At 42.9% G+C, this 72,089-nt stretch overlaps 1 protein-coding gene across 1 annotated transcript; it reads right to left on the reverse strand.

Moving 5' to 3' along the window:
- Positions 1 to 6,899: 6,899 nt before the first annotated feature.
- On the reverse strand, positions 6,900 to 50,725 carry LOC134615239 (proton channel OTOP3-like). The gene is made up of 8 exons (XM_063459726.1): positions 50,651 to 50,725; positions 48,276 to 48,381; positions 42,645 to 43,001; positions 26,372 to 26,505; positions 24,289 to 24,347; positions 22,610 to 22,719; positions 17,278 to 18,470; positions 6,900 to 7,955 (listed from the first exon to the last, which is right to left on the reverse strand). Exons 3-8 carry the CDS (start codon positions 42,997 to 42,999, stop codon positions 7,785 to 7,787), a joined length of 2,022 nt encoding a protein of 673 aa, XP_063315796.1. The 5' UTR covers positions 43,000 to 43,001; positions 48,276 to 48,381; positions 50,651 to 50,725; the 3' UTR covers positions 6,900 to 7,784.
- Between the last annotated feature and the right edge of the window lie 21,364 nt (positions 50,726 to 72,089).

Genomic DNA, 72,089 nt, shown 5'->3' on the forward strand with positions numbered 1-72,089 from the left:
ATGCACATTGCTAGCTCCTGAAATTACTCATTTTCCGGACTGGCAAAAGCTTAAAGACATGGCTGACTCTTTTGAGAACAGGTGGGGCCTTCCACAGTGTGTTGGTGCTATTGATGGGTCACACATACCAATAATAGCACCACAAGAATACCACACTGACTACTTCAACAGAAAAGGCTGGCATGCCAGCATCCTCCAAGGAGTAGTGGATGGAAAAGGACTATTCTGGAGTGTGAACATAGGAAAGCCTGGGAGCTTGAATGATGCTCGGGTTCTACGATTGTCCACATTTTGGGAATGGGTTGGCCAGGGAGGCCTGTATCCTGTTTGCACTAAGAACATTGGGGGGGGGGGGGTGAATGTTGGCTATTATGTGCTCGGGGACTCTGCCTACCCTTTACAAAATTGGCTCCTGAAACCATTTCCTGACAATGGCCGCCTGACACCAGAACAAACCTACAACAAGAAAACATCCAGGGCACGGGTCGTAGTTGAAAATGCATTCGGAAGACTTAAAGGTAGGTGGCGTTGTCTTATGAAGAGGAATGACAGTGACATTGCACTTGTCAAATCCATGGTGCTTACTTACTTGCAATCTTTGTGAAAGACATGGAGAGCCAGGACGGGTAATTACACAGGATAGCGAAGAAGAGTGCAGTGAAATACGTCAGGCTCTCATGCGGCACCTCGACATTTAATTTCTTACCCTGGTTTTATTAACGTTTTATTACGGTTTTATTAAAGTTTCAAGAAAGTTTTAATAAAGTTTTACATTTAATCAGACACACACAAAAAGTCTCTCCTGTTTTTTTTTCAACTAAAAAAGAGATCTTTCAAAATATACTTACAAGTACAGAGTAAAAAAAATATATTTACAAATAAACCTTTTTTACAAAAACCAAAAATAAATATATTTATCAAAAAATAAAAATAAAGAAGTGTACAGGTCCTGTGCTAGCTGAAAGGCATTACTGCCTGGGCGGTGACCTGGGATCACGACTGCCTCCCAGCACTTGAACAAGCTGCCCAAGGACACCAAGGGAGGCCTGGTTGAAGGTAGCCAACTGCTCCATCTGCTGCCGGGCGATTTCTGCCTCCTGGCACCACGCTTCCTGGGCATCCTGACGCAGTGCCTGAAAGCGCCGCTCAGAAAGGTTCCTTTCCTGCTGCCTTTCCTTTGCTGCCCGCATATCCTCCATGACTGTGCGCAAATCCAGCTGAAACCGTCGCCTATCACCTGGAATATACAAAAGACCATAATAGTGTTTTTTTTTTGTAGCAATTGGTACAAAAAACAGGTGGAGATATATTATTTAACATAATGTAAATAAGGAAAAGATGTAACACATAAGAACAGTATAAGCACAAAGTAAAATAAACACAATAAACACAATATACTTAAGATAAGCTCAAAATACAATGAAATTTAAATAGCAGTATATACAGACAATGTACAATTATGATTATGAATTTAATTATGCAAACAAACTACATATAGTTTGCTGTGAATTAAAAGTTAGGAAAATGCACAATTACAATTTTCACTCTGAACATCATGTCTTACCAGTGTGCCGGGGTGCATTGGGCATACTCTGTGGTTGGGTCTGTGGTTGGGTCGGTGTTGACGTCATCGTACTGGTGCTGCTGAACGACGTTGATGGACCATCGTCAGAAACATAAGAAAAGCTTGAGGTATCATTGGAGAGTCCTTCAACTGTATCTGAAAATGCACAGATCAATAGTTCAGTACACTGTACAAATAAAATGTGTTTTTTGGTGCAAATAGTTAATGGTTTTGTGCAGTGAATTTATAAATGGTTAGCAGAGCGAAAGCCAATGCAAAGTAGGAAAAAAAAATCTTACCAACGGGTTCTGTCATGGATTCGAGAAGTGCAGATGCAGACTCCAGACCTCCCTCCCTGCCTTGGTTTGCCGACCTATGACCGTAAATGGCATCCATGGCGTCGTACCACTTGCAAGTACTGCGACTGTTTCCACTACGGCTGTTGGCATCCTTAATTTTTTTATATTGGCATTTCAGCTTTTTAAGCTTTGCCCTAAACTGACCCGATGTCCGTTTAAATCCCTCAGCTGCCATCCGCTGAGATGTATCTTTATACACCTTTTCATTTCTCACTGATCCATCAAGTTCACTCTGAATAATGCTATCGCCAATTATAGTTAGGAAAGTGAATAGTTCCTGAGCCGACCAGACCTTGCTGTTGTTTGCAGGCATCCTTCTCCTATTATCTGGACTAAACGGCGACGTGGTGTTTGTTTCGCGCTTGCCTTTGACGTGAGCATTGACGTTTTTCTGTCCGCCAATCAGTGGAATGTATTGTGTGATGCCAGTAGCTCTGCCTTAACCATACCGTACCATTTCCTATGGCCCTACATCTGAAGGGGGACCATGAATGGTGCGGTTTGGTTCGGTTGTATGGGCCACTTTCATAATGGAAACACTCAAAATAGCGTACCATACCGAACCGACCCGAATCGATCCGCTCAGTGGAAACGAGGCACTAGAGTGCCGTGCATGGCACTCGTGCAGTAGGTTGCCTACCCCTGCCCTAGAAGAAGTAACTCTTAATTCTAGGAAAGGGAACTTTAACTTGATGTTACTACGAAGAGAGTCAAAATGGATTTACGAATTCCAGACACAAACACCTGGAGGCCTTAACAAGGAATTTAATTTTACTTCTTTAATACATCAATAAGTCAAGTACAAAATATATGAAAAAATATGTCCACTCTCCACAAGGATGAAATGTCCTAAAGAAGCCTAGACTAATATTAGGCATCCTACAATCAAGTTAGGACACCGTAAAAGACAATGGTATGTTACAAATAATCCAATTTAGTAGGACACAACGTCGATATCCCATATGGATTTACTTCTAACTTTATTGAATCTCAACATCTATGACAATCATAAATTTGTAATTTTGAAAGCTCATTACATTACTAAAACCTTCCCTACTTCATTTAATCTCAACATCTATGATAATCATATGTTTGCAATTTCGAAAGCATGTCATTCCAATTTATCATACTACTTAAACCCTTCTTTAGCATATAAATATATAAAAACTAGAATTAAGTCAATTCTTTTCATAAAGACAACGGACCTATGTAATATCGGGCATATATACACACATTGGATGAAAAAAAAAACATGAGGTCTACACAAGGGCATTGGCACTGGTAACTCTAATAATAATAATAATTAGTTCATGGAGGGCTCAGTAAACCCTCTAGAGCATGAATATATTCTTTTAAAATATCTTACAATACAGCTCTGTAATTTTTTAGCATAATATTGATTGAGCTCTTCAGGCATTCTATCAACTTAGCAAACTGGCGTGAAAGATAAATGGTACGTGTAAAGAACAAATTTAGTAAAAATAATGACTATCATTAAACCTTATCTCCATTTAATTGTAACTTGGAAAAAAACTACACCTATGCAATTTCTGTACTCCAGGTTCCCAGTGCTTATAATTATAATTTTAAACAAACAGCGCTGTTAGACATTTTCTCTCAATGGACCTCAACATACATCATGGTTAGTCAATAATCTTCAATAAAACTTAAATAACCTCTAATACATTTCACAATAATAACTTGCAAACCAGTGTTCCTTCATTTTTACCTAATCGATTTCATCTAGACTTAATACCTTGTAGAAATTTGTATTCCTAGCAATTGTGGTTAGCCTTTTTCCCTACCATTAAAAATCAATGCTGTAACTTCAATTCTAACCATTTATATAACAGTAAACTCCTTTTCATTAGTAAATATAGTTAGAGTCAGGACGTCCAATCGACTATAATAAGTCTCAAGGACAGGAGACATAATCGCAAATAAGCATTCAAAAAGATTCCTTATCAGATATAGAGTTAATATGCATTATACCCAGAATAACTGTAGCTTAGTAAAAAAAAAAAAAATATATTTAAGGGATATATGACATCTAACAGTGACTGAAAATCACAAGCATCTAAATTGAGTATCCGAGAACTCAAACGAAATATGGAATCATTGATATTATAGAATGCAACTAGGTTTGAGTATGCATGGTTGCGATAACGAAAAATGTGCCGATACTTTTAAAAACAGTTCGTACACTTACACTTAGATCGATTTAACTTAACTTCAGTACATTGCAGGCAACTTCACCCACAAAATTTCCGTTTACAATTAACATTAAAACAATAACCCTCGGTATTTATGAACCTGCAGACTCTGTACCATTAATCTTCACACCCATCGTATAAATATGTAACTCGTTTCCACAAATTTGGGCTACGAAAAGAAAAAAACTAGAAACAACCATCGCAGACCCACTTGATAAGTATAACATGTAACATATAGAAAATACATAATATCTCTACAGTATCCAGGAATACATTACAAAAGTTATGTTACAAACTAGTTTACACATACTGACATTAAATAATTTGGACACATTGAAAGATCTAAAACAAATATCTAAGATTCTAAAAGTATCTCTCATTAGAATCAAATAAATCTGCATTTAAGACTAAAGGAATCAACATTAGAAATCATTTTCATATATCAATACAAATGTGAATGAATAACTTAAAAATCAATTAAGACCCTTCAATTACATCATTTTCATTCAGCAACAGGACAGGCTAGACAATAATGACCACTTTTGAATTCCACCAATCAGACCTGACCTCTCTCTTTTAAATACCGGTCAGTTCCCGCACATCGGTTCCTCTCTGATGAGCTGTGGGCTCGACTATTATCAGATCAGGGACTTTGTGTTCAACAATCAGGATCCCGAGTTTACTTTGTGCTCTATTTGTGTATTAGGGAATGGGCTCTGGTTGTCGGTGATAGATAGGCTTCTCAGACCGATAACATTGGATTAGGAACGGTCTGTTCATTTGTATTTAGATTGTGAACTACTCCAGAGGATAGCGACCTAGTTAGTGCACCGTGCATTGATGATAGGTGCCCATGAAGGCACAAAAGTACCTTTACTCGGTCCCTAGTTGCTGACTCTTCTTCCCTTTGAAACTTATCCCCAGTGCAGGAGATTTGAAAATAATTCTATCAGGTCATCACCCTAAGACCCGATCGGTACTATTAGCACAGTGCCTTACAGACACACAGATATAACATTATCTCACTGGAGTACACTACCGTTCAGAGAATACCTCCGACCAGTATTCTTTTTCCCACAATTTCTCTCCTCACATCCCAGGTCTCCATTGTGTAATACTTACTTTGTCTGTAATTAACAGTAACAAGTATATATAAAGAAAATTGACAGCAGAGCTTACTAATCGAGCACAGATCAAATGAGTTATTAAACAACCTAGGCATAAAAGTGCATCATTACCAACAATTAAAACTTGGTCACCAAAACTTTGGAAACCATTATTATACTATATTTACTTTGTCTATAATTAACAGTAACAAATATGTATGAAGAAAACTGACAGCAGACCTCACTAAACGAGCACAGATCAAATGTGTCATTATAACAATCTAGGCATAATAGTGCATTATCACCAATAATTAAAACTTGGCTACCAAAATTCTGGAAACCATAGAAAAAGTGTATCGACATTAGTGAGACAGTACACAGTCTTAAATGATTGAAAAGAAGGGCATATCGATACACTGTATTTAACTACTTTATAAGTGAGACTTCAACACTGGCTATATAGTTTCACGTTCTGTATATAGACTTGGTTGCCATTTTTTTTTTAGCACGTCTGCACAATTATAATTTTAATATTTGTATTTACAATAATAGTTATGTTTTAAGTACGTCACTCAATTTTTGTCATCTTACACTTTTTTCAGTTGCTCTCATAAGATATAGAATTTAAGATCACCTTAAGGGTGCCTCCCCTGATGATGATGGGGGCTTTATCGACATCCTCACTGTCACTGATGTTTTCAATCCAGGAACCGGGAGAAGTCAAGAGTCCAGGTAAGTATAAAAATATATATTGTACCATAAAACTGTTTAAAATAACATTAATTAAACATATATATTGAGCCAGGTTCTATGCATTTCGTTCATTCAAGAACTTCCTCAGGGACCTCAAATGATGTAAAACAAGCACAGTCAAAAATATCAATATAGAACATAAAACTGCCCTAATTTTAGATGTGTATTCTTGGCATGGACACATCATTTGTACATTCATAAATTTGACAAGGAAGAATATTTTTGGAGTGATTGGGAGTAACTAAAGAAGCATGTTTGCAGTGCAGTACTGTGAAAAAGATTTATTTTTTGTCCAAAAAATAAAAAATACAAAATAAAAATACAGGATATTATGGAGTTCAAAACCTCAAAATGCATTAAAGTTGTCTTGGTGCTCGGAGTGCGATGTGAAAAAAAATAGTAAGGTTCTGGCAATAAGCTTATTTAGTTATAAACATTTCAAATATAACACAGATATGCATGTGTAAAGGAATGCAAATAAGAGTGAGAATAACTGACTGAAGTTGAAAACATTTTGTGTTTGACAAACCTAGATTTAAATATAAATATTGGCTTATAATAATTATTATTTTCATCATTTTTAAATAAATAATTCCGCAGCACTATACAATATTATAAAAGGTGGAAATTTAACAATAAATGAGACAATTGCAAAATGTTACAGGAATACTAGGTTGATGAGTACCCTGCTCAAACGAGCTTACAGTCTAGAGTAGGTTGGGTATAAAAACACAATAGGAAGTGCATCAAGGGGAATAGCAGAGGTGGGAACATAGCAGAACTGGAATGTGAGAGTGGTGTGTGACCCTTTAAGAGAGAGCAAGGGACAGGTTTGTGAAATAGAAGTTACTCTGGGAGGCTATAAGCTTTTCTAGAGAGATGGGTTTTGAGGGACATCTTAATGATTGAAGACTAGGGGAGCCTCTGATGTTGGTAGGCAGGTTGTTCCAAAGCAGGAGCTGCCCTCGAGAAGTCCTGCAAGTGTGGGTTAGCAGTAAGGGTGCGAGTATTGGACAGGAGGAGGTCACCAGCAGAGCGGAGAGACCTAGAAGGGGCATTCCTATGAATTAGTTAGAAATATAACAGAGACTAGAATTGTTTAGGGCTTTATAGATAAGGGTTAGCATTTTTAATTGACTCCTGTAGGATACAGGAAACCAAAGTATGGATTGATAGAGGGACAAAGTGCGAGAGAGGCAACAACAGAGAAAAATCAGCCTGGCAGCAGCATTCATTGTAAACTATAACGAGGCCGTACGGCTTCTGGGGAGATCAATTAGGAGAGAATTACAGTAATCAATGCAAGAAATTACTAGAGCATAAGAAAGGGGAAGGAGCAAGCAATGTTTTTAGGGTGGATTTGGCAGGATGCGACCACAGACTGGACATGAGGCTTAATGGTGAGACCAGAATAAAAGATAACACCAAGACAGTGTGCTTGCAAGAACGGATTGATGCGGGTACCATCAACTTACAAGGAGAGCTAAAAAGAAGGATTAGTAAAATGGTACTCAATTTTCATTCCTTTTTTTGGTGCACGAGCCTTTCAAGACTGATGACTTGATTTGACTAATTTACAGTGAATTTACATAAACTGATTATGAGCTTAAAACACTATTCTCAATAAACTATTCTCATTGCCTTTAATATTAATATAGGAACCATTGAACGTAGTCTGAAAAATCAATGTATATTGTCAATATACGTATGGTTTATTTACAATGTAGATTACAGTCTACCCTGGTACTCCAGTTAGTGAAGGAAACAGTATATGGTGGTGTGATGGCTCTCAGGTGTTCATGTAGACCCCCAGCAATGCCCCAACACTGTGCATTCTGTAGAAAACCGATAAAGGCAGACCAAAGTTGAGGATTGAAAACCAGGCAGAAAATCCATAGAACTCCCTTTCCAAACCGTTGGTATATTGTGGATGATTTCCAAATGCAGACATAATCCAGAACTGTAAAGGTAAATTACAAAATATATATTTTTTATATAGTCCCCAAAGAATCTCTTAAAAGGTGAAATGTTATATACAATTATATATTGCATAATATAGTCCCTGTGAGCTCTGTCCAAAGGTGTGCCCAAGGGTTTTGCTCAGGCACACTCTAATATTGACACAGATTGTATATTCTCTTCCATGTTTACGAGACTACCTGCTTTTTTTGTGTGTAGTTTGAAATAGCTCATTAAACTGAGATGGAAACATGAAACTTAAAGGAAAGTTCAGGTAAACCAATTCTTATTCAAATGGACAAAAAAATAAAGTTTTATAAAACATAATACATGTGTGCTGTGATATAAACACCAAAAATTGTGAGTTAAAAATAAATACTAGACGAATCTGTGATACAAATACAGGACGACTAGCCGACCAATATAAAAAACTGGTAACTGTCAGTAATATTACAGACTAAAGAGCGGAGCACCGATCTGCGAGCTAAACAGTTGATTAAACAGTCTGTCTCGTCAGATAGCAATAATAAGCTTATGGGTTACAAGGCTCATCAAAAAATCTGCAACACTTATCACTTAGTGGGTGATATGACAGCAGGGAATAAGAGAAGAATAGACTGATCGCTAGGCTGACATAAAGAAAGACTAAAAGATCGCTGAATTAATATGACCGGCCTCTGCCTGCAATTAGCTGAATTAACAGTTGCAGAAAGAGAACCCGTCACTGTCAGTGATAGATAGTGGATAATGTTTCCAAAATGGACAGTAATCTGATAGTTTGATCAAAATCCTCTATGTATCTATCGCAATCAGTCTTTTCAAATAGCAGTGATATGCCTGAGAACTATATAAATCCTCAGTGTATCTGCCGTGGTCGGTTTTTACAACTGGCAGTAATATACTTAAGAGCTATGTAAATCCTCGGTATCTCTGCCGTAGTCAATCTTTACAACTTACAGTGATATATTTGAGAGCTGTGTAAATCCTCTGTATACCTGCCACATAACAACTGATAAGTAAGTATAACAATAGATGGTTGCAGGGAACGAAAAAAGAATTGAATAGTAATTACGTTAACGTTTGGGACGGACATACAGAGGGCTAGATCGGTACACCCGGCATCTGTCTGCAATACTAGAACTGACAGTTAAACAAGTAGAGAGGGAGGGGGGGAGGGGGGGGAAGGGAGAAAATGGATACAGATAAAGTCACGGTAGACAGGGCTACAAAGTATCTATTGGAAGTAGCACACTGTGTACTACGGAGGCTGTTGCCGAATAAGGAGATTTCACAACCCCTGTAATGGTGTACCCCGTGCCTTCAAGGGAACCTAACCCCAACCCCCAAGTTATCAATCGCTAAAATGATATAGCAAATCAAGATAAAGTGAAAAAGAAAAAATGAAATGAATAGAATAAATGGATAAATAGGGAATCCTAATCTTTTCAGAGGATTAGGGTGTACTGCACTTCTGGATCCCTAGTGCAGTGCACAGACTGGCGACCGCGCTGCTCTATTTAATATATTTATCCATTTATTCTATTCATTTCATTTTTTCTTTTTCACTTTATCTTGATTTGCTATATCATTTTAGCGATTGATAACTTGGGGGTTGGGGTTAGGTGCCCTTGAAGGCACAGGGTACACCATTGCAGGGGTTGTGAAATCTCCTTATTCGGCAACATAAGGAGATAATATAGCTTGGTTGCTGCTTCAAAGTGTGTGCTTGGAGATATTCTGGAGTTAAACTGGAGGTAGTGTAGTGGTGTTGGGGAGACAGGCTCAGGCACCGAGTGTAGTGGTGTTGTGGAGACAGGCTCAGGCACCGAGTGTAGTGGTGTTGTGAAGACAGGCTCAGGCACTGAGTGTAGTGGTGTTGTGGAGACAGGCTCAGGCACTAAGTGAAGTGGTGTTGTGGAGACAGGCTCAGGCACCAAGTGTAGTGGTGTTGTGGAGACAGGCTCAGGCACCAAGTGTAGTGGTGTTGTGGGGACAGGCTCAGGCACTGAGTGTAGTGGTGTTGTGGGGACAGGCTCAGGCACTGAGTGTAGTGGTGTTGTGGAGACAGGTTCAGGCACCAAGTGTAGTGGTGTTGTGGAGACAGGCTCAGGCACTGAGTGTAGTGGTGTTGTGGAGACAGGCTCAGGCACTGAGTGAAGTGGTGTTGTGGAGACAGGCTCAGACACCGAGTGTAGTGTTGTTGTGGAGACATTCTTAGGCACCGAATGTAGTAATTGTCCTTCTCTGAAGTTCTGCCTGTGCATACCACTCAGAACGACAGGCGGATGCGTATTAGGGACTTTAATTTGTGGCTTGGTGAATGATGTCAGGAGCAATGATTTGGCTTCATTTCTCATGGTAACTCTGTTTGGAATGGAAATAAACTACAAAAAAAGATGGTTTGCATCTTTCTCAAAAGGAAACACATACTCAGTGAGCAGTTCAGAGGTTTTGCTAGGATGTATTTAAACTAGGAGGGAGAAGGGGGGGCAAAAGGGTGATAAAACATCAATCCAATTGCCCCCCAAAACAATGACAGAAGGTGCCTGTAGCAAGTGTGGTAAAAAATGACAAGCTTAGAGTCATGTCTACAAATGCTCGCAGTTTAGGGAATAAGATCCATGAACTTGTGGCAAAAATGGCAACTGATAGTGTAGATTTAGTCGCTGTTACTGAGACATGGTATAATGAGAAAAATGACTGGGACATAGCAATACCAGGGTACTCTTTATATAGAAAAGACAGGGAAGGCAAGAAAGGGGGAGGGTTTGCCCTGTATATGAAGGATAGCATAAACTCTAGCCTAATAAAAGTTAGTGATGCGAATATAGAGTCTGTTTGGGCTACGTTAGAATTAGGTAGTCACACAGTAACTCATGTAGGTGTGATTTATAGGCCCCCAGGACAAATAGAAGAGTTAGATAATCTACTAGTTGAGGTAATAGCTAAAATAACAATGAAGGGGGAAGTTATCATCATGGGTGACTTTAATCTTCCTGATGTGAATTGGAAAACCAAAATAGCTGCTTCTGCCAGGAGCACACATATTCTAAACTCCCTACTGGGATTGTCTCTAAAACAAGTCGTTGATGAGCCAATTCGTAAAGAGGCCATACTAGATTTAGTGTTAACAAATGGAGATTTGGTATCAGATATTACTGTAGGTGAAAGTTTAGGAACCAGTGATCATCAGTCAGTGTGGTTTAATATAAGAACAGTGACTGAGTCACGCCACACAAAGACAAAAGTTTTAGACTTTAGAAAAACAGACTTTTCTAAAAGTAGAAAGTGTGTAAAGGAGTCATTATCAGACTGGAGAAATTTAAATGGAGTCCAAGAGAAATTGGATTATTTAAAAGTTGCACTGCTGAAGGCAACATAAAATTGTAGATTATACTAGCTTTAGTGTAACTATAATCTTAATTTTATTAATGACAGGAGGCGAATATTTGCTTAAGTCTCTCTTTACTAGAACTCAACAGCAGCACATTAACATCGAGAGATAAACACCAAAGACAAAAACATAAGGTATCTATATAAGGCTCCTCCTAAGCCACCATTTCCTCTTTCACGCTGCGACAACGTAACGTACACAACAATGACAATAACTAAAGAAAAATTCACAACATAACGATGAATGTCATCTGGAAAAACTTCGGATAATGGATGAACTTGACCTTTAACCCGCCAAACGGCCGATCCTATGAACTGAAGTCGAACCATTAAACTGAAACGAAATAAACAGAATCGAAAACACTGATGTACTGATAAAACATAAATCCCACGATCCAGTACTGATAGAATAAAGACACGAAATCCATACTAATGACCGTCAATACAGTATAACATGCACTTCCCACAACATCACCCCAGACTAACCAACCTAGTCCAGATAATCAGACAAATCAACAGAAATACAATCAATGCAATCCATCCAAAACAAGGGGGTGAAGAAATCAAATTGGGTGGGAAATATTCGCCTCCTGTCATTAATAAAATTAAGATTATAGTTACACTAAAGCTAGTATAATCTACAATTTTATAGCATGACAGGAGGCTTCATATTAGCTGTTTTAACGCTCCGACAGCAAAGCAAAAGAAGCATGTTCCGACGGTCTAAAGTAAAATAGGCGAAAAAACTCTACACGGGACCCGTCCGCCGAAGGCAAAATGTCCTGAAGGGAAGCGCTCGCCAAAAAAGCTCTGGAAGCTGCGGCGCCCCTAACCAAAAGCGCTCCGAAGGTCGCATCCACGCCCGCCAGAGCCAAAAGCCATCTTATCCATCGCGCCAGTGCCTTCGCTACACGAAGCTTAGGCGAGTCCTAGAAGTAAGGGCATGATACATCCGTCGATTCCGACTTGGTACGTCTAAGCACCTTGACGGAGACCCCCTCTGGAGAAAAACGAGAAAGCGCCGACATCGAAGGCCCGGACATCTGAAACATGTCTGAACGAGGCCAGACACAACAAGAGGGCAAATTTCGCTGAAAGCTGGCGAAGAGAAAGGTCCTGGTTATCAGGCCAATTCCGAAAGAACGCCAAAACCAAACGCACGTCCCAGAGGGAAGAATACTTGGGCGCCGGAGGGCGCACCAGTCTCATTCCACGCAGGAGCCTGCAGACTAGCGGATCCTGGCCGATGGGGAAAAACTCAAAGCGGGACATGTGCCGTCGAGATAGCTGATCTAACCACGATAACCAAGCGATATGACCGACCCAGGTCAAAGAGATGAGACAAGAAATTCAGCATGCTAGATACAGGACCCGTAAAGGGATAGGTATCCCGTTCCAAGCACCAGCGACACCAGGAGCTCCATGTTGAGAGATAACACCTCCTCATCCCAGAGGCCCAGGAATCCCAGAGAAGGCCACTAGCCGACTGTGATAACGCCTTGACATTCCAGGCACCCCTGAAAGAGTCCAGGGTCATCCTGAATATCGCCTTGCTGTTCCAGGCGGATATATGCAGGAGGCACCAGCTCAATCCGGCCTGCACGTCCGAGGCCAGGGAGATCATCTGGTCCTAAGAGGGTCTCTTGCGTAGAGAGTGCGCCTTCAGCCGCTGCATGGCCCTGTAATGTAGTGGGCCCGGGTAGAACGCCTGTATCGAGGCCAAGAGGAGACCCACCATGCGAGCCAACCTCCGGAGGGGAGTCCGGTCTTGTCGAAAACACGTCTGATCTCCTTCCGAATGGCCGTTATCTTCGCCACAGGCAGGCGGAGAATGCCGTCTTGCGCAACGACTACGAAACCCAAGAATTTCACCGTCTGCACAGGCTCCAAGGCCGATATCTTCAGAATGACCACGAACCCCAGGCATTGCAACGAGGAAAACGCAGTGCGCGTCCGAAATCTGAGCCCGGCGGGGTCCTCGCAAAGATAAGCAAGTCGTCCAGATAGATGATGCAGCGTACGGCCTCTGATCTGAATAGGGTGACCACTGGTTTCAGGAGCTTGGTGAAGCACCAAGGGGCCGAGCTGAGGCCGAAGGGGAGACATGGGAATTGGTACGGAGAGTCTCTCCATACGAATCAGAGGGGACTGCGACAGGCCCCGTCCACCGGGACGGAGAGGTAAGAGTCTTCTAGGTCCAGTCTCGTGACCCAGTCTACTGGCCAGAGAAGGCATCGAAGAAGGTGAATGCCCTCCATCTCGAAGTGGTTGTATACCACGAAGGCGTTCATTTCTCCTAAATTGATCACTGGACGGAATTCTACAGACTTCTCCCTTACCAGGAGAAAATCGAGCTGACGAAACCCCCCAAATCCGGGGCCTGTAGGACTGCGCCTTTGGCTAGCGGAGCTCGAACTTCCACCTCCAACAAGGGCTGTTGGCCTCTTGTGATGACGGGGATCCTCGGGCGTCCAGCCTGTGTAGGGGAAGAGTGGAAGTCTGTGACATAACTCCGCACTGTCCCAAGGACCCATACGTCTGAAGGTAACCGTGGGCAGAAGACCTTCCCGATCGAAGACTTCGCTTTATCCCGGGAGGTAAACATAATAACCTGTTTCTGCAGTTCCTCAACGAAAGGCTCCCTGAACAGCAGACCTTTAGCCAGGGGACCCACATCTTCGGCTCCCAAATCCGACAGCTTGTTGTCCATATGGAAGAGTGCCGTCTTCCTGGGTTCCGTGCAAAGGGCCACAGTGGCATTGCCCAGCAGGCAAATGGAACGACGTGCCCAGTCCCTCATGGTAGCTGGGTCCAGAGCCCTACCTTCTGTGAAGGCCTCGTCTGTTAGGGCCAACATCCGGGGTAACCGCCACCCTGTCCGGCAGTACCGGTCTGGGGCATTCCGCCCGCAGCTTCTTGCAGGCCTCACTTCCAAGGGGTCTACGGACCCAGTAGCGCACGAATTGTGCCAAGTGGTCGGGCAGTGCCTAGTCCGAGGACCTGGGGCGTCGGATAGATTGAGGCTCCAGCAGAGGTTCTCCAGTAGTGCCCAAAAGGGTATCGTCCCCCAACATTGTCGTGGGGGCCCTAGTCGGTGGCGCGTCTTCCTCTTCCCAGCGTCCACCGGGACCCTCGCCAAGGTCCTCAACGCAAACATCTTCTCCATCTGAGGGAGGCTGGTCTGCCCGCCACACATCCAGCGCGGCCAAGGTGGGGGGGTAAGGAGGCCTCCTCCCCTGCGCCCGATAGGCGGTGGCGCCTGGCCGGCGAGGTTGTCAACCTCAAACCACGTCACTTCGCCGGAGTCTTGCCCGTCCGGGAGCGTGGTTCAGGGTCTTCATCCTTTCAATAGCGCGTTCGCGCACTTGCCTGCTCTCGCACCTGAGAGTCTGACTCATCCGAGTCTTCTGCCAAATGAGGGGTTCCACACACACCCCTGTCCGTATGTAGTTGAGGGAGGGCCCTAGCCAGGGCTTTTTCAACAGATGCGGTCACAGCCGCATTAAGAAAAGCCTGCAAATTCTGCTCATGTGCAGAGGCGTCCATAAAGTCTGAGTCTATGATACTTGATACCTATGAAGCTAGAAAACAGGTATCATTAGCAGGCAAAAGGGGCAGCACCCCTAGTGTTGGCAGAGGCAAGTAATAATGCATGCAGGCTCAACAAACCGTTATCCAGGGTATGGAGCCACCAGTCCAATAGCATGCATAGTATGGCACAGACAAAGCAGGCCAATCATGGGGCACAGACAAAGCAGGCCAATCAAGGGGCACAGACAAAGCAGGCCAATCAAGGGGCACAGACAAAGCAGGCCAATTATAAAGGCACAGACAAGGCAGGCCAGTATAAGGGTACGGGCGGTACCGACCCAGAGGTATAATGCAGGCGGAAACCTAGATCCTTTTAGACATGTAGTAGAATCTTGACTATTAGGGTGCAGGGTAGAGACGAAGCTGGGTCCTTATAGGCAAGGTTCTTCAAGATAGCGAAACACTTTTTTATATGGTTGTGCCTAATCCATTAGGCCACAAAATACGAGTGCCATGCTCAACCACCCAGATGGGGCCTGAACCCACAACAGGGTAAAACAAAACTCCCAAGGAAAAAACAGGCACAAAAGAAATAAACACGTGGCAAACTACCAGTAATCTGTATAAATAAACACATGGCAAACTACCAGTAACTACCAGTAATCTGTATAAATAAACACATGGCAAACTACCAGTAATCTGTATAAATAAACACATGGCAAACTACCAGTAATCTGTATAAATAAACACATGGCAAACTACCAGTAATCTGTATAACTAAACACATGGTAAACTACCAGTAATCTGTATAACTAAACACATGGTAAACTACCAGTAATCTGTATAACTAAACACATGGTAAACTACCAGTAATCTGTATAAATAAACACATGGTAAACTACCAGTAATCTGTATAAATAAACACATGAAAAAACTATATTATACAGTATTGTAAAGGAAAACATTCCCCAAAGAAAATAAAAGAGCCAGAAAGGCACATAAATCTCACAACCAAGCATAGTTCATAACAATCATAAATAAATCACACTAAATCCCAAAGCCACCCACTAGAAGCAGGAGGCAGTGGTACTCTGACCTGTTCTGATGCAGAGCAGCAAAGAAAGATGAAATGGTGGCTTAGGAGGAGCCTTATATTTTTAAGTTTTATGTTTAACCTTATGTTTTTGTCTTTGGTGTTTATCTCTCTATGTTAATGTGCTGCTGTGGAGTTCTAGTAAAGAGAGACTTAAGCAAATATGAAGCCTCCTGTCATGCTATAAAATTGCATTAGGCTTGTCAGTAAAAGCAAAAAAAAAAACAAGAAACCACTGTGGTACTCTGCAGATGTGGCCAAAATAGTAAAAAACAAAAAGTTAGAATTGATTAATTATAAAAAAAAAAAAAACAGAGTGAGGAAGATAGACAGATCTATAAGGTTAGGCAGAAAGAGGCTAAGCAAGCTATAAGAGTCTCCAAAGCACACACAGAAGAGAAAATAGCACAGTCAGTAAAAAAAAGGGACACAACATTATTTAGATATATAAATGAGAAAATGAAAGTAAAACAAGGATTAGTTAGATTAAAATCAAAACAAGCAAGGTATGTAGAAGAGGAAAAAGGTCTAGCTGACTGCCTCAATTAATATCTATATAGAGTCATATCCTCAACATCTGAGGAAAGGGATTTAGGGGTGATTATTTCTGATGACTTAAAGGTAGGCAGATAATGTAATAGAGCAGCAGGAAATGCTAGCAGAATGCTTGGTTGTATAGGGAGAGGTATTAGCAGTAGAAAGAGGGAAGTGCTCATTCCATTGTACAGAACACGGCACATATGTAAAGCCTTTTTGTTTGGTTAGTTTTAGCAACAACTACTTATCACAAGGTCAGGATCGATTGTAGGCCAAGTGACAGCCATGACAACAAATAACCTCTTCTTTTTTTGAGCAAGAAAAATTTACAGAAGTGTAGAATAGAGGAGTACCAGCTTTATCGAGTAAAAGTATCAATACACAACATCTACTTTTGGTCTTTTTCCAAGCTAAAAAAAGATTTATATAAATGCACTCTCTTTTCAAAACCATTTGTATACATTTAGTCATACAGTTTGCATCCAGGGAATCTGTATTCCCCAAAATACCAGCATATTCCTCACAAATACCCAGTACTGTGTTCTCTGACCATGAATTATCTGGTGTATGTTACAAAATTGTCAGTTCTCATTCCCTGGTATTTTTTCTGGACCTGTTGGAATTATTGAAGCATGCCATTTTTCTATCACTTATACTCTCCCAATATAACAGGACATTATTAACAAATACATGAGAAGAACAGAAATTGTGAACGCTGATATCACCCAACAATATTGTTGTTCTTTCTTTCTTTTAACAGTTGACTCACCATGATATTGCTAAGAACCAACAAAAGTGAAATCTCTTTAACAGTTCTGCGACTGATGCTTAAACTCCCAACACTTTGTAGATAGGCCAGGGATACTCTTCGCATTTCCACAAGAGACATTCGTCGTGGGGGGTCTATCTCTTCTTCTGAGTCTTCATTAACTATGATTGGATTGGTAGTTTTTTCATGTTCACCTCTCATGCACTCAATGATGAAAATATTTTGTAATATATGCTGCAGTATCATAAGGATAGAGTATGCGAGGCTGAGACCATTTATCAGATTCCAGGGATTAGTTGCCAATATGGCTACAATGGAATAGTATGAAATGGAGAACTGGCCAAGAGCAGCTCCCAACAGCAAGATAATCTCAAGGCTGCGAGTGTAGTTCTTACTTGATCCCAGTCTGATATGGCAGTTTTCCTCTGGCTTTTCATCAACCACTTTGTGTCTATGCTCTGTTGTCCTCCCTCTGTGCCTTGGGTCTCTTTGCTGTCTTTTACACTCCTCATCTGCTCCATCTGTGTGCTTCACCATCTCAATGTGATTTTCTCTGTGTTCTGAATGCATAATGTGTTCATCTCTTTTGACCACTTGCCGCTCTAGATCCAGCTCCATCTGTTCTTCTGTTATCTGCTTCCTTCCAGCATTGTATGGATTGTTTTCCTTAACCACTTTCCTTTCCTCTTTGTCTTTCTTCTCCGGTTTTCCACTCTCGTTGGTCTCCTCTGATGTGCATTCCTTTTCATCTTGATGAATGTGCTGTTCCATTTGCTCATTACTGTCCTTTCCTTTGCCCTCCTCTTGGCCAATACTGTGGGCAAGGATGCCAACAACACAGCAAACTACCATGATGGTAAGCACAATGGTGCTGTATGTATAGTATAGTAGGTAGGACGTTGGAGGTACAGTCCCGACTGAAACCTGGATCTGATAGAGAATGAAGACACATATTCCTATTAACAAAATTGCAAGTCCCAGAAGAGGACCATACACCACCCCACTCAAACGGAAGCTAGATTGTTCTGAACCACTTGTAAGATGCTCTATTCTTCCAACATTTTTCCACATGATGAAGAGCATAGATGCGCAGGTTAAACTGTATTCCGAGTTAAAGGGGTAGAGTGTCACATATCCCTGCTGGAAAGTCCAACACAGAGAAAAAGCTGGACATGAGCAGGAGGTGTTCTCATCTGTAGAAAATAAAGGATGGAAATAAAACATGGCTACAAATGCATGAAAATGCATTTAAATATTGTGTACCGTTACAGATATGTTCTGTAACACCATAACCTGTTTTAAGTATGCAGCTCTGATAGGAACACTGTAGAGCAGGAAATTAGATACTGCATTAAAAATATGCAAAAAAAAGTGAAAAAATTAAAGGGTAAAAACCTTTATATGTTCTAAATTATCAGCATTTACACAAGCATGCGTCTGCAGCATACAGACTCCTCACAGACCAAGAAGAGGCTACACCAATCATAATCCTCTCATTCTCATCTAAGAGATTTGTTTTAATCCCATAAACTCCTACTTAGCCAAGATTTGTGGGATGCAGAATTTAACTTTAAGCAACAAATAAGTTAATTAGATCTGATGTCTACCTGCTCAACAGTTTTTTTTTGTTTTTTTATACAAGTCGGTAAAATGAGTTTATTACAAGCTCTGTGCTGAGACTCAGTAACAGAGGAACTCTGTGCATCATTATTTATGCAATGAGCATACAGTCATTATGTGGTTTTGGTGGATAGTGACCGTTAAAGATGGAACAGGTAGAAAAGCATGCAGGCCATTTTGTTTTCCTTGATATACTGATGGTATAGTCTCTGTATCCTAAGATACTTTGTATTAATGTTGTGACTCATTGACCCACCCACCGCTTTGCTGCAAAAAAGTTAAATTAGATATTTACTTAGTATGCAGGGCCGGACTGGGGATACAAAGCAGCCCTGGAAAAATAAATCTATGCCAGCCCCATAAGTCATTGCGCCATATATTGCCGCATGTAATATGTAAGGCTATGTCTTGCAACCCCAGATTGATTAATTATATATATATATATATATATATATATATATATATATATATATATATATACATACACACATATATATATATATATATATATATATATATATATATATATATATATATTGCTTTTTCTTATATAATATATTGGTTCTTTCAGAGTAAAACATTTAATTATACAGTAAGCATACTCACATGCAGACACAGACAGACAATCTCACTGACACACACAAGCTCATTGATACACAGCCCCATAGACAAACAATTTCACTAATATACATAAGCTCATTGACATAAAAACACAAGCTCACTCACTAGCAGACACACACACACACATATGCAAGCAGCAAGCTCACTAGCAGGCGCACACACACACAGCTTAATGTAGTGGTTCTGATGTCTATAGCCTGTCCCTGCAGGCTTTTGAATGTAAACACTGACTTTTCAGAGAAAAGGCAGTGTTTACATTGCTTCCTAGTGACACCTCTAGTGACAGACACTCAGACGGTGACTAGAGGTGCTTCCTGTGTCAGTGCGGATTGGCTGAGATCATCAAGCTTGATGATCTCAGTCATAGAGGCAGAGACCAGCATGATGTTGGAAAAAAAAGGTGAGTAAAACACTATTTTTAAAAACACACACAGACACACCATGACAGACATACATACACCATGACAGACACACACACCATGGCACAGACAGACACACACACACACACACACCATGATAGACACACCGCTACACAGAGACACACACACACACGACACAGACACATACACACACAGCATGACACAGACACACACACAGCATGACACAGACAGACACACACACACACACAGCATGACACAGACAGACAGACACACACACACAGCATGACACAGACAGACACACACACAGCATAACACAGACACACACACAGCATGACACAGACACACACACACACACACAGCATGACACAGACACACACACACACACAGCATGACACAGACAGACACACACATCATGACACAGACAGACAGACACACACACACACCATGACACAGACAGACACACACACAGCATGACACAGACAGACACACACACACACAGCATGACACAGACAGACAGACACACACCATGACACAGCCACACACACACACACACACACACACACACACACACACAGCATGACACAGACACACACACACAGCATGACACAGACAGACACACACACACCATGACACAGACAGACACACACACAGCATGACACAGACAGACACACTCCCACTGACATACATACTTGTTGCTACCTGTGTGGGTTGGTGGGCAGACTGATAGGTGCCCCTCCCCTTCTGTGCCCTCTTTTGCCCCCTGTCCTCCTGTGTGCTTTTTAGCCCCTTTCCCTCCTGTGCCCTTATGTAGCACCCTCCCTTCCTCTGCACTCTTTAGCCCCCCTTCCGACTTGTACCCTCTTTAGCCCCTTTTATGCTCTTCTTTTGGCCCGTCTCCCCTTCCTGTGACCTCTTAGCTCCCTCCCCTCCTGTGCCCTTTGTACCCCCGTGTGCTCACCTTCCAGCCCAGCCAGCCTCCCTGAGGCTCTGAGGGCGGCCGCAGGGGAAGCTCTTCTTGCGGCCACTGAGGGAGCAGGCCCTTCTGGGGGAGCAGGCTGTTCTGTCTCTGCTCCCTCTCCCTCGCGTGCAGCTTAATGAGACCTGGGCCGGAATATGACGTCATATTCCGGCTCTGGTCTCTTTCTAGCGCGCGAGGGAGGGGGAGTAGAGACAGAACAGCCTGCTCCCCCAGAAGAGCCTGCTCCCTCAGCGGCCGCAAGAAGAGCTTCCCCTGCGGCTGCCATCCAAGCTCTCCATGCGGCCGCAGGTCACCCCGGCCCCAGGTGCCGATGGCCCACCGGGAAATTTCCCGGTATCCCGGTGGGCCAGTCCGGCCCTGTTAGTATGAGCAGCATTTGATTGATGAACCAAGTTTGACACAGGTTCTGGAGGTGAAGGTGTATTTAACCCTTTAATGTTACCATTGCTGTTTCCACTTGTGGCAAATACAGCCACTATATATTGTCCTGTATGTATAAACACTGTTAATGTATGTGTATACCCCTTTAAAAGAACCAAGCATGTATGTATTATGTGTACTATGGTTCAGGGGAATGCTAGCATTCGTATGCTGAAGGCATGAAAACCGCCAGCATTCAGGTAATCGGTTCACGAACGGTGAATTTCAACACCATTCGTGAAACGAACAAACTACCAAATGGAGACCACACACAGGAGGCCGTGTGGCCCCCATTAAGGATTGCAACAATGTTGCAATCGGTATTTAAGAGGATTCAGGGTGGGCGTCGTTCGACTACCGACCATGCGGCGGTCGGCCATTTTGGATCCTTTGTTCGTCCAGCGGTATTTGGTCGTCGAGCGCCTGGAACTAAAATCGGCTACTCGATGGCACGAATACCGCTGGACTTCCAAGCCGTTCGGGAGCCCCAGTCTTTCGGTAATGTGGTCTCCTAAGCTCAATCGGTAGTTTGAAGCAAGCATAAGTATAATATGTATTTTGTGCAGCGTTCGGTTATTTAAGCTGGGATCGGAGCGGTACTTTCACGAAATGTGCGCTCAGACCCCAGCTATCTACCGAACGTCCAGCCATGTTAATGTACCGAATATTACCCAAGTTATGGATTTTAAATGTAAATTGTCGGTTCTGCTGCACGAGGGGATAATCCACTTAACTGTATATTCCAGTGGGAGTATCCCTCTCATCCAGCAGTGCCTGATGGGAGAAATGCAATGCATGGTGGGAGAAATGTGGGGAATGCCCCTGCTATGTCATTATGGAAACCCCTTGCATGGGCCCTGCATAAATGCTGGAACTTGGAATAAAGCACTCAGTTGACTCCCAGCCTATGTCTCGTCTAGTTCTTGGGAGGGAAGGATTCTTATTACGCTACCTGGAATATTGTATGCTGTACCTGCCTATGCTGATTATTGCCTGTGTTCCTGTCTACCAGCGGAGACCTTGTGGATTATACTACCTCTCCGCTACACCACTAAACAGCAATGCTTTACATTGACGTATTTAAATAACAAGGCCACTGCACTCAAGCTACTTCATTGAGATGAGTTATTCTGCGTGCCTATAGTGGTTCTTTAAAGAGATCAGACCTCACGCTTATAAGCATTTAATGCAGTGATTAATGAAATCAATCCCATACTATTTGTGTGCACTAACAGTTTTTCACTTGAGCACAAAAAAATTTGAGGAACATAATAATAATAATAATAATTATAACATTTTTGTGTGCTCTTACCTTTTGTTTTGTTCAGTACTAAGCTCTCTTGTTCCCGGTGCACAGAGTCATTGATTACAGCTAGAAACCAAAGTAGCAGGTTGGTGGCCAATGTTAGCATGATGCCACATCTGGAAGTATTAACAAAAATATGTGTCACCAAATTAAAACAATACTTTATAAAAAATCCTTCTAAAATAGCCATGTTCAGCTATTTTTTTCAGAGCAATAACATCCTTTCTTTCCAACTACGAGGTTTACTTTTATTATAGTTACATCAAAAATTACCTTCCTAACCTAATGTCATTGCTCATTTTAATCATACTTTCCAAAATACAGGTTTTTAAACTTTTGTTATCTACCAACAGAAGATGTTATTCTTCAAAGGACACTCCATGCATCATAACCACAGTGTGCGGTAGTGGTTAAAGTGCCAGGAATGCTATGTCTATTGGTAATCTATCAAACTACTAAAATCGGTTTGACACCGAGTTGTGTTGAGCACCTGCACCTTCCAGTCTAAGGTGGTCTGATAAAACGGAAGTTCGGCCACATTGTCATACCAGGTTTAGACAGAATTTTTCTGGCTGTTGTAGCTAACAACTCTTAGGGCAAATCCTCTAAATACACAAATATGGTATGAATAGGCTCCAGCTCCAGAATTTGGGTTCATTTGATGTTTCAGTGCTCACTAAACCTGATTCGATTGAACACCATATGCATTTCATAATATGCACGATATATGAATGTTTAAATTAATCGTTATATTAGTAAAATCAAAATGTCATTAGGCACTCTTAATTTCATGCTGTTTCTACAAACATAACCATCATTTTGTTTTGATCCAGTAGTCCTTAAATTCTCTATATCTCAACCCATTAGAGCTTTCTTGCGATGTTGTGGAACTCGAGAATAGCAAGCATATTTTTGGACTAAAAATCAACAGAAACTTTAAATGAAATCTGTATGGTAGTAACTTTAGAAACATTTGTTAAAGGGACACTCCAGGCACCCAGACTACTTCTGCCTATTGGAGTGGTCTGGGTGCCAACTCTCACTACTCTTAACCCTGCAAGTGTAATTATTGCAGTTTTTTATAAACTGCAATAATTACCTTGCAGGGTTAACTCCACCTCTAGTGGCTGTCTACTAGACAGCCACTAGAGGGCACTTCCTGGTTCCTAGCACAGGAAACCTGTGCTAGAGCGTCTCTGGACGTCCTCACGCTGTGTGAGGACCTCCAGCGTCGCTCATTCCCCATAGGAAAGCATTGAAATGCATTTTCAATGTTTTCCTATGGGGAACGCTAATGCCACGCATGCGCATTAAGTCTCCTCGGCCGGTGAGTGGGATCAGTCTCGCTGACGCAGTCAGAAGGAGGAGCGGAGGGAGAAGCAGCGACGTGGGACATCGTCGCTGCCTCAGGTAAGTTACTGAAGGGGTTTTCACCACTTCAGCAACTGGGGATTGGGGGAGTGGGAGGGAGAGGGGACCTGCAGTGCCTGGAAAACTGATTGTTTTCCTGGCACTGGAGTTTCCCTTTAAATGTATGCAACAAACTATTTTTGTTCTGGTAGTAGAATGGTACCCTGCCTCATAATAAATATGTACCAAATTAAAGTATCTTCTATCTTGTACATTGCATTCCTAAATTTGTTCAGGGATCTAATCCCTGCACATCCTTAAAGCTTCAGTCTTACCTGGTTACATTGTGTTTAACTTGAATACAGTCCTTGCAGGATATCCAGAGGAGGCATGCCTGAGGGAGAGTAAAAACAATGTCCATTTTGTCAGTACAAAATCTGTTATGTTTGCTTTAGTAAGCTGAATAACTCAGAATCTTAAAGCATTAACATATCGGCAAACCTTTGACGTTGCCGACACTAGGTACTACAGTTCCTCTATTTCCCTGATGTAAAGCAAAAGTGTAACAAACAAGCAATATGTGCATTTGTGCTGCAACTTCAAAATTAGGGAAAAAATTATAAATATAAATAGTCACTTACATCGAAAATATATTGCAAATCCAGATATCCGGTTTTGGTATCTTAGTTGCCCATAAACTGAATTACAGGTAGTAGGATGAACCTGCAGTTCCAAAGAAAGTCCAAAAAGCAAATCCATACATGTATAAGTTTAATAAAATATTCCAAAACCATTGCTACAGACCACACATGTGAAAATAAAAAATAAGATTAAAAAAAAAAATAAAAAAAAAAATGTGTTGATAAAGCATCTACGTTCGACGTGAAACACGTCCAGTGTCCCTCTAAATTGTTTGTTTTGTTCCGTCCCCTTATGGACCTAATTAATTTTCTTTTTTGTTAATATATGATCTATTTCACATATATGGTCTGTAGCTATCATTTTGTAATATTTTTTTAAAACTTGTACGTGCATTGATTTGTTTATTGGATTTTTTTCAAACCTACTTGGAATGCGGTATCATTACCCAACCTACCTGTAAAGCAAAAGGGTGTTCCCTTACATCCAGCAGTTGTAGTATATATATAACACAACTTCTCAAAATGTACTGTTAAAAATCACTAATTAAATGAAAACTGGCTCCAAAACAGATCAAGAAAGAACAATACATATTTGCTTTTCTAAAACTTCCATTCATTGCAGGGCATCAAAGTACCAGCCCATGGGTCATTTACAGCCATCTAAATAAAGTAGTGTGACCCCCAGACACCTTCCCAGAATAGAGAGATATGTTTGCATCCCAGGTATGCCTTATACCTTATACCAGATAGCTGATGGCTTGCACAGTGATTGTGTGTAGTTGAGGAGGCTTGCTGACTAACTACAACAAAATTGCTCCTCTGTGTGTATTTGTCTCACTGTTGTGCATTCTTGCCAATCTTGCTGATGGCTAATATGGTGGACTTTCGGTGACCACCAGAAGAAGGATACCATTCAGACTCCATTGACTTTACTTCCAAACTGATAGCCGAATCTGGGCCTGATGGTAAAAATGTGTGTATGTATACAAAACGCCTGAGGACTGTGCCCTGATGGCTTAAGGTAATTTGAAATGTTTTTTATTTATTTATTATTTATATAATTTTTATTCATGTATCTAGCAAAACAACTCACTCAGACAAATCTACAGTTCAGAGGTTTATCACACTAATTATGGCACATACTGTAGTCTCATAAAAAATAATATCAATTCGAGAATATTGTTGATGGACACAAAGGTATTCCTGGTCCAATTTAATATACTTATAGTGTTATATATATATATTAAAGAGGTTCAATTTAATATAGATTCAACTAGCCTCTAAAACACTTTCAAACACCCCCTTAATACAGTTTTCATTCTCTCTGATATAAAATAATGTTTTATAATGTCTGATATAAAATAATGTTTCTTCATTTATCAGTTTTTCTTTCCCAAATAAGTTTTCAATCCTTTTATATATTTCCTTTTGAAAAGCCATCTTAAGAACCTGGTAGTACCCATAACTTTTGCAATTTTTGTATACCCTGCACTAATTGTGATCTGATTCATTAGGCGGGTGAAGAAACATTACGGCTTTGTAACCTACATGGTCCTCTTCTACAGTAAGCCAGCAAGATCCCATCTGAAGTTCTTAGTATGCACTGGGAGGTCATAACTTATCTGCTTTGCAGTCAGGCGGAATATTGACCATACATTCTATAGCATAATGGTTTCATTTGTGTGGAATTACATAAATACAATAAAAAACTTTCCAGGACAAGAGAATCTTTTAACAAAACCATATTATCACATTATCCATATTATTTGTGTGTTACCTGTATGCAGATGAAGAGAATTTCCACGAAAGAAAAAACTATTTCCAATGGTAATTTGCAAGACTGAACCACATCGTAACCAATCTTAAAGATGAACAGAAGAAGACTGCATAGTCCAAAAAGGGCTAGTGAGACTGCAGTAAAAATGGTCAGAGTTAGAGAGATATTGACATTAGATGTTCAGCCCACTGACTAAGCGTATAATGAATTACAAATACATATTTCAGAGCATGTGCAGTCACTTGACATTTGTGATGAACTCTTTGGAGCTTTGCCTTGAACCATTTTTGCCAACTGTGCTGAATTTGGTAGCACGATTCAGGACCATGTTCCACTATCCTAGATCCTAAGTTCCCCAAAGAAAACAATTTAAGTCCATTAATAAAGGGACACTCTTGGTGAGATAACCACTACATAGCCTAATGTAATGTTTATGATCGTATTAGGATATGGATGCAATTCCTTGGTTTTTGTCAAACAGATTCCCCAGTATGACCTGCAATGATAGATTGTTAGTCTAGCCTCTAGCAAGGTTTGCCTGTGCCAGATTGCTGCGTCCCTTTACTGTCTAAACCAAATCCTCATTGGTTTTCTTGGTCAGTGGCAATTTGAAAGCCTATCCTTGTGCAGCTTTAGCATTTCATGCATACTAGTGCAATACAAATATCAGCAGCTGAGGGAAAGGGCTTAGGATGCTGGAGAATCATTCAAATCGTGTCAAATCCGTGTTTGAGCAAAACTGGAGAGATAATACACATAGCATTACAAAACCATATCCACTAAAATAAAATAAAAATACAAAACCAAAACTACAAAAATATGCCATTCGTATACCATGCATATTTGTCACCATAAGCCCATGAGTTAATCTTGTGAAACTATAAAAAGCGTATAAAAAATTGCAATGTAATACAATGCAAAACATGTACTGATACTAAAAAAGTAATGGATAGAGAGTGATGATTAAGATGAGCCTAAATGGGACGGTAGCTTAAATTTTGGCAGTTTTGAATGACAAATGGAGCAGGAGTACAGATTTATATATTTTGGTGCTTACACTAACATCATTATTAATAAGTCAATGATCTGGGAGTGCCTCCAGTACCTTTTCTAGAAATTAAGATTTTGTTAGGGCTCCAGTAAAGCATCACGTTATTTCAAATACATGGATTGTAAGTTTGCCTTTCAGGTGATTTCAATTTATTAAAGTTCCACTATAGTTACCAAAACAACTTTAGCTTAATGAAGCAGTTTTGGTGTATAGATCATGCTCCTGCAGTCTCACTGCTCAATTCTCTTCCATTTAGGAGTTAAAAAACTTTGTTTATGCAGCTCTAGTCACACCTCTCCTAAACACTTTATGTAAAGAGAGGTCTAATGTTTAACCCCTTAATGACACAACTTCTGGAACAAAAAGGGAATCATGACGGAATATATCCGTCGTCTGTCCTTAAGGGGTTAAATTCCTTTATTGCCCAGTCTGTTTCATTTAGACTATCTTATCTCCTTCTCTATCAATAATCTCCTAGATCCTGCATGAGCCTCTTGTGTGTAATTTATGAATAGGGCTGAAGAAACAGAAGGGAAATTGACTTAACTCCTAAATGGCAAAGAATTAAGCAGCGAGACTCCAGGGGCAAATTTGGTTATTTTCATAGTGGCCCGTTAGTCTAGCAGTGAGATCTTCAATTGAGCTAATACAAGAAATTTTGCGGATACATTGTTCACACCACGACTGCCTTCATGGTGCCACACTGTGTTTTTGGTTGCGTACGTTTTTGGTATCAGAATTTATGCAAGCCATTGAAACTAATTCTGGAGCTATTTAAGGCCACACCAGTCATGTGAGGTATTTAGTTTGGCTTTTATTTTGTAATTTTGACTCAACTCTGTTATTGACTACATCTTGGCTCTGTTTACACATTTTCATATAATTCTGTTCCCTGTTTACTCTTTGCAGACTGTATTCTATGATGTCTTAGGTAAGCCAGGCCATTCTAATATGCTTTCTTTGTATAATGTAGGAAATTTTTTGCCAAAGCGTCTTGTGTGCTGGAGTATGCCTACCTTGACATTTATGCCCTAAAATCATGGGATGGGGTAGTAAAATAAGGTTGTTTATATGGCAGATAGTTCACTGATTCCCCTAATGATTACCCCTTAAAGACGGCGGGCATTCTATGCCATCCTTTTTGGGGTGGTTCTGAATGCTGGAGGGTGTCAGAACGTACCCGCCATCCAGGGGACTTACCAGGTCAACGCCGATCCACATTGGCGGTCACATTCCTGGGGTCTGTCTGGGAGCTCAGGCAGCCCCCCTCTGCCCGAAGTGGTCCTCCCAGGCCATGTGATTGTGGCGTCATCGCGATCGCATGACTGGAATAGCCAGCTTGTGCAGTGCCTGCAGGAGAACTGCCTGAGCTCCCAGGCTGTACCCCTAGAGCAGTGATGGCTAACCTTGACACCATAGATTGTTTCTGGACTACATTTCCCATGACTCTAAAAGCTAGCTGAGCATCATGGGAAATTTAGTCCAGAAACAATCTATGGTGTCAAGGTTAGCCATCACTGCCATAGAGCCTGCAAAAAACAGTTTTAAAAATAAGTAAAAGTTAATAAAAGTTTATAAAGTACATAAAAAGCACTTAGATCATATATATATATATATATATATATATATATATATATATATAATATGTGTGTGTGTATATATGTCAGGATCGGGAAAGGGATCCAACACGCAGAATACAAACAGGAGCTAGGTACGTATACCGGACCTTAGAATGGCCGGACTAATGTAAGGAGTAAGCAAAGAATGATCAGAGACAAGCCGAGGTCGAGGGAACGAGAGAGCAGGTAAGCGAGAGACGAGCCGAGTCCAAAGGATAAGAGAGGTAAGCAGGGTAGAAAAATACAAGCCGAGTCAGAACCAAAAAGACAAATAACAATAAGAGCACTGAGTGACCAGACTAGCTAGAACCACGACAGGGCAATGAACCATTATACACAACCCTATTTTATACCTTGGCTCCTTAATTGATGATCCCGCCCCCGACGAGTCCTGATTCGTTGCTCGGGACTTGATTGACAGGTCGGAACGTGATTGTCGTCATGACGTCGGCTACTGAGCGCCGCGTCATAAAAGGAGGCAGAGCAATCGCGGACGGCGTGTAAACGGCCGGGAGGACTGCGAGGATCGGGTGAGTCAGCCCCCCTGAGAGGACGGACGTCTAAGTGTCTCACCTCCTCCGAGGTAGAGACAACAGGTACCCTGACAGTACCCCCCTTTCAGAAACGCCCACCGGGCGGAAGGAACCGGGGCGAGACGGAAAACGAGCATGAAATGCCCGGAGGAGACGAGGGGCATGCACATCTTCACGGACCACACAAGACCTTTCTTCAGGCCCATACCCTTTCCAGTCAACCAGATATTGCAACTTCCCCCGAGAAACACGAGAATCGAGAATGGATTTGATTTCATACTCCTCCTGACCCTCAACCTGAACAGAAGGAGGGGGGGACACAGCGGAGGAAAATCTGTTACAAACCAAAGGCTTCAACAAGGAAACATGAAAAGAGTAAGGGATGCGCAGGGCAGGTGGAAGGGCAAGGCGATACGCAACCGGGTTAATTCGAGCCAGAACCTTGTAAGGGCCTATGTAACGAGGAGCAAATTTCATGGAAGGAACCTTCAAGCGGATGTTTCTGGTACTCAACCACACCCTATCACCCGGGGCAAAAACCGGAGCCACCCGTCTACGTTTGTCAGCGTGTCATTTGAACACCGTGGAATTATGAAGAAGAATTTGTCGAGTCTGATCCCACAACTTCCTCAGATTGGCAACATGAACATCAACCGACGGTACCCCTTGGGAAGGGGAAACCGACGGAAGAATGGAAGGATGAAAGCCATAATTCATGAAAAAGGGGCTAGAACGAGTAGAATCGCAAACGAGATTGTTGTGCGCAAACTCCGCCCAAGGAATCAGACCGACCCAATCGTCCTGGTGTTCGGAAACAAAACAACGCAAATATTGTTCAACCTTTTGGTTGGTGCGTTCGGCAGCTCCGTTGGACTGGGGATGATAGGCAGAAGAGAAATTCAATTTGATGCCCAATTGAGAACAGAAGGATTTCCAAAAACGGGAAACAAATTGGGAACCTCTATCAGAAACAATTTCAGAGGGTATACCATGTAAACGAAAAATCTCTTTCGCGAATATCTCAGCCAATTCGGGAGAAGAGGGCAGTTTAGGTAAGGGCACGAAATGAGTCATTTTAGTAAACCTGTCAATCACCGTGAGAATAACAGTCTGCTTTTTAGAGACAGGCAAATCGACAATGAAGTCCATAGCCAAACAGGACCATGGTTTCTCGGGAATTGCCAGGGGGTGCAAAAGCCCACATGGGGGCGTATGAGGTTGCTTAGTCTTCATACAGACATCACATGCCCCGACGAAATCCCTAATATCCTTACGTAACGAAGGCCACCAGAAGTCTTTAGAAATCAGGGAACACGTTTTGCGTATGCCAGGGTGCCCAGCAACTTTACTGTTATGAAAGCAATGCAGCAGTTCCAGTTGGAGTTCAGGAGGAACAAAGTACCGAGCCCCAGGAACATGTCTGGGAGCCAGATGTTGTACCTTCTCGATCTCGGCAAGCAATGGGGAGTGTATCCTGACACTCGTGTTGGCAATAATATTACACTTGGGAACTACAGAAGACAAAACCGCATCAGACATAGTAGAAGGTTCATGTTGGCGGGACAATGCATCAGCCTTAGAGTTCTTAGAACCAGGTCTATAAGTGAGCACGTAATTGAAATGAGTGAGGAACAAGGACCAACGAGCTTGCCTGGCGGACAAGCGCTTGGCCTCCCCAATATAGGACAAGTTCTTGTGATCCGTCAAAATAGTAACAGGGTGTAAGGTCCCTTCCAACAAATGTCTCCATTCCTTTAAAGCCATAATGACCGCTAATAGTTCCCTGTCACCAATGTCATATCTGCTTTCAGGCCCAGATAATTTCTTGGAAAAAAAACCACATGGATGCAACGGTTTATCCAAACCTAGCCTTTGGGACAAGATAGCGCCTATACCTGTCTCCGAGGCGTCTACCTCGAGTAGAAAAGGCAAAGAGGTGTCAGGATGAACTAATATCGGTGCTGAGGCAAAATGTTCCTTGAGTGTTCTGAAAGCAACGAGAGCTTCAGTAGACCAAGTCTTGGTATCAGCACCCTGTCTAGTCATATTGGTAATAGGAGCAATAATAGAAGAGTACCCTTTAATGAAGCGCCTATAATAATTGGAGAATCCGATAAACCTCTGAATGGCCTTGAGTCCCCTGGGCAATGGCCAATCTATAATAGATTGGAGTTTAACCGGGTCCATCTTAAACCCATCTCCAGAAATAACGTAACCAAGAAAGTTTATCTGAGATTGGTCAAAGCTACATTTCTCCAATTTGCAGTACAATCCATGTTGTAAAAGTTTGCGCAATACCCTTCTGACTTGTCTGTGGTGAGTCTCAATCTCTCTAGAGTGTATTAGTATATCATCCAGATATACAATAACGCATTCATGTTGAAATTCCCTAAGAACCTCATTAATTAGGTCCTGGAATACTGCAGGTGCATTACAAAGCCCGAAGGGCATTACCGTGTACTCATAGTGGCCATAACGGGTATTGAAAGCTGTTTTCCATTCGTCTCCCTGCTGAATTCTCACCAAGTTATAAGCCCCCCTCAGATCTAACTTGGTAAAAATCTTGGAGCCTTTCAGACGATCAAAGAGCTCAGTAATCAAGGGAATCGGATAAGCATTTCTAATAGTTATTTTATTCAAGCCCCGATAATCAATGCAAGGCCGTAGAGTGACGTCTTTCTTATCCACAAAAAAAAAAACAGCCCCGGCAGGAGAGGAAGATCTCCTAATAAATCCCTTGTCTAGGTTCTCACGAATATACTCCTCTAGGACTAAGTTCTCTTTAGTGGATAAAGGATATACCGTACCCCTCGGAGGCATAGTACCAGGCAGGAGTCTGATCTTACAGTCAAAGGACCTATGTGGAGGTAAAGTATCAGCCTTCTTTTTGTCAAAGACTGCCTTTAAATCCAGGTACTGAGACGGTATTTGTAAATCTGTAGATTGGGTAGAATTAATCGGTGCGTCATCTACGCAAACCGGTGAGATTTTCTGTAAGCATCCTCTCTGGCAACCCTGACCCCAGGAGACTATCTCACCCAGTTCCCAGTCAATAATAGGGTTATGCTTCTTAAGCCAGGGATACCCCAAGACTATTGGAACTGAAGGAGATGAGATAAGCATGAGGGATATTCCTTCCTCGTGTAGAATACCAATGGTTAACTTAACTGGTATGGTTTCACGAAAAATAACAGGTTCTGATAATGGTCTACCATCTATGGCCTCAACGGCCAAGGGTGTATCCCTTAGCTGGGATGGGATAGAGTGGTTAGTGACAAAGGCTTGGTCAATAAAGCTTTCAGCTGCTCCGGAATCTATCAATGCCATAGCATTTAGTACTCCCTTCTCCCAAGCTAAAGAAACAGGTAACAGAAGCCTATGATCTTTATAATCATATATATCTTGTCCTTTATAATCATATATAGAGGACAAGATAGAAACACCCAAGGCCTGTCCTCTTGAGAAACTTAGGTGCGAGCGTTTCCCGGACGGTTAGGGCATTTTAGGCGTAGGTGACCTCTTACTCCACAATCCATACACAGCCCCTCCCTTCTCCTGTACTGTCTTTCATCTTCTGAGAGACGAGTGTTACCTATCTGCATAGGTTCTGGGAGAGCTAAAGTTGTAGACTCAGAATTCTGAAAGGAGGGAGCTAGTCTAATGGAAGGTCTACGGGTTCTATCTCGAGTGTTCTGCCTCTGTCTTATGCGTTCATCTATTCGAGAAATAAATGAAATTAAATCTTCCAAATTTTCAGGAAGTTCTCTTGTGGCAACCTCATCTAGAATTTCATCTGATAATCCGTTCAGAAATACGTCCATATAAGCCTGTTCATTCCACTTGACTTCTGCCGCCAAGGATCTGAACTCTAACGCATAATCCACAAAGGTTCGGTTATGCTGTCTAAGACGTAACAGTAGTCTAGCTGCATTGGCCTTTCTTCCTGGGGGGTCAAAAGTCCTCCTAAAAGCAGCGACAAAGGCATTATAGTTATAGACTAACGGATTATCATTTTCCCACAGAGGGTTAGCCCATCTCAGAGCTTTGTCAATGAGTAGCGTGATTATGAATCCAACCTTCGCCCTATCTGTAGGGTAGGTGCAGGGTTGTAACTCAAAATGGATACCTATCTGGTTTAAAAAACCTCGACAAGTATCCGGAGAGCCGCCATAGCGTAAAGGGGAAGTAACACGGGAAGAAGCACCCACTGTGGCTACCTCTAGGCCTGTACTTACAGGAGAGATGGATGGAGTACGCATCTCCTCTGATTGATTACTAGGACGGGATAGCAATGCTTGCAGCGCTAGAGCCATCTGGTCCATTCTATGGTCCATGGCCTCAAATCTAGAGTCAGGAGAACCGACCTGAGCGTTTGTACCTGCAGGATCCATTGGCCCTGTCGTAATGTCAGGATCGGGACAGGGATCCAACACGCAGAATACAAACAGGAGCTAGGTACATATACCGGACCTTAGAATGGCCGGACTAACGTAAGGAGTAAGCAAAGAATGGTCAGAGACAAGCCGAGGTCGAGGGAACGAGAGAGCAGGTAAGCGAGAGACGAGCCGAGTCCAAAGGATAAGAGAGGTAAGCAGGGTAGAAAAATACAAGCCGAGTCAGAACCAAAAAGACAAATAACAATAAGAGCACTGAGTGACCAGACTAGCTAGAACCACGACATGGCAATGAACCATTACACACAACCCTATTTTATACCTTGGCTCTTTAATTGATGATCCCGCCCCCGACGAGTCCTGATTCGTTGCTCGGGACTTGATTGACAGGTCGGAACGTGATTGTCGTCATGACGTCGGCTACTGAGCGCCGCGTCATAAAAGGAGGCAGAGCAATCGCGGCCGGTGTGTAAACGGCCGGGAGGACTGCGAGGATCGGGTGAGTCAGCCCCCCTGAGAGGACGGACGTCTAAGTGTCTCACCTCCGCCGAGGTAGAGACAACAGGTACCCTGACAATATATATATATATATATATATATATATATATGATCTAAGTACTTATATATACACATACACAATCCATTATTCTAAGTGTATTTTATTATTAATATATATATATATATATATATATATATATATATATATATATAATTATTAGTATATATATATATTAATATTAAAATACACTTAGAATGATATTATATATCTCAAATAAAAACAATAAATAAATAAAAACATAAAAAATATATATACTGGTTTAGATTTGTTCTAACTGTATTTTGATATTAATATATATATATACATGTAAATCAAAATACATTTAGAATGGTGTTATAAATACATATATGTATTTATAGATATATATATATACACAAAAAGGATGTGGAATAGGTGGCGCTGTGTAGTATTGACGTGTAGATTGGAAGTAGGTTTTAGCTGCTGTATACACTCTGTGGGTACTCCTTACACCCCGCCACACATAAGTATTATTATTATTATTAATATAATATTTATAGAGTGGCGTCAAATTCCGCAGCGCTTTACAATGGGTGGACGAACAGACGTGTAGTTGCAACCAGACAAGTTGGACACACAGGAACAGAGGGGTTGAGGGCCCTGCTCAATGAGCTTACATGCTAGAGGGAGTGGGGTTAAATGACACAAAAGGTAAGGATAGTATTAGACTAGTGACAGTTGCAGAAGAGGAATCAGTTGGGAGCTATTAAGAGTTTAATTGATACGCTTTTATGAAGAAGTGGGTTTTTAATGATTTTTTGAAGGAGTGGAGACTGGGTGAGCATCTAACGGAGGAGGGAAGCGAGTTCCACAGGAACGGTGCAGCCCTCGAGAAGTCTTGAAGGCGAGCATCAGAGGTGGGAGTACGGACAGAAGATATACGTAAGTCATCAGCAGATCGTAAGGGCCTAGACGGGACATACTTGTGTATAAGGGAGGATAGATAGGTGGGAGCAGCATTATGTAGACATTTGAAAGCAAGAACCAGAATTTTAAATTGAGCTCTATATTTTATAGGAAGCCAATGTAGGGACCAAGACAAAAATAACCTAGGATCTAATAGGTGTTTCCACCCCTCAGACCCTCAGCTCTTTAGAATGCAGCGCTATATCCGAATGAGAGGTGAGTGAAATCCTCTCCAAAGTGTATAAAACACTTACCCTCTATGTAACACTTGGTATATGGTGTACATACAAAGGAAACATGAGTGATGGATTTTCTTGAAAGTGCCCCCATAAGTCAATTCCTTTGTATACGTATAGATTCCCCTTCTCTCCCCATTATTTTTAACTACAACAACAAAAATGGTTTTATAAAAAAGATAGTAAAAAAACATTGGCACCTTTTAATGCAAGATGATCTCTTAAAAGAAATATTACCTCAAAAACCAAATATTGTTTTCAGAGGTGCACATAATTTTAGAACTATCTTAACTAGAATTTACACTAAAGAAAATAAACCAATGACTAACTGCACATTTTTAGGAGTAAAAGGATTTTATAAATGTAAAACGTGTATTGTATGCAAGAGCACTGATTCCTAGTCCAAAGTCACCCATTTTTTTTATTTTTTTTTATTTTTTTTTTAATTCTTTATTTTGGAGTGCATAGAAAAAAATCAGTTACAAATGTGTTTGTCATGCCCCAACACCATGTACTCACGATTTAACAATTAACATCAATTAACTAAGGCATGGCATGGGAGCACAGTGCGTATTTTTTATATGATGACATGGAGACTAGTTTTGAATATAAGTAGTTATAAGTTGAGAAACAAAAATGCAAGAAACTGCTTAATATGCAAGTTGGTTAGCATAACACACAGGCTACACGTTTTAGAATGTATGTGGAGTAGGGTGCCTGTTAGTCAAAGCTGTCTAAGCATTAATAAACAATAGGCATCCATATGCAAGAAAAACAAAATAGATCAAACTGTGTTTCTACGATGTGTACAGAGTGGGTGCTATTGGCAAGATAACGTTGTAAGAAGGAGAGGTTGCAATACCCAGCTGATGATGGGTCTTAACTAAGGCACAGTTGTATTCTTGGAGTTTGAGAATAGGGGGTGGGGGGTTGTCGAGTAGAGATCTAGTTGATATGCAAAGATGCTTGCGAGTAGACAGGTGAGGTGCTATGTACTAGTGTCTAAAAGCAACCCCCAGCTCTCTAGAGTACGCTCAGAAATTAGCTAAGGTCACATATAAAGCAGCTATATCCAGGTCATTAATTAAGTTGCCTGCAAACTTGTCACAGAAATGAGGTGTAAGGTTATTACCCAGCAGAGCAGTTTACTTGTGTAAAGGCAGTGGCGTACACACAGTCCATGGGGCCCCGGTGCAAAACCGATCCGTGGGGCCCCACCTACCATGAATCTCTCCCCCCCGACTGTGGGCCCCTCCCCCCGACACATACATACAGACACAAACACATACACACACACCCGACAGACACATACATACATACACACATGCAGACACATACATACATACAGAGACACACACGCAGACACATTCATACAGAGACACATACAGACACATACAGAGACACAGACACACACATACACACATACAGAGACACAGACACACATACATACACATACATACATACAGATACACACATACAGAAACAGACACACACACACAGAGACACAGAAACACAATCATACACACATACAGAGACACAGACACAAACATACATACACATACATACATACAGATACACACACATACAGAGACAAAGACACAGACATACATACACACAGAGACACAGACACACACATACATACACACATACAGAGAGACACAGACATACATATGGATACACACCACACACACACAGAGACACAGACATACATACACACATATACATACACAGACACAGACATACACACATACAGAGACACAGACACACATACACACATACACAGACATACACACATACAGAGACACAGACACAGACATACACACATACAGAGACACAGACACAGACGTACATACACACATACACAGACACAGACATACACACATACAGAGACAGAGACATACATACACATACATACATACACACATGCAGAGACACAGACATATACACATACAGAGACACAGACATAAATACACACAGACACAGACAGACACACACACATACAGAGACACAGACATACACACACAGACATACATACACACATACAGAGACACAGACATACATACATAGAGAGACACAAATACACAACATGTTTCCTACCATGTGTGGGTCCAGTGGTGGCTCAGCCTGTTGGGAAGAAATAGGGGAAGGAGGTGGAAGCTATAAGGGAACACTCATAGTGGGGTTTACCCACACAAACTACCAAGGTAGTGAAAGAGGGAGGAGAGAACAGTTGAGTGCCCTGAGATGAATTAAGAATTAACTTTTAATGGATATGTTTAAAATAAACATTCAGTGCTATATATATCAAAATTAGAAATTAGAGAACGGTAGTAACCAATTTTAAATTAATTGTAATAAATACATAATGTAGTGTAATATTTATTGGTGCTTAAAATTACTATTAAATTGGATACGAGTAAATTGGTGACGAACTTAGATCTAAAAATAAATAGCAGATACAAATGTAAAGACCTATAGCAAGCAACAGAGGATCTGTTCAAAAGTTTTCAGAATGCCTCTGGGAGATACAGACTGCAACAGTACAATGTTGCAGTTTATAATTAACTGTAACCAAAACTGTATAACTGAGTTCTATCTCAGGAAAGCAATATAGCTGTGACAGAAACTGTTTTACTAGGTTCTGTCTGAGGGGAGCAAAAAAGGCTCTGGATAGCTCAGTAAAATAGAAGAGAAAAACTCAAATAATACATGAGGGGTCACAGAGAGGACAAGTTTGCTTAGGTAATAGTCGTTCACCGCTTAAAAAGCCTTTCAGTATTGTTGTTGCAATACAGAGGCTATCTAACAAGGCTGTCTGAAACACTGGGAACGGATTGCCACATATAATACAGCCCCAGCGCCAGAAATGACGATTAGTTACCTAGGGGTGACGAAAAAAATTTGTGCTATAAATCTACCTAGTGACTCTGTGACCCCTCATGTATTATTTGAGTTTTTCTCTTCTATTTTACTGAGCTATCCAGAGCCTTTTTTGCTCCCCTCAGACAGAACCTAGTAAAACAGTTTCTGTCACAGCTATATTGCTTTCCTCAGATAGAACTCAGTTATACAGTTTTGGTTACAGTTAATTATAAACTGCAACATTGTACTGTTGCAGTCTGTATCTCCCAGAGGCATTCTGAAAACTTTTGAACAGATCCTCTGTTGCTTGCTATAGGTCTTTACATTTGTATCTGCTATTTATTTTTAGATCTAAGTTCGTCACCAATTTACTCGTATCCAATTTAATAGTAATTTTAAGCACCAATAAATATTACACTACATTATGTATTTATTACAATTAATTTAAAATTGGTTACTACCGTTCTCTAATTTCTAATTTTGATATATATAGCACTGAACGTTTATTTTAAACATAACCATTAAAAGTTAACACAGCCTGATGGGAGTCAGAGTTCCCACTCTGAATCCCTCCTCCTTTCTGTTTCCTCCCGCGCGGGCTCTCAGTATGCTGGGAGGAGTGACGTGCGGTCACTTCCTCCCAGCCGTGATGATGTCCTCACATGGGGCCCGGTTGAGCAGTTAAAGCGCTCAGCGCAGATCAGGCCCCCTTAAAATCCATGTCCATCGGGTGGCCCTGACAGCATGGGCCACCCGATGGACCCCTTGAGATGCGGCCCCGTCGGTTTGCCGCACGGGCCGGGGCCGCAAAGTGTGGCAGCTGCTACCCGGTCGCGGGAGGCCACTGTGTAAGGGTATGCTAACTTATGCCTACTTAGATGTAATTTAACCCCTTAAGGACCAAACTTCTGGAATAAAAGGGAATCATGACATGTCACACATGTCATGTGTCCTTAAGGGGTTAAAAGCAAAATAAATGTAAGTAAATGCATAAACAAAAGCAACAAACATGAAGAGTCCACTGGGTCTTCAAGAGCAGACCGCTGCAGGCCCGCACAGGCAGTGTCACGTTACAGCTGCTGAAGGTATGCTGACCAGCTCACCCGGTATCGTAGCGTCTGTCACCTGCCTGGCTGAGTGTAGTGCTGGTAGAGTCCCGGCAGATTGGTGCGTCAGGAGGGACCCACTCCACCAGCCCTTGGCATTGCATGGGCCCGCATTCTGTGCCCTCTGTACTGGTTTCCTGAGGGGCCGGCCGAGAGGGTCCATCAGGGTACAGGACTACGATGGGAGTGATGTCCTCGCAGCGCCTGGAGTGGAGGCTCAGGCAGCCGGTATCCTACTTCTGCTCGCTGGTGTGACAGTCCAGTCCAGGCATGCGAGCTGTGTCCAGCAAACCATACCACTGTGGGAGCCGCTTGCAGGTAGTTAGTGCAGCCGTGCCCATTGCAGCTCGCTCAGCAGCCAAAGTCATGTTAAACTCTTTAGGGTAAGTGCAGTAGGTGTCGGACCCCTCCAGTGGGGACCGGGATGACCCTCACCGGTCCAAAGGGGGGGGGAACGGGTCCTGTGAGCCGTGTGACAGAGTTGTTGTGCGGCAGCTGGCTTGTGAGCAGGGTGGCGGCCGTCCCCCCGACGCCTTTCCCGAGTAGGCCGCAGACTCCAAAGCTTTGTGCTGTCCTCAGGGACCCCAAAACTCCCGATCTTGGAGTGTGCAGTAGCGCCAACAACTGTCTGTGCACTTTGCTGTATTTTCAGGCATAAATGAGTTACGATCCATGGTTTCCAGCTAAAAGGGCCCTCATTTAGCTGCAGCCTCTCCCGCATGCGACCGGTCAGCATGGCGGTCAGGCCTCGCCCCCCCAATGTCACCCATTTTAAATCAAACCGAACTAATAAAAGTTATGTTAGCAAAGATTTTATTGGGTGCAATACCAAAAATGTCATTTACCTACTGGAGTGCCTATGTGGCCTCCAATATGTAGGTATGAATACAAGATGCCAAAAAACGAGATTAAGTGAACATTGTTGAAATATTAAAAATGGATATTTAAATCACTCGGTATCAAAGTACTTTATTAATCATAACAAAGATCATAAACTTCTCAATTGTATATTAATACAAAAATGTAAGATACCATGGAGAGGTGGAAATATTAAAAATATTTCCGGCAGGTTGGAAATGGAGTGGGTTTTTAATTTGCAGACCCCAGCCCTCCATGGCCTAAATGTGTATTTTGACTTGCATAACTTTTTGTGATCTTGTGGCAAACCTAGTCACTTCAGACTAGAAAACTGTGTCTTCAAAGGTTGTCCAGAACATTGCTGCCATATTGTGTTTAATGTACTGTACTTGCTGTAGAGAAATGTATCTGTGCTTGTAATTCCTATAGAATTCTTATGCTGGCAGCCGAAAGCCACTAGCATTTACCTAGCTGTTTCACGAACAGCTGTTTTACCGGCTGTTCGTGAAACAAATTATGTACCGAACCCTAAGCCCACACACGGAGGGTCGTGTGGCACCAATTACCGTAATTAAGTGTGTTCCTAGGTGCCCGTCGTTCGACTACCAACCACGCGGCGGTCGGACATCTTGGATCCTTTGTCTCCCCAGCGGTGTTTGGTCGTCGAGCGCGTGGAACTGAAAACGGCTACTCGGCGACACGAACACCGCTGTACTTCCAGGCCGTTTGGGAGCTCCGGTCTTCTCCTATTGTGGTTCCCCATCGGTGTTCGGTACTTTTTAACGAATTTAATAAGCAAATGTATTTTGTGCGGCGTTCGGTTGCTTTAGCTGGGATCTGAGCGGTAGTCACACGAAATGTGCACTCAGACCCCAGCTATCTACCGAACGTCCGTTCGTGCAAATAAGGTGAATATTATTGAAGTTGTAGATTTAAATGTGAAATGCCGGTTCTGCTGCACGGAGGGATAATCCACTTAACAGTGTATTTCAGTGGGAGTGTCCCTCTCGTGCAGCATTGCCTGATGGGAGAATTGCTCCAAATGCTAAGTCCCCCATGTAGTCCGTTACTGTGTTACCCCTGCTATATCAGTAAGGAAACCCTTTGCATGGGGACTTGCATAAATACTGGAAGCTGTGAATAGAGACCTCAGTTGACTCCCAGAACTGTGTTTCGTCCGGTTACTGGGGGATTTGGGATATTGCCTTACTTTTCAGCGTTGACTGTGGATTTACCTGTAATACCAGCGGAGATCGTGGGATTTAATATTGCCGCTCCCTACAGATCTCTTTTATGTTTTGATTTAGATACAATTTTATGGTTTCTTTACAAGTTTTAATTACATATTTGTGTGTCTCAGTATTTAACCCTTATATCTTACTGCCATTTATATGCTTTCTTATTCATTTTTGTAATTTTAATCTTATAGGCATTTATATTTGTTTAAATTATATTCCTGTGAGATTTATTTCTAGATAGTATATATGCCTTTTATCATCCTTATGTTTTCTGTTTAGTAATGGAATAAAAACATATATATATTTTTCATATATATCTACTCCTGGTTTATGCATCAGACTTTGTTCTTTGTGCTGTTTCAGATTTACTATCTTAAAACTATATTTCCCTTTTGATCAATAAAAAAATTAGGTCAGTTCCATATAGACATATTAAGATTATATTTTGTATAATTTAACCCCTTAAGGACTGAGGCAGTTGTACAAGTTGTGATCAAAACAAAACCTTGAATTTGCGCGATATGTCTGTTCAAGTGTAATTCACCTCTTCCATATTATGTGCACTCATATATCATTTTTGTTTCCAGGAGAAACAGGGCTTTCATCATGTTTTAGATGTACTATTTTGAGCTTAGGGTGTGGACTTTGATTTTACCAGTTGTATAGGACATTTATATTAACCCAAAGAATATTTTATGTCCTTCTATTTTGTGGACTAAGAGGGATTATTTGTCTCCCTGTATATTCCTTGTCTGGTTCTACATATTGTATATTGTTTAAAGATAGCAGCATTAACAAGGTAGAAGTACACATTTCTACTTGTATTTGTATGGGGCAGTACCATAACCACTAAAATAAGCTGAAGCGGTTACAGTACTATACTTAGAACCTACCTCGCAGTGACAGAGCTCCTGCATGGTGGTCCTTAAGTAGAACTGCATGTGATTTTTTTCGGGTGTACAGCAGGTGGTAGAGCGCCCATGCTGAGCTAACAAGCATGAGTACTAACAAGTAGATCTGGTAGTCTTGAGCTGCTATAGACCCATTACTCAAGATCATACTACTTATTAGCGCAGCTCCTACAAATACAACGTTCATCGTTAAGAGCCCAGAGAAGAGTCGTCCAGACTTTTGAGCTCTCCGATGGTGAGTCTGGGCAGAGGTACAATAGCGATGAAGCCATGAATACTCATACTTGATCGGTAGACCCTCTGAGGTCAAATATAAGCCTTGTCCTTCGATTGCCATGCCTGTATGTGAAGAAGAAGAAGAAAAACAACAACAAAAAAAACAAAGAATCATTTGAAGATCTCAAAGATCTTTTTTGAGAAAAAAGTTTAGGATAACGCTTAATCAATATTTCTTCAGATCATGCCAGGATCATTCACTGAAGTGAGAATTCAAAGTGGAGTAGCTATCTTTCTAGTTCAACTACTTGTCCTTAAATTTGAAATTCACTTTGAACTCACTTTGAATTCTCAATGTATTAAATACTATTTATTAATATAGTTGTATCTTTCTTATAATCAAAGTTTAGGAATGTTCTAAGCTGTGCACAGTATATCCTGATAAAATAATATAGTCCCCTTCTCTTTTTCTTTAGGATTTCTGGTTAAATAAAGACAAAATATTATGAACTGATATCAGAGGTGACCCTGTCAGTGTCATTGAGTATGTGTGCGTCAGTGAGCTTGCAAAAGTATTCATTCCCCTTCGCATTTTTCGTGTTTTGTTTCCTCACAACCTGGAATTAACATGGATTGTTTGAGGATTTGCATAATTTAATTTACAGAAAATGCCCAGAACTTTGAAGACGTTTTTTTTTTGTTTGTTTTTTTTTTATTGTGAAGCAAACAACAAATAGGACAAAATAACAGAAAAAAGTCAATGTGCATAACTATTCACCCCCCTAAAGTCAATACTTTGTAGAGTTACCTTTTGCGGCAATCACAGCTCCAAGTCGCTTTGGGAAAGTCTCTATGAGCTTGCCACAATATTACAACTGGCATTTTTGCCAATTCCTCCTTGCAAAACGTCTCCAGCTCCTTCAAGTTTATGATTTGCGCTTGTGAACAGCAATCTTTAAGTCTGACCACAGATTTTCTATTGGATTGAGGTCTGGGCTTTGACTAGGCCATTCCACCACATTTACATGTTTCCCCTTAAACCACTCAAGTGTTGCTTTAGCAGTGTGTTTGGGGTCATTGTCCTGCTGGAAGGTGAACTTCCGTCCTAGTCTCAAATCACGCACAGAGTGGTACAGGTTTTGCTCAAGAATATCCCTGTATTTAGCACCATCCATATTTCCCTCAGCTCTGACCAGTTTCCCAGTTCCAGCTGCTGAAAAACAACCCCACAGCATGATGCTGCCACCACCATGTTTCACTGTGGGGATGGTGTTCTTTGGGTAATGTTATGTGTTGGGTTTGCGCCAGACATAGTGCTTTCTTTGATGACCGAAAAGTTAAATTCTAGACTCATCAGACAAGAGCACCTTCCTCCATACATTTTGGGAGTCTCCCACATGCCTTCGCGCAACCTCAAAACGTGCCATTTTGTTTTTTGCTGAAAGTAATGCATTTCTTCTGGCCACTCTGCCATAAAGCCCAACTCTATGGAGCATACGGTTTATGTACAGATACTCCAGTCTCTGCTGTGGAACTCTGCAGATCCTCCAGGGTTACCTTAGGTCTCTGTGTTGCCTCTCTGATTAATGCCCTTCTTGCCCGGTCCGTGAGTTTTGGTGGGCGGCAGTCTCTTGGCAGGTTTGCTGTTGTGCCATGTTCTTTCCATTTGGTTATGATAGATTTGATGGTGCTCCGGGGGATCATCAAAGATTTGGATATTTTTTTTATAACCTAACCCTGACTTGTACATTGTCCCTTACTTGTTTGGAGAGTTCCTTGGTCTTCATGGCAGTGTTTGGTTAGTGGTGCCTCTTGCTTAGGTGTTGCAGCCTCTGGGGCCTTTCAAAAAAATGTGTGTATATGTAATGACAGATCATGTGACACTTAGATTGCACACAGGTGGACATCATTTCACTAATTATGTGACTTCTGAAGGTAATTGGTTGCACCAGAGCTTTTTATGGGCTTCATAACAAAGGGGGTGAATACGTACACACATGCCAATTTTCTGTTTTCTATTTCTAAAAAATTGTTTTATGTATATTTTTTTCTCATTTCACTTCACCAACTTAGACTATTGTGTTCTGATCCATCACATAAAATTCAGATTAATAAAAGATTGAACTTAAGGCTGTAATGTAACAAAATAGGTAAAAAGTCAAGGGGGGTGAATACTTTTGCAAGGCACTGTATAGTGAACATGTTGTACAAGGCTAAATAGGGCCCTGCAGAGAACTCTAGATGGAAATTTTCCCCAAGTAAGTATCTAATTAAGCAGACATTAGGCTGTTCGAGTAGGACCTGCCAAAGATGGGGTACATTGACGTTGTGGCAGGCAATGTATGATCATATAATGTAACTAAAACCCCATTACTATTTTTTGCCTAAATTAGGTGTTTAAAAAAAAAAAAAACTAACAAAATCTGTCAGTACCGAGGTTGATGTTTATTGGATAAGGGAGTACGCTGGATCTTCTTTTGTATAGTGTTAAGTTTTTCAGCAATATGAGCTACAGTAGTTCTTCTGTGTGATCAGACCAGATGGGCTAGCCTTCGCTCTTCAATGAGTCATGAGTGTGCATGACCCTGACGCTGGTTCATCGTTTGTCCTTCCTTGAACCACGTTTGGTAGGTACTAATTACTGCATACCTAAAACACCTCATAAGACTTGCCGTTTTAGAGACGCTCTGACTCAGTCGACTAGCCATCACTATTTGGCTCTTGTCAGAGTCACTTAAAGCGGCACTGTAATGCCGAACTTACCTTTCTTTAATCAATTCCTCTTCTCTCCCTCTCTCAGGATCTGTTCTTCACACCACTGTCTGCTCTAGTTTTCTTTAAAACATAAGACAAAGTAGGGAATATTTTTCTTATGGAGGTTTTTTTCTATGCCTGACTATCTATGACCAGCAGAGGAGCAAAGTGTGCTTCATTTCCGGTAGTTAGAGCAAATTTCCCACAATTCTCACGTTTCCTCCGTGTTCTCGCGAAGCCTCCTTTCACTTTACTTGAACGTCTTGTCATTTAGTCAGAACGCTGGCGAAACTACCGAATTGTATCCTAACAGAATGAGAACAGTTTCTCCATTCGTGTTAGAATGCAATTCGGGACTTTATTTGGATCGGAATTTCATTTGAATGAATGAAACTACGATTCTATTCGTGGTGCATCTTGCATCTGCTTAGAAGATAACTCCCTAATTCCCACGGTATCAGGGGACTATCTGCCGAAAGGCTGAAAGACCTAAATTGGTATTTTAGCCAAATTTACAAATACTAAGTAAAGATTACTTAGTATTAGTAAATTATGCCCCTACTCGCTATGCCGCAAGTAAGGGCATGTCTACTAAACAGTGAGCAGCCAGTGGCTGTTCACTGTAAAAAAAAAAAAAGGTAAGGATTGTGGGAAAATTGCTCTGACCACCGGAAAGAGGCTTAGGAAACCTCCATAAGACAAACAGTCCCTACTTTGTCTTATGTTTTAAAGAAAACTAGAGCAGATACTAAGAAATGAAGAACATATCCTGACAGAGGGAGAGAAGAGGAATCGATTAAAGAAAGGTAAGTTCGGCATGACATGACTTTAAATCCTTTTGCTTGCCCATTTTCCTGCTTCAAACACATGAAATTAAAGAACTGACTGTTCACTTGTTGCCTAATATATCCACCCCTTGACAGGTGCCATTGTAACGATAAAATCAATGTTATTCACTTCACCTGTCAGTAGTTTTAATGTTGTAGCTGACCAGTTTATAATATGGATATTCTATTAATAACATGCTAATCGAGGGGAAAATCTGATAAACATTTTTAAATAGTAAAAAAAGGATTTCCCCTTCCTGAGGTACAGTTTGTGTAAAGATGATTTTTTTTTCACCTTTCTGAGGTGCAGTTTGAAAACAAGTGAAAGGGTGCTTTTGCATTCTTTTATATCAATAGATTAAAATGACCTGAGCAAACTTGTTGGACTTGAGCTTTATTTATTACCCTGAATTAATTTGTCACTGAATGACTAAATTTAATCATGCTCTGTCACAGTCAAGAAACTCTTTACACACGTTTAATCTCTGGGAGTCAGCTTGATACATGTCTCACATGGTCATTCATGTGGGAATAATCTGGAGTTCTAAGCAAATTCAGAGTTACATTTTAAGATGCAACAGCCAAATTTAAAACCTTCGGCACTCCAGACGTTGTGGACTACCTCTCCCCTAATGCTTTGCCAGCATTATGGCTTTAAAAGTATTATGGGAGATGTAGTCCATAACATCTGGATTGCTGTAGGTTGCCTACACCTGGCCTAGTTCATGGATAATATGGTGCATGGAACAAATTGAATAAATCTATCCTATTGTCCTGTAAGCAATGCCAAAATGGTGTGTCACAAGAAAAAGAGAAACATTTAAAAGATTTATAAAAGGAAAAATATCACACTACTAATTAGAATCTGATAGGCAGATAAATGGCAGATAAATGTGGAAATAGAAAAATAAAGTTCACACACATAAAAAAAATCTAAAATAAACACAGGGGTGTAACCAAACCTAATGTGGAAGTTTGCCTAATGAGGAAAATAAACAAACACACATTTACCGTGCTCAGCAGAAAATAACCAAAAAAACAAAGTTGTATTTAGAAGACATAAAGCACAATCTGTTTAGTGCTACCATCATAACTCAGAAAACATCATACAAAAGCTGACACTTACTGACACATAGATACACACTGTGAGACACTGATAAACAATCACTGTAAGGCATACACACAAATACACACTGTTACATATAGCCATAGACACATTGTCACTCCACACAGATGCACACACTCACACACAGATACACTCTGCTAGAGGCTCCTATACATACAATGGCACACATGATCACACACACATACACACTGTGAGGCACACACAAATACATGTTGTGAGTAACTAAAAAACACACACTGTAAGAAACACTCAAATACACATACACATACATGCACATTGCTACAACCCATAAATACATATTCTTTCACACACTTACACTCTGCCAGACTTTCACACAGATACATGCTGCCAAATACATACTCTAATACACAAATACACAAATACACACTGCTACCTGCCAGATGCACATACATAAATACACACTGCCAGTGTAATACTCTTTCATACAAATACATACTGCTATAGGCCAGACAGACACATACAGATACTCACACACAGACACATACTGCCAGACATACACAGACAGCAAGTACCAGATGCATATAAAGAAACTCTCTGCAAGAGATACACAGAGGCTCTTTGATACACAGAGAAACACATGGGTACATTGCCAGATGCACAGACATACACAGATACTCATACAAAAATATAAAAATACTTTTGCTTTCAGTTATCCTCCTGCTTGCCTACCTTTTATGCAAGAAGGTGTTTTCCTGGGGTCGTACGCCTGACCAGATTACCGGCTGTACCCCCTGATGGCAACCCTGCCTGTAGTTAAGATGTGGCTGAACGACATCTAATTGTAAAAAGAAGGAGTAGTTTTTATACAACACATCTAAATCTAAACAGGTTAGTTGTTTTGCATACACAGGGACATTCTAAAATATCTACAGCTACAGTAGTGTATAATGTCATGCGTATAATTCAAAAGAATACTTGATAAACATAATGTGTAAGTTTATTTGAGCAAGGCTCATTTCCAGTCCTATTTCTGTTCACTTAAACTTTGTCACTTATATGCTTGTTTATATCTCTACTGTAAATTAAGCATTGCAAATTATGTGTGTGTTATATAAAAGAAAAAAATAGAGGCTAACGCACACATACAAAGTATCTATAACACAGTGCTCTTACAATACTCACTGCGATCACAAGCGTATTCATTAAACACTACATTTGAGCTAATTCAATTCCAATTGCAAAATTTAGATAAAATAGCTCCTCTGGAATAATGCTCAGGTCTACTCCTACCTTGGTTATTATAGCCTCAGTTTCGCAATTCAGATAGCAAAGATTTAACTCGTTTTTATTTTCCTGAACAATAATTTTTTGTCTACATTTTTACCAGTGGAATTTAATTTGCTAAAATTTGTAGTTTAATGAATAACCGTGTGTGACTCCATTTGCACATCCATGGTGTCTACAGTTTAAACCCTTGAGGACACATGACTTGTGTGACATGTCATGATTCCCTTTTATTCCAGAAGTTTGGTCCTTAAGGGGTTAAAGGGACATTCCTGGCATATGGACAGTTTTGTATGTTACATTCCTGGCATATGGACAGTTTTGTATGTTGAAGTTTAATTTGAGAACACATTTGTCACAAACATGCCCATGATGTTTACAAATTTGCATTTAAATTGCAATAAGATGGCCCTTCAGCCCTCCGCAAATTTTTTTTTTCTAATTATTATTATTATATAGAAAGCGCCAACAAATTCTGAAGTGCTGCACAACGGGTGGACTAACAGGCACGTATTTGTAACCAGACGAGCTGGATGCACAGGAACTGATGGATTGAGAGAGCCCTGCTCAATGAGCTTACATGCTAGAGGAAGTGAGGTATAGTCACAAAAAAGCTAAGGGGGGGGGGGGGGTGGGTAGAAAAGTAGGTTGCTAGTATTCACTGAAATTTCCACCATCTTTCAATCTTAAGGATTATAGCTCTTTGGGCTCTTTTCCACTTTTCTTGAATGCTACTATTCACTGAGGGCTTAGCGTCTTATTTTGATGACAGTTGCAGGAGAGGAATAAGGGTGCGGGGAGGGGAAACTGTTCACAGTTTAATTGATATGTTTTCATAAAGAAGTACGTTTTCTGAGATTTTTTGAAGGAGTGGAAACTGGGTGAAAGTCCAATAGAGAGGGGAAGGGTGTTCTATAGGAATGGTGCAGCCCTAGAGAAGTCTTTAAGGTGAAGTAATTAATGTCCTACAACTCCCATAATTATTTGAAGGCAATAGATAGCCAAGGAATCATGGGAGTTATAGTTCAGCAACATGAGATTGAGATGCCTGCATTATACCCCTAGTTCTCTCCTAATTCTTAATTTAATTTCTTACTCAGATTAGCAATATGCCTAGCAAATTGAATGTTTCAATTCATGCCATTACAACACACATACATTATGGTATCAGTCTATTCAATCCATTTCACAATTTACTATATATTATTTACCTACCTCTAATCCATTTGATCATCTTTCAGTATAGGGTGCACAGTTTGCACACACAACACACAAAATTTGGTATTTTTTTAGATGACATACAATGTCAATACACTAAACACAAAATTATAGTGAATTGATTAACTATTTGTCAAATGTAGGCTAAATAGCCAAGCTACTACAGTTGAATTTTTTGAATTTTTGTATTTTTTTTTTACCTACATTTTACAATTGGATTGAAAATTTAGCTCAGTGTTTAGTGATTAACCTCCATCCACTTTATCTTTAAAACATTAGAACATAGACATTCACTTGTAACAAAACACTATGCGTAAAAATAAATAAAAAAACTATCCATTATATATACCTTATTCTACAAATGTGTCTATAAAACATCTATCTAAACATATAGATCACATTCCTTATAAACTGATACATTAATGTCTATTATAAACACTAGTGCGCATTAGCATTAATTGAAGAGTAACACGAAATATAAAAACAGGATTATGAATCATTTAACTCATGCAGACAATGAAACAGTGAAAACATTTCTGACCAGTCATCATACTATATAGGCAAAGAAAAAATTATAATTTGTTTTAATGTAAGCCACTCACTGCTATTCTCGCCAATTCTCCGAAAAGCACTTTCTACTTACAGGATGTATGAGGCTGCTCCTTGTCTTAAGCAATGTGGAACAGACTCTGACTTTCATTGATTTTTCTTTTGTTTGCTCTCTGAATTACCCTCCCATTTTATTAATTGCTTCAACAAGTGGCTCATTAATTCCATAGCATGAAAGAGCCGCTGGCTGTCAGTTACATGGCATGCTGCCTCTGTTTCGTAGGAAACTTAGATACTTATAAACAGTCACTGAATAGGTAACTACAGTCAGTGCAGCAACACATATCTGGAAACTGTATGGTAGCTGACCATCAAGACTGTATTTACCCTAATTTCTGCCAAAAGGCCAGTTTCCTCAATGCACTCCCTAAATATATATATATATATATATGATGTGTGTGAGGAGGGGAAGTGGTTGGAGTAAATGGGGTAAAGGGGTTGTGGTGGCAGGACAGGGGCAGTGGTTGTGGGAGTATAGTGGTTGTAGTGATAGAGCATGGCCTGTAGTGGGAGGATAGGAGTTGTAGTGGGGGTAGTGGCTGTAGTGGGGGTAGTGGCTGTAGGGGGAGGACAGGAGCTGTAGTGTAAAGGATAGGGACTGCTTAAAAAAATACTTTTTGATTAAAATGTGTGTGCAAGGAAATTGGGATTGTAGAGAATGTAGATGGGGAACAGGTCTGTAGTGTGTGTGCAAAGGACAGGGGTCGTAGCGTGTGTTAGGGGGCCACAGTGGCTGTTATTTGTGTGGTTAGTGGGAGGAGGGGTTGTGGTTGGGGAAAGCAGGGTTATAGGGGCTGTAGTGTGGGGATAGGGACAATGGTTAAGGGATAGGGGCTGCAGTGGAAGGACATGGGCAGTATTGGATGTACAGGGGCAGTGGTGGGGGTACAGAGGCTGTAGGGGCGTGACAGGGTTGTGGTGGGCAGACAGAGGTTGTGTTGGAGAGATAGCAATCTTTCTGGGGGGTTAGTGTTTGTGGTTCGAGCATAGGGGCTGTTGTGGGTTGGTTTGGGGTAGGCCTGTGGTGGGAGAGTAGAAACTGTAAGAAGGTATTGGCTGTGATGGGGGCAGTGACTGTAATGGAAGGAAAGGGTTTGAAGGGAGGAGGACAGAGGCTGTAGTGTGGGATAGGGGCTGAGGGGCTACTTAAAAAAAAAAAAAAAGAGAGGGAGATGTTGCTATTTGCACCCCGGCCAGCTGGCACTGGGTGATTGTATCATAGTCTTGCCATGGTAACTCGTGGAAACGCTGTGATACAATAGAATCTCCTCTGTATCTGAGTGCCAAGCCTGGTGGAGATCTCCCCTGTCAGCTTGCTTAGCCCCAAGGCAGGAAATATGCTGGCCGATGAGGGAAGGCTTTGATCTCCCCATTCCACCCCTATTCTGCTTGCCGTCCTGTATTCCTGGCCTCAGTGGTCTTATGGCAAATCCAGCCATGCTGACCATCAACTGTATAACCAATTCTCCCCTCCTCTGCTCCGGGAGCCTTTGTTGGCTACCTTCCCACCTGTGGCCATATGTTGTATATAACTGCATGTGTGACTTCCACATGCATAATTTACACTCGCCTTTTGCAGCAGAACTTAAAGGATAGCTGAGCTGACTTAAAGATGTTTTTCAGTTTAGCTATTTTGACCTTCAAATTGAAATTCTCTAGTGTATGTTGAGATATAATATGTACTATACAGAGGATAGTGGCTGCAGTGTATGGGGGAGAAATGGAATGTAATATATGGTGTGCTAGGGGCTAAGTATATGGAGGGCATATAGGGGCTGCGGTGGGGGGAGAGAGTTGTGATTGGGGTATGAGTGCTGTGGTGGGGGAGATATAGACTGTTGTGTATGCATGTGGATATGGGTGATGGTGTGTAGGAGGATAGAGATCTAAATGTGGGGTTAGGACTGTGATGGGGATAAAGGTTTCAATGGGGAGGATAGTGCCTGTATTTAGGTGATGTCGTCTGAGTAGGAGGAAGGAGCAATAGTGGGAGATAGAAACTTAGAGAGGCTGTGCTGGGGAGGATAACATCTATGTTGGGGATAAGAGCTGTAATTTGGGATAGGTACTTGTTACGACACTCACCACCAGGGGAACGAAGCCGCCGTTTAGTGAATAATCCCCTTTCTCCAGAAATGCAGTTTTAATCCAGCCTGTCGTCAAACTCCCGAACGGGGCATACGAACGCGGCAACTCCCGATCAGCAATTCAGTCGAAATCCTTTCATCGCTAGAAATAACAAAAAGTACTGTCCCAATAATAAATCCCTCCACAAACGAGACCAAGCTCCGTCTTGAAGGTCAAACAGGAATGTGTTTAATGGGGGCTACCTGCCCGGTATTTATGCGGGTCTCCACAAGGTGGACACTCCCCTAGGGGACCTTGTGGAAGACTGTACAATATATTGGACAGTAGCCAATCGCAGCATAAGCCCTTCCCATCTTACCCATAAAACCTTTCTTCTCTATCCCGGAGATAATTAGGGAGAAACCTAATTATCTCCCAGGATAGAGACAATCGCCATTTTAAAATACAGTAGGAAAAATACAATAAAATACATAACTTAAGAAATACCGAATGCATATGGTTCGTGTAACGTATCCACCAGATAGCTTGGTTCTGAGTGCATATTTCTACCGAATAGCGCTCAGATCCGATGTACCTAGTTCAATCGCCATGGAGTCGAAGTCTTTCACAAGTCCTTCGGTATACGAATGACTCCATGGGACGGCTACCTGGGTAAAGTCCATACGAATGATAGAAACTCCCGAACTGACGGGAACGGTGTTCGTATGCCTCGACGAAATAGAAGGCGGGTGGCAGCTTCCAGCGGTGTTCGGCAGATAAAGTATCCGTTTTTAGTTCCATAGGATTTGCACCGAACACCGCTGATTCTCCTCGTGTCCCAAAATGGCCGCCGCCTCGTGGTCGGCATATGAACGACGACCACCCGTACGAATGGAATGGAGAGGTGTCTGCGGTTAACCGCAACGTTCTAATTGAGTCCAATAGGTTAACTAGCAGCACACTCCTTTCCTGGGTGGCCGTCCGTTCGGTAGTTTCAATCGGTACTTGGGGAAACACACGAAGAGGGGCATACGGACAGGAAATCCAACTAAATGAAGGCAAACAGACGAACCAGCAATATAAGTCTACACAGATGGATCTGTCACAGTACTGTAACTGGCTAAAGGGGCTATAGTGTTTGGGGGAGATTTGTGCTGTAGTGTGGGGGGGTTTAGGGACTGCAATGTGGGGTTATGGGGCTGCCATGTGGGATAAAGGCTATGATGTTGGGATCCACAGAATTCCAAGTTGAGAAGAGAGGATCCACAGAATTCCAAGTTGAGAAGAGAGGACTAATATTGCTCCATCCATTGTGCTTGTTTTGTATGTATTTTACAGTGTTGGTATAGGGGATCCTACACGGGTGTTTTAGAGCAATCCACTTGTGTCACTATTTGGGCATACCACCTATATTTGTTTTGGATGTTGGGATCAGGGCTGTATTGGGGAGAAGGGGGCAATGTTAGTGGATAGGAGCAGTAGTGGGGTATAGGAACTGTAGATGGGCTGTGGGAAAATGGCGGTGATTGGGGGACAGGGTCAGTAATGTGGAGATAGGGAGATAGGGACTGTGATGTTAACATGGTACAATAGTGAGGGGATAGGGTCTCTGATAGAGGATATAGGATAGAGGAAGTAGTGAGGGAGAAGAAACATATATGAGGATTTTTAAAAATAAATGCAAATACATAAATTAATTAACTAACGTATATAGAGTATATAGAGACCTATCCACTCTAGTTTGGAAACCATTCACCCCACGTGACAGATCAACCTTGTACATTAGGTCGGGACCCGAGTGAGCGCAGACAACTGACCCCCGCGCTCAACCTGTCCATAAGACTCGGCCCAGGGTCATAATTACCTGACACCGACTACCCTTCCTGAACTCTCAGTCACCCCTCCCAGTACACGACAACCGCACTGCACCACACCACTCGCCTCAGTCTGAGAGAGAATTTGGAACAGGGAGCCCCCACCCTCCCACCTCCTCCCACAGCCAAATCCCCTCTCCTTAAGCCGTAAGAGTTCCAGTGGAAACTGAATGAGAACTTACTGACAAATCTGGAACACGCAGAGCTCACTAAGCGGGAGCTGAGTCAATATTGCGAGACTAACCTCACACCCGACGCGTCCCCCCTCACCGTTTGGGAGGCACACAAATGCGTGATACGCTGTCATTTTATCAAACTGAGCACACAGTGCAAAAAAGTATCCTCCAGACAAGTGCCCGAATTGACCAAACAGATAGCGGACTTGGAAACGCTACACAAACAAGATCTGTCAGACGAACTATACCTGCAACTGACGAACACGCGTCGGCAACTCAGAGACCTCCTGAACCAAAAACTCTTGCATACAATGCGGAAATCCAACAGATTTTTCTTTGAGTATTCTAATAAATGTGGGAGGCTCCTTGCCTGCCAACTGCAACAAAGTCAGAAGTAAGGCCACATACACAAAATCAGAGACCGCGCCCAGAAGGAGACTAGATACCCCGACAAAATCCTGGAGGCATTCAGAGCGTACTACTCCGATCTGTACAACCTGGCCTCTACCGAAAGAGGAGCAGACACCCCCTACAGGCGGCACCAAATTACGGACTTCCTGGCTCAGAATGTGACTTGGAAACTCACACCAGCTGCAGCCGAAGTCCTGGAACAACCTCTGACCTTGGGGGAGCTGGCGGCGGCCCTCAAAGTTTCCAAAGCAAACAAGGCCCCCAGCCCCGACAGGCTACCGATCAACTACCTGCGCACGTACAGGGAGATCCTACTGCTTCACCTACTTAAAGGCCTGAATTCCATACTATTTGATCCCCAAAGAGGGCAAACACCCCTCCAGCTACGGCCCTATCTCGCTCCTAAACGCTGACCTCAAACTCTTCGCCAAGACCATGGCCCCCCGGTTGAGGAACATCCTTCCCACCCTGGTCCACCTGGACCAGGTGGGATTTATACCGGGTAGAGAGGCAAGGGACAACACCATCAGGGCCCTCACTGTGATCCATGCTGCCCGGTTGAAGGGGAGAAAACTGATCTTGCTCTCCACGGATGCCGAAATAGGATCGGGGTATTACAGGATGCACCATCGGCCGCTCCGAGCAGCGGGTCGCTGCTTACGCGGACGACATGCTTTTCTTCCTAGAAAATCCACAGGTGTCTCTGCCTAATCTACTACGTGCTTTTAGGGACTATAGCCAAAAGGTATCTGGCTCCCCTACCAATACCAACTGAACTTCCTACCGCTTCTCGCCTCCCTACAGAAAGACATGCTTGGATGGTCCGGCCTATACATATCTTGGTTCAGCCGCATCAACGCCGCAAAGATGAATGCCCTGCCTAGATTATTAAACCTCTTCCAAACGATTATGGTGGCTCTCCCCCGGGCATTTTTCCAATCTCTACAGCTATCAGACGGCTTGTGTGGAACAATAGGGCACCCAGGATTGGTAACGCACAATTCGAACTAACCAAAACCCAGGGCGGAGTGGGCCTCCCCTCGATCCTTGGGTACTACCAAGCAACTCATTAACTTAGAGTGCTTGACTGGCATGCCCTCTTGATAACAAAAACCTGGGTTGACCTAGAGAAGGAACAAGCCGTACACAAAATTCCTGCACATCTATGGCACATATAGCTCCTTCCGCACTGGAAACCCTATGATCGACGCCATGCTTAAAGTATGGTGCTTCCTATGATATAAACACCAACTGACCACGTCAACCAATCCTCTGACTCCCATCAACCACAACCCAGACCTAGGCTATCCTCGGCTAATCTCCACAATCTCCACCAATCGGACTGGTCATATATGTGCATATGGTGCACGGATGCGCAACTCAAACCACTGGCCGCTATGTCACCCGACAACACCCCCACAGGCCTAGACTTATACCGCTACCACCAAATAAAAACACACTGCACGTTGTGCACATGCAAACGCCTCCTGCATCGAGATCTCACCCACTTCGAGACGCTTTGTGTAGCCCGCCAACATGCGATCAATGGCATCTCTATAGTGATGTCGCGAACATAACATTTTCGGTTCGCAAACGACGAACGCGAACTTCCACAAATGTTCGCGAACGGGCGAACCGGGCGAACCGCCATAGACTTCAATGGGCAGGCGAATTTTAAAACCCACAGGGACTCTTTCTGGCCACAATAGTGATGGAAAAGTTGTTTCAAGAGGACTAACACCTGGACTGTGGCATGCCGGAGGGGGATCCATGGCAAAACTACCATGGAAAATTACATAGTTGATGCAGAGTCTGGTTTTAATCCATAAAGGGCATAAATCACCTAACATTCCTAAATTGTTTGGAATAACCTGCTTTAAAACATCAGGTATGATGTTGTATCAATCAGGTAGTGTAAGGGTTACGCCCGCTTCACAGTGACAGACCAAACTCCCCGTTTAACGCACCGCAAACAACCGCAAACAGTCCATTTGCACAACCGCAATCTCCCCATTTGCACAAGGTTGGATACCAAGCTAGCCATGTCCCGTTCCTTGTCCTCACTGATGTCATTGAAGGTCTCTTCCTCCACCCAGCCACGTACAACACCAAGGGTCCCTGAAAGGTGACAACAAGCCCCCTCGGACGCCTGCTGTGTTTGGTCTTCCACCTCCTCAAAGCCTCCTCTGACTCCTCTCCTTATAAGGTGTGTTAAGTATACCTATTCCTATCAGTTTAATCCCTGTTACGTCCCCTATGAGGGGACGTGTATATAAGGCATCGATTTTAGGAAGCGGGAGATGGAAAAACGTGCTTGGTCAGTCCTCCTACTTCAAATTTGGGGCACTGCGCGTGCAATCTAATGTGCCACCAGATAGGAGTGGTTTGTTAAGTAGTACTATTCCTATCAGTTTAATCCCTGTTACGTCCCCTATCAGGGGACGTGTATATAAGGCATCGATTTTAGGAAGCGGGAGATGGAAAAACATGCTTGGTCGGTCCTCCTACTTCAAATTTGGGGCACTGCGCGTGCAATCTAATGTGCCACCAGATAGGAGTGGTGTGTTAAGTAGTACTATTCCTATCAGTTTAATCCCTGTTACGTCCCCTATCAGGGGACGTGTATATAAGGCATCGATTTTAGAAAGCGGGAGATGGAAAAAGATGCTTGGTCGGTCCTCCTACTTCAAATTTGGGGCACTGCGTGTGCAATCTAATGTGCCACCAGATAGGAGTGGTGTGTTAAGTAGTACTATTCTTATCAGTTTAATCCCTGTTACGTCCCCTATCATGGGACGTGTATATAAGGCATCGATTTTAGGAAGCGGGAGATGGAAAAACGTGCTTGGTCAGTCCTCCTACTTCAAATTTGGGGCACTGCGCGTGCAATCTAATGTGCCACCAGATAGGAGTGGTTTGTTAAGTAGTACTATTCCTATCAGTTTAATCCCTGTTACGTCCCCTATCAGGGGACGTGTATATAAGGCATCGATTTTAGGAAGCGGGAGATGGAAAAACATGCTTGGTCGGTCCTCCTACTTCAAATTTGGGGCACTGCGCGTGCAATCTAATGTGCCACCAGATAGGAGTGGTGTGTTAAGTAGTACTATTCCTATCAGTTTAATCCCTGTTACGTCCCCTATCAGGGGACGTGTATATAAGGCATCGATTTTAGAAAGCGGGAGATGGAAAAAGATGCTTGGTCGGTCCTCCTACTTCAAATTTGGGGCACTGCGTGTGCAATCTAATGTGCCACCAGATAGGAGTGGTGTGTTAAGTAGTACTATTCTTATCAGTTTAATCCCTGTTACGTCCCCTATCATGGGACGTGTATATAAGGCATCGATTTTAGGAAGCGGGAGATGGAAAAACATGCTTGGTCGGTCCTCCTACTTCAAATTTGGGGCACTGCGCGTGCAATCTAATGTGCCACCAGATAGGAGTGGTGTGTTAAGTAGTCCCCCTCATCAGGCCTTTTTTTAGTCGAATGTATCGCCCACTGTCAGTCCCTTCGGGATCCATCCCTCATTCATCTTAATAAAGGTGAGGTAATCTAGACTTTTTTGACCTAGGCGACTTCTCTTCTCAGTGACAATGCCTCCTGCTGCACTGAAGGTCCTTTCTGACAGGACACTTGAAGCGGGGCAGGCCAGAAGTTCTATCGCAAATTGGGATAGCTCAGGCCACAGGTCAAGCCTGCACACCCAGTAGTCAAGGGGTTCATCGCTCCTCAGAGTGTTGATATCTGCAGTTAAGGCGAGGTAGTATGCTACCTGTCGGTCGAGTCGTTCTATGAGGGAGGACCCCAAAGGGCTGTGGCGATGCGTAGGACTTAAAAAGCTCTGCATGTCCTCCAACAACAACACGTCTGTAAAGCGTCCTGTCCTTGCCGGCGTGGTCGTGGGAGGAGGAGGATTACTTTCACCTCTTCCCCTGTTAGATTCCTGTTGTGCTGTGACATCACCCTTATACGCTGTGTAAAGCATACTTTTTAATTGATTTTGGAACTGCTGCATCCTTTCCGACTTGCCATAATTCGGTAACAGGCACTTTCTGCTTATACCGGGGGTCTAGTAGCATGGACACCCAGTACAGGTCGTTCTCCTTCAGCCTTTTTATACGAGGGTCCCTCAACAGGCACGACAGCATGAAAGACCCCATTTGCACAAATTTAGATGCCGAGCTACTTATGTCCTGTTCCTCGTCTTCAGTGATCTCTCTGAAGGTATGTTCTTCCCCCCAGCCACGTACAACACCACGGGTACCAGATATGTGACAACGAGCACCCTGGGATGCCTGTTGTGGCTTGTCTTCCTCCTCCTCCTCAAAGCCACATTCCTCCTCTGACTCCTCTTCCTCACAATCCTCTTCCAGCGTTGCCGCAGGTCCAGCAAGCGATGCTGATAAGGCTGTTTCTGGTGGTGATGGTGACCACAACTCTTCCTCTTCCTCTTCACGCTCATCTACGGCCTGATCCAGCACTCTTCGCAGGGCACGCTCCAGGAAGAAAACAAATGGTATGATGTCGCTGATGGTGCCTTCAGTGCGACTGACTAGGTTTGTCACTTCCTCAAAAGGACGGATGAGCCTACAGGCATTGCGCATGAGCGTCAAGTAACGTGACAAAAAAATTCCCAGCTCCGCAGAGGCTGTCCTAGCACCCCGGTCATACAAATACTCGTTAACGGCTTTTTCTTGTTGGAGCAGGCGGTCAAACATTAGGAGTATTGAATTCCAACGTGTCGGGCTGTCGCAAATCAAGCGCCTCACTGGCATGTTGTTTCGCCCTGGATATCGGAAAAGTGCGCCATGGCCGTGTAGGAACGCCTGAAATGGTCACACACCTTCCTGACCTGCTTAAGGACGTCCTGTAAGCCTGGGTACTTATGCACAAAGCGTTGTACGATCAGATTACACACATGTGCCATGCACGGCACATGTGTCAACTTGCCCAAATGCAATGCCGCCAACAAATTTCTTCCGTCACAAACCACTTTGCAGATATCCAGTTGGTGCGGAGTCAGCCACTGATCCACCTGTGCGTTCAGGGCGGACAGGAGTGCTGGTCCGATGTGACTTTCTGCTTTCAGGCAAGTCAACCCCAAGACGGCGTGACACTGCTGTATCCGATATGTGGAACAGTACCTGGGGAGCTGGGGGGGTGCCGTTGATGTGGAGCAAGACGCAGCAGCAGAAGAGGACTCAGCCGAGGAGGTTATGAAAGAGGATGGAGTAGAGGAGGTGGCAGCAGGCCTGCCTGCAAGTCGTGGCGGTGTCACCAACTCCTTTGCAGAGCCATGCATTGCATGCTTGGCAGCCATCAGCAGGTTTACCCAATGCGCAGTGTAGGTGATATACCTGCCCTGACCATGCTTTGCAGACCAGGTATCAGTGGTCAGATGGACCCTTGCACCAACACTGTGTGCCAGACATGCCATTACTTCCTTTTACACAATCGAGTACAGGTTGGGGATTGCCTTTTGTGCAAAGAAATTTCGACCGGGTACCTTCCACTGAGGTGTCCCAAAAGCTAAAATTGTTTTGAATGCCTCAGACTCCACCAGCTTGTATGGTAAAAGCTGGTGGGCTAAGAGTTCAGTCAAGCCAGCTGTCAGACGCAAGGGGGTGACTTTGTGACATTGGCTTCTTACGCTCAAACATGTCCTTGACAGATACCTGACTGTGGGCAGATGAGCAGGAACTGCTCAAGGCGAGAGACGGAGGGGCGGATGGTTGAGAGGGGGCAAGGAGGACAGCAGTGGTTAACGTGGCTGAAGATGCTGGACCAGGAGGAGGATGGCGGCTTTGAGTTTGTGTGCTGCTTGTACTCATGTGTTGATCCCATAGGCATTTGGGATGTGAGACCATCTGCCTTCGCAAAGCAGTTGTACCTAGGTGGGTGTTGCACTTCCCACGACTCAGTTTCTTTTGGCACAGGTTGCAAATGGCATCGCTGTTGTCAGAGGCAGACACACACAAAAAATGCCACACTGCTGAGCTCTGCAATGACAGCATTCTGGTGGTGGCAACAGCATTCATTGATTGGCGTGCTGTCTGGCTGACCCCGGGTGCCGATGCATGCTGTCTGACTGGGCCACTAGCTCCTTGCGATGACCTCCCCCTGCTTCCAACTCGTCTCCTCCTCTCTGTCTCCCAATCTGAACTTTTCCCCTGTTCTTCTTCTCTTCTAGCGGGCACCCACGTGACATCCACGGACGCATCGTCATCATCAACCGCTTCACTTGTATCTGACAACTCAGTAAAGGAAGCAGCAGTGGGTACAACATCATCATCATCACACCATACGTGTGTCATGCTGCCTGACTGAGACATATCCCTGTTATCTACATCCTCTGGCAATAATGGTTGCGCATCACTCATTTCTTCCAACTGATGTGTAAATAACTCCTCTGACATACCAAGTAAAGCGGCTGTGGTGCTAGTGTTGGTGGTGGCGGCAGGCGGGCGAGTGGTAACTTGAGAGGTGCCCGAAGCTAAGCTGGAGGAGGATGGTGCATCGAGGTTCCGAGCAGAAGCTGTAGAAGATTGGGTGTCCTGTGTTAGCCAGTCAACTATGTCCTCAGAACTCAAGTTCAGGGTACGTGGCCTCTGAACACTGGGCATTATTCTAGGGCCAAAGGGAATCACAGAACCATGACCACGACGGCCCCTGCTGGGTGGCCTGCCTCTGCCTGTAATTTTTTTTTCGATTAGTGGTACTATGCGTGCAAGCTACTGTGACAACAGATATGAGTGGCACTGGTGTGACACTGTGCCCTGGCAGGCCCTGAAACGCGCACTCGTGAAGGAAACTGACTGCTATTATATTACAGTCAAAAAAGTTTTGTTTTTGTTAAATCCAAGCTATTGGGACACCGGTGAGTGAGTGGTGGCACTGGGCAAGTGGGCACAGTATATGCTGTGAGCATGACACACACGCTGGCAGACAACTAACTTCTATTTAATCTATTACAGTCATAATTTTTTATTTTTTTAAAAAATGTACACTACTGTTACAACAGATATGAGTTGCACTAGTGTGACACTGTGCCCTGGCAGACCCTGAAACGCACACTAGTGAAGGAAACTGACTGCTATTATACTACATTAAATAAAGTTTTTTTTGTTTAAATGCAAGCTATTGTAACACCAGTGAGTGAGTGGTGGCACTGGGCAAGTGGGCACAGTATATGCTGTGAGCCTGACACACAGGCTGGCTGGCAGGCAGGCAACTGCAATTACATTACACAGAAAAAAAAAAAAAGCAGACTGATGTTCTAGCCCTAAAAAGGGCTTTTTGGTGTGCTGTCCTTACAGCAGAGATCAGATGAGTCCTTCAGGACTGTAGTGGACACTGAATACACAGCTACACTGTCCCTACTCTCACTAAGAATGCAGCTTCACAATGAATGTAAAATGGATGCTGTCCAGGAGATGGGAGGGTCTGGGAGGGTCTGCTGCTGAATGGCTGGAATGTGTCTGCTGACTGTGAGGTACAGGCCAGGGTCAAAGATTACTCAATGATGACGACTAGGGGGCGGACCGAACAGCGCATGTGTTCGCCATCTGCGGCGAACGCGAACAAGCGATGTTCGCCAGGAACAATTCGCCGGCGAAAAGTTCGGGACATCACTTCATCTCTATGTTATACAACATGCTGCTCGGGGAGGTCAAGTGCCCGCCCCTACGTTCCATTGCAAAATGGGAAAGCGACGGGAGTGACTCTGACCGACCGACATACTTACACACAAATGCTTGATCAGCTCTAAATACCAAGAAACTAACTATAAGCTACTATCCCACTGGTACAGAACCCCAGACATGCTACACCGCATAAACGGAGAGACGCCGGACAATTGTTGTAGGTGCGGAGCGGAGGGTGGAGACAATTATACACACCAAAATCAGAGAAATCACAGATTCTGACCTCCCCTTCCAGCCTCTCCCCATGCTCCTTCACCACACAGACCTGTCCCTCAAAACATGTAAGAAGTCCCTGACTAATCACCTCCTCATGGCAGCGCACTCCCTTATCCCCACATACTGGAGGAAGACAGGGGTACCATCCTTCCAGCAGTGGGTGGACAGGGTGAGCCAGATACACTCTATGGAGTCGCTGACCGCGGCCCTCCACGATGACTCAGAGGCCTGCACTAGAACCTGGACCCCTTGATTGTTGTACACGGCCAACAACGGAACACGTGCTTAAATAACTATCATCCTGCTCCCTCTCCCATCCTGCCCCCTCCCCTTTTCCCCATTTTTACCCATCTACCTGCTCTCTCTTCTCCTTTCTCTCCCTCCCACCCCCTCTTTCCTCTCTCTCACACGCGAATTACTTGCCTTTAACCCCCACGCCCCTTCACCCCACCAGACGGACGAACGCAGAGTCAGACAGAGACAGGCAACTACTGCACAGTGATCTCGACCACCCTCAGATGAACCCTGGCCATGCTTACCTGGCCCTATCACCGCTGACCCCATGGCGACCCAACTCTCTCGCCCCGCATGTAACAGCACACTACTTACGCCTCCCTCCTACACACTAGACGTTGACCTCTGAAAGTTAAATTGCCATAACGGTGGCACACACCCCTTGCTGACCATTGTCCTTAAAGCTATGCAGAGACGATGAGAGGGGGAAAATACAAAAAGTAGGAGCCTAGCATCAGAGTAAAAACAAACGTATGCAATGTAGGTGGAACTTAAGTAAAGTAAATCGCAATGCACACTTACACACAGCCTCATTATGCGAGGCATGTAAGGCGCAACAAAAATACTAACCTTTCCAGCTACCAGTAGTATTCTTCTGTCCGATTTACAAAGCAAGCATTTGAAGGCTCAGGTTCTTTAGTGAAACCCATTTGAACACTGTACAGTTTGTAAAGATTGATGTTACGTCTCTAATGTTTTTGGCACTGTGCCCTTTACCTACTTTTTTTCTTTTTTTTTTTTTGCATTGTGCTGACTCTTTTTTTTTTTTTTTTTTTTTTTAATTCTTTATTTATGTTGTGCACATATTAACAAACAGGTTTGGTATGCCACGATAGCTATACCCAACTATAGTAATGCAGTCAAGGAACAACCGTAGCATAGCATGCATTTACATGGCACATTTTTCATTTTTAAGTGTTGTCGTTAAGGAGGAGTATAGTGTGTCACAGACTATGTGTGATGGTGGATATATGGTTGCTCATCCATCTCCGGGCACTCTTATGCCTCTCTGGCGTGTTGTGGCCTAGATTTAACTGGGCTACAGTGGTGGTGAGCTGCGTTCTAGTGTGTCCCAGCTAGTGTGTGTGCCGGAGAATGTTATAGGATCATTGCTGACCGCCTCCGGTACTTGTCAAATCAGTGTTATACGTACTTAGGTCCTAGGAGGTGTGTGTGGGGGGTGGTATAAGTGGCTCAAGGGGAGCTGTCGAGCTACAGGTGGGCTGTTGGTGTACGAGCTCTCTTCTGTGTATATGTTAGTGGGGCTAGGTTTGAACATGGGGCTTAAGTGTGTATAGCAGGGAGCTGAAAAGTTAGTAAAACATTAAACAATATAAACTTTAAATTCTGGTGCCCTAGGCTGTTCCTAAGGACGTGGTAATAGCGGACTGTCCATCTAATCAATGTCCTCAGGTGGTGGCTGCTGCACTTCCTCCCTTATTCGGCCGTCGGGGGGAGAACGGAATCACTGCGCCCGGGTTCCATTGGTGTGGAATGCGGCCTGCTGCTTCTGCTCCGGTCGGTGACAGGGCGTCGGGTGAAAGGTTTAGGGTGGGCAGTGTGGCCTTTGCTTCTTCGAGATCTCTGATCTGGAGCTTGTTCCCTCCGTGTTGGATCATTAGGGTACGGGATTGCCGCCACTGGTATGGTATCTGCTTCTGTCGGAGGAGTGATGTGAAGGGTCGGAGCGATCTTCTCCAAGCTAGCGTACTCCCTGATAGGTCCGGGAAGAAGGTAAGTGACATGTCTTCAAATTTATATGGCGCGTGGTCTCTGACCGCCGCCATCACCGCTGCTTTATCTTTCCCGCTCATTAGTTGGATGACCATGTCCCTCGGTACGTCGTCCGGTGCTCATGGGGATTTGGGTACCCGAAAGAACCCCTCTATTCCCACCAGCTTGCCCTGTCTCGGGGAGAGTATAGTGCCCAGTAGGCGCCTTAGGAGGTGCGGTAATTCCGCTGTCGGCACTCCGTCCGAGATGCCCCTGATTTTAATATTATTTTTCCGCCTCCAATCTTCCATTGCGGAGAAGCGGTGTTCAGCTTGTTCGCTGTGTCGCTGGAGCCCCCGAACAGCCTCTTGAAGTGTGGCAATCTGTTGGGCCTGGGTATCGGACGCGGCTTCCACTACCGCCAGTCTGCCCGTAAGGCCTTGCAAATCCGTGCGGAGCAATGCGACGTCCATTTGGATGGTCTTCTGGAGATCCGCCAGGAGTGCTTTCAGCACTGCCGCCGTCACTGGAGCGTTGTCTCGGTCAGTGTGCTGTTGAGCCACTCTTGGGCTCGCAAACGGGATCTCGCTGTCCTCATCAGGGGACATGTCATCTGAGAGGTCAGAGTACGTTGCAGGGTGGTCGGCCATCTTTGGTCTCGACCCTCCGCTGGCCTGCCGCAGCATGTCTCTGATATCGAAGCCCATCCGTGGCTTTTCTGGCTTCATCTTCTTTGATTTGCGACCCATGGCGCATCCACTGTCTTGTGGGGGGTTCCCCCGGTGTGGGTAGCTGAATTTTAGGGTCTCGTGCAGTATTTGTTTGGGTTTCGCGGTCAGAGCTCAGACAATGTGCGGCCATTCAGCTCGTCTGCTTGGCTCCGCCCCCCTTTACCTACTTTTTAACTGGCCATCATTAGGTCAGAGCATTATCCTTTTTTTGTATGCATTTCTTTAACCTTACTGTATAGCCTATATTTTCACTCTATTACTTGTAAAAACTGTACGAAAATCTTTCAATAAAAACGAGATTGTTAAAAATAAAAAATTTAAATTATTATTATTATTTTATTATTTATATAGCGCCAACAAATTCCGTAGCGCTGTACAATAATACTATAATTGAGATCAGACCACTGGACGTACAGGAACAGAGGGGGTTGAGGGCCCTGCTCGATGAGCTTACATGCTAGAGGGAGTGGGGTATAGTGACACAAAGGGTTAAAGTAGGGGAATTAAATAGTTTGTTAGAGAAGGGTTTATTGAGTGCTTGGTAGGTCATTTTTGACAGTTGCAGGAAAGGAGTCATGGGGTGGGGGATGATAAACCTGCTGACAGTTTAATTGATACGCTTTAATGAAGAAGTGAGTTTTCAAAGATTTTTTGAAGGAGTGGAGGCTGGGTGAAAGTCTGATTGAGGAGGGAAGGGAGTTCCACAGAATAGGTGCAGCCCTGGAGAAGTCTTGAAGGCAAGCATCAGAGGTGGAGATCCGGGCAGAGGATAGGTATAGGTCTTGGGCTGAGCGCAGGGGTCTCGACGGGACATACTTGTGTATGAGGATAGGTATGTTGGAGCAGCATTATGTAGGGATTTGTAAGCAAGCGCCAGAATTTTGAATTGAGCCCTATATCTAACTGGAAGCCAATGCAGGGACTGATAGAGCGTGGAGGCGTGGGAGGTGCGACCGGACAGGAATATAAGCCTCGCAGCCGCATTCATTATAGATTGCAGCGGTGCAAGCTGGGAAGATGTAAGACCGGTGAGAAGGGGATTGCAATAGTCGAGAGAGAACAACAGCATGAACCAGTATCTTAGCCTCGTTCGGCGTTAGATATGGGCGGATGCGCGCTATGTTTTTGAGTTGGAAGCGACAGGATTTGACTATCGATTGGACATGGGGAGTAAAAGAGAGGTCAGAATAAAAAAGAACCCCTAGGCAGCGAGCCTGCGAGGTAGAGGTGATAGTAGTGCCATTGACTTGGACGGAGACAGACACAGGAGTAGCAGCAGCACTTGAGGGAGGAAAAACTAGAAGTTCTGTTTTGGACACGTTGAGTTTAAGGAAGTGAGCAGCCATCTAGTTGGAAATAGCAGAGAGGCAGTCAGAAACACGAGTCAAGGTGGGCGGGGAGAGATCAGGGGAGGACAGGTAGATTTGCGTGTCATCTGCATATAAATGATATTGGAAGCCAAAGGAGCTGATGAGTTTACCAAGGGAGGCAGTATAGATAGAGAACAGTAGGGGGTCGAGGACAGAACTTTGGGGGACGCCGACAGAGAGGTGTTGGGGAGAAGAGGCAGTACCAGAGAAAGAAATACTGAAAGAGCGCTGGGAGAGGTAGGAGGAGCACCAGGAGAGAGCAGTATCCCGTAGGCCAAAGTTACAAAGAATGTGAAGAAGTTGTTGATGATCAACAGTGTCAAAGGTGGCAGAAAGATCAAGGAGGATTAGGATAGAGTATTGGCCGTGAGATTTAGCAGCAATTAAATCGTTGGATACTTTGGTCACAGCAGTTTCGACAGAGTGACCAGCGCGGAATACAGACTGAAGGGGGTCAAGCAGAGAGTTGGATTCAAGAAAGTCTGTCAATCTGGCGTATCAACTCTCTCGAGGATCTTGGAGGCAAATGTCAGTAGCGAGATAGGGCGGTAGTTGGATGGGGAGTTGGGATCAAGGTTGGGCTTTTTCAGAATCGGGGTTACGGTTGCATGTTTGAAGGGTGAGGGAAATGTGCCAGAGGAAAGGGAGAGATTGAAATTGTTAGCGAGAGTAAGAGCAAGAGAGGGAGACAAAGTGCGGATGAGATGCCAGGGAATAGGATCGAGGGAGCAGGTGGTGGGGCGGGAGGACAGGTGCGGAGCAGAAACCTCTAGTGCTGTAGCAGGTGCAAATGAGCATAAGATGGCAGGGGGAGTGGGGTTGGGTTATGTATTGATAGGGGTAGGAGAGAGATTAGAGATCTCTTTCCTGATTGTAGAGATCTTCTCAGTGAAATGAGATGCAAAGTTTGTGGCAGACAAGGTGGTGGAAGGAGGGGCAGTCACAGGGCAAAGAAGAGCATCAAAAGTGTGAAACAGGTGTTTGGGTTGATGGGACAGTGTGCTTATGAGGGTGTTGAAGTAGTTTACTTTTGCAGAGGAAAGAGCCATGCTGTAGGAGCGCAGCATAAATTTATAGTGGACAAAGTCAGATGCAAAGTGAGACTCCAGCAGCGTTCAGCAGTTCTGGAACATGTTTGGAGGTAACGGGTCAGCTTGGTGTGCCAGGGTTGTAGTTGGGGGCGCTTGCTGCATTTAACTAAAGGAGGTGCCATGATGTCAAGTTGAGAGGAGAGAGTGGAGTTGTAGAGTGAGGTTGCAGAGTTAGGGCAGTTGAGATTTGAGATGGGTAAAAGGAGTGTTTGGAGTTTGGTGGAGCAGTGCTGGAGATCGAGGGAGTTGAGGTTTCTGCGAGGTTGGAGAGTTGATGGTGGTGACATTTTGGTATAGGGCATGCAGATGTTAAATGTTAGCAGATGGTGGTCAGACAAAGGGAATGGAACAGTGGAGAGATCAGAGGTGGTACAGAGATTGGTGAAGATGAGGTCAAGAGTGTTTCCTGCAGTGTGAGTTGCTGAGGAAGAAATCTGTGTGAGTCCAAAGGAGGAGGTTACAGAGAGCAGACGAGAGGCATCAGGGCAGTTGAGCTTGTTGATGGAGATATTGAAGTCCCCAAGTATGAGGGAGGGAGTGCTAGAGGAAAGAAAGTGGGTAACCAGGAAGAAAAGTGGTCAATAAATAGTTTAGGGTGACCGGGGGGGCGATAGATGATGGCAATTCTTAAAGGAGTGGGCTTAAAAAGGCGTACAGTGTGAACTTCAAAGGATGAAAGGTACATTGAGTGGAGAGAAGGATGCCTACACCACCTCCTTTACAGTCGATTCTAGGAGTATGGGAGAACGGTAGACCACCGAAACATAAAGAATCAGGATGGGGACAGCCAGGTCTCAGTGAGTGCCAGTATTGTGAGTGAGTTAGAGATGATGAGGTCATGTATAATTTTAGATTTGATATTACTACAAATGGAGCGAGTGTTCCGGAGTGCACACTGAATTTTGGTAGAGGAGGATAAACTGCAGGGTATTTGGAGGAGGTTTGCATGGTTGCTGGTTATTTTAGTGTGAGCCGATGAGGTGAGGGGCCCTAGATTGGGAGAGACGTCACCAGCTGCCAGAAGTAGGAGGAGAGATAGTGACAGGTGGTGTGAATAGGTTTTATATGGGCAGCGACTAGTGTGAGATGGAAAATGGAAAATAAAATGGAAAATGAAACTCAAAATAAAGGTAGCCAAACAATACTTTATTAATAACCAATATATATATAAAATGCACAACCAATTTTCACTGTTTTTTTTTTTGTTTGTTTTTTACCTGTTTTTTTACCTGTTTTTTATTATTTTCTGAAGACTGTACTTGAACCCATTCTCTTCAATATTTTTATTAGTGATATTGCAGAAGGTCTTGATGGTAAGATATATATTTTTTGCTGATGATACAAATATTTGCAACAGGGTTGATGTTACAGGAGGGATAATGATTTAGGTAAACTAGAACTATATTATATAGGACTATATTTTATATATTTTATCCTTCATTATTTTGTTTGTTTATATTAAAGTATACTTTTAAAGTTACTTTTTATATTTACTATTTTTTATTTCCTGGATCCTGTATATCCTTGGTGGGGATTATACCACCTAAGCTGTTTACACTAGAGCAGGTCATATGCTCTAGAAAGTGTAAGTACAATACTATTTACTATACATTATATTATTAGTACTTACTTCACCATATTGCTGCTATCTTTCTTTCATATCTACTACGCACATTGCACTTTGAAAACATCCGTGGCAACTACTACAAATCCAAAGACGGGGATTGTACCGTCCAAGCGCTTCACAGCAGAGCTCTGTTATAGCTCATCCAAATGTGAGTGAACTGTACATAGCCATAAACTACCTGTCTTCAAGAAAAAAAATTACTGTATTGCACTATTATTTTTTATCTTAATTCTTTTCCGAGGTTACGATCAATTGGTATATCCAAGGATACATGTATGTATTTTTTGCATATATAAATCACTAAGGCGCGGTATACGCCCTCTTTTCTGTTTTTCTATTACTTACTCACAAGGTTGGGGAATCCTTGTTTTGTATACTGCTGCCTGATCACTATAGTGAGCGCCTATTATTCCTTCTTTTTAAACTAGAAAACTGGTCAGAGCTGTGGCAACTGACATTTAATGTGGATTAGTGCAAGATAATGCATCTTGGGTGTAAAATCCCAAGGGCAGAGTACAGAATATGTGATACAGTACTAACCTCAACATCTCAGGAAAGGGATTTAGGGGTGATTATTTCTGATGACTTAAAGGTAGGCAGACAATGTTATAGAGCAGCAGGAAATGCTAGCAGAATGCTTGGTTGTATAGGGAGAGGTGTTAGTAGTAAAAAGCCATTGTACAGAACACTGCTAAGACCTCACTTGGAGAATTGTACGCAGTACTGGAGACCGTATCTCCAGTAGGATATTGATACCTTAGAGAGAGTTCAGAGAAGGTCTACTAAACTGGTTCATGGATTGCAGGATAAAACTTACCAGGAAAGGTTAAAGGTTCTTAACATGTATAGCTTGGAGGAAAGATGAGACAGGGGATATGAGAGAAACATTTAAATACATAAAGGGAATCAACACAGTAAAGGAGGAGACTACACCCTGTTCCAATGTATTATGCAAATTATATTTTTCTCATTTACCTAAATAATTTATTTAAATAACAGTCAACATAATTCTCATGTTATCAACTATTAAGAGTACAATTCAAATTTTATTGAACAAACCTCCTAATGATAACAGTATTTTTTTTTTAAACATAAACAACTTACAATACACTGTTCCAAATTATTATGCACAGTAAGTTTCAAAACACTTTACAGGTTGTGAAGAACTGAAAATTGTCATTTGTTGTGTTTGCAGCATATATACTGAAATCAAAAGCTATTTCAATCAAACTTATAACAACATTTTAACTTTTTAAACATTTTAACAGGTCACGTTACATTTTAACATAGGACCCCTTATTTGATAGCAGTATCACAAGTCTTGCATCCATTGAACTTGTGAGTTTTTGGACAGTTTCTGCTTGAATTTGTTTGCAAGATGTCAGAATAGCCTCCCAGAGCTGCTGTTTGGATGTAAACTGCCTCCCACCCTCATAGATCTTTTGCTTGAGGATGCTTCAAAGGTTCTCAATAGGATTGAGGTCAGGGGAGGATGGAGGCCACACCATGACTTTTTCTCCTTTTATCCCCATAACAGCCAAGCAGCCATTGATGCAGAGGTATTCTTTGCAGCATGAGATGGTGCATTGTCATTAGTGTTGTCGCGAACCCGAAATTTTCGGTTCGCGAACGGCGAACGCGAACTTCCGCAAATGTTCGCGAACCGGCGAACCGCCATTGACTTCAATGGGCAAGCGAAATTTAAAAACAACAGGGACTCTTTCTGGCCACAATAGTGATGGAAAAGTTATTTCAAGGGGACTAACACCTGGACTGTGGCATGCCAGAGGGGGATCCATGGCAAAACTCCCATGGAAAATTGCACAGTTGATGCAGAGTCTGCTTTTAATCCATAAAGGGCAGAAATCACCTAACATTGACACCTATCCTCAAAGCCCAGCCCTGATACACACTGACACAGAGCAGAATAGAGACTGTTCCCCCTACATAGGGTCACTTGGCAGATATGGATTGACACCTATCCTAATGATCCCTGATACACACTGACACAGAGCAGAATAGAGACTGTTCCCCCTACATAGGGTCACTTGGCAGATATGGATTGACACCTGTCCTCAAAACCCCTGATACACACTGACACAGAGCAGAATAGGGACTGTTCCCCCTACATAGGGTCACTTGACAGATATGGATTGAC

This window comes from Pelobates fuscus, chromosome 6, assembly GCF_036172605.1.
Source record: "Pelobates fuscus isolate aPelFus1 chromosome 6, aPelFus1.pri, whole genome shotgun sequence".
Classification (NCBI taxonomy): domain Eukaryota; kingdom Metazoa; phylum Chordata; class Amphibia; order Anura; family Pelobatidae; genus Pelobates; species Pelobates fuscus.

What these genes read in the sequence shown, in the direction of transcription:
- LOC134615239 (XM_063459726.1), bottom strand. Translation starts at nt 42,999, where the DNA reads ATGGCAATCGAAGGACAAGGCTTATATTTGACCTCAGAGGGTCTACCG. An exon ending in AGGAGCTCTGTCACTGCGAG is followed by an intron (nt 26,506 to 42,644) that starts GTAGGTTCTAAG and finishes TTTTTACTGCAG; the next exon opens with TCTCACTAGCCCTTTTTGGA. An exon ending in GTTAAACACAATGTAACCAG is followed by an intron (nt 22,720 to 24,288) that starts GTAAGACTGAAG and finishes TAATACTTCCAG; the next exon opens with ATGTGGCATCATGCTAACAT.